Source organism: Seriola lalandi, unplaced genomic scaffold (assembly GCF_002814215.2).
Source record: "Seriola lalandi dorsalis isolate HSWRI2012SDOR001 ecotype SW California unplaced genomic scaffold, Sedor1 jcf7180002054975, whole genome shotgun sequence".
NCBI classification, from domain to species: Eukaryota; Metazoa; Chordata; class Actinopteri; order Carangiformes; family Carangidae; genus Seriola; species Seriola lalandi.
This window is the reverse complement of record NW_019525525.1, coordinates 403,413-474,090: the sequence shown is the minus strand read 5'-3', so window position 1 is coordinate 474,090 and position 70,678 is coordinate 403,413. Positions and strand designations below refer to the sequence as shown.

Genomic DNA, 70,678 nt, shown 5'->3' with positions numbered 1-70,678 from the left:
GAATTGGAAAAGCAGCAGTAATATCCTTCCACAAGAAGGTGCGTGGCTGTTTGGAGTGGACAGAAAAGAGAAAGAAGACGAGCGAGGAGAGGCGTGTGATGAAGCAGTTGCTCACATTTGAAGGACAGTACATCAGATTAGCCACAAGCAGCTAACCTAACTTGCGCGAGTGAGGACCGTCTCATGAAAACAGAAAACAGCGAACCCCGGAATAAGTTGAAATTTTGAATACTCTGTTGGCTTCCACTGTGTATTTATCATAGCCAAATGATGTAGACACATCAAGACACATCAATGCTGAAACTCACCAATACACACAACATGTAAAACTTTAGTCCTAATATTCTTTCTTCGTATTTATTTCCTCACTCTCTCACTCCCTCTCAATCTTTCTCTACCTCTCCCACTCATAATCACATCAAAGAGTAGCAGCTGCTGACACAATGAGAGGGTTGGAAATGAATCAGTCATTTTCCCTCTGTTCAGCTATATACGTACACACTCACACATATACACATACACATAAACAGAAGCCTTACTCATAGATACAGTCAGCATTTCATAGCTTTCACACTCTCTCATGGGTCCATGGGTGGGTTACACAAATGGGTTACAGAATCTCATGTGTGGAGGTGGCTGTGTTTGCACATGAGTTATTTCGTACTTGTACTTAAACCATTTCATCAAGGTGTTCAGTGAAAACTAACCACAAGAGCAGGAGTGGAGAGGAAGGACGCGTTGAAATGTCACTAAAGCAGATGTGAGGAGAACGAGAAAGCAAATGAAGTGAAAGGTGGGAAGGAGTCATCACGGGTAGGTGGTAAAGATGATTTGAAATAGGGTCTGACTGCAGAAATATATGGGTTTTTTTACAACGTACAGTCCAATAGAGTCCATGCACATGTACATTTACACCTTGCTAGACTAACAGCATGTCGTGTCAAGGCCAACTGAAATTCAATACTATCTGTGTGGTGTTGTCAGTGAAGTACTTTGCACAGCTGTCACATCCACTGTATTAAATGGCCATTAGTGTGATTGATTTTCTATTAGAATAAATGTTAAAGGGACAAAAGACAAGCAACTTTGAAACGGTTGTAGGCATTTGCTTGTCTACATTGTTTTTGTTCTAATACACCATTAATAGTTTAGGGTGTGCGTTGGGAGAAACAATATTCATTTCATTTAGCAATAATATTAATTTGTGCTCATTGCTCAACTGGAGTTTAACTAAAAGTTCACTCACCTCCAACTCACTCTGCAGAGTTTAGAGTCTTAATTACACAAGTGTCTCCAGCACCATGTACTGTATGACCGGTTCAAATCTGAGACTGGACACCAGTGTGCTCCAGAATCTGCGGTTACCTCTATGACCAGCCGCTCTCCTGCTGCGTAGCTAACACTGCCAGTATTTCTCCCTGTAAATGGTTACACAGTTGTTATTAGGCCTAATTCTTACAAGCATTAATTGTGTCAGGGTTCCTATGTGCTTCCATAGTACAATGAACATGAAGAAACTGTAAAACGTTAAGCAGTGGAAGGCCTCTGCGCTAATGAATTCACATTGATTTAAAGTTTCATCCATGAAATACTTGCAGGTTTCCCTTGCAATGTGCATCTTCACAGTCTTGTGAGTAATCTTGCAAGCCTGCAGATAAGTTTTGAGCCTCGTATATATGTTATGCTTTGATGCACTCAAGTTTCTAATTTAAGACAAACAATCTTTGGCGCATAAAAGTGTCTTGACGTCTCCATCTGTATTTTAGTATGAAAACATAATTATCTTGATACAGTGCCCACAGTATATGATGAGAGCTAGACAGGCTGGTGATCTCACTCTATGTGTTTCCTTGGTGCGTTGAAAGAGCGGTAAAGGATACCTAATTGTGCTTGAAATGATTTCTAGTGCTTTGCTACATACAAATTTACAATACAATCCATACTCGACAAGCAAATAATGCTGGAGGAAAGCTCCTTCAAAATAAATAACTAAGTCAGTCTGTTGTGTGGTGTTCATCTGGACAAATCCCATTTGTAATTTGATTATGCAAACATCCAATTATCATGCCTCACGCTGCATGATCTTTAAGAGATCATTAAGACGCCAGTTCAGACTGAATCATATATTTGAACCATTTTGTATATGCTTCTTATTAGTGCGAACGTCAGAATTCACATGCTGTAAGTCTACACATTAGATCTCCCATATGCCCAGTAATCATATGTAATGATGCTTTATATTTTGATATCAAATTAATTTACACTGTAAGTTAGTAACATGACTTCACCTATGGTTTGTTTAAATTACAGTAATTCTCAATAAGAAGAAAAAGAACCACGGTGCAAGTAACGTCTACCTTTGGTTCCACATGTCAGAAATAAATTCTACCAGCTCAACAAGCTTTATCAGATGTCAGTCATTTATGTGCATGTACCCAGACGTATCACTAGCAGCTGTCATGCAAAAAACACCACACAGTCCTTAAATGTTTTAATAAACACCCTGTGAGGCAAGAAACTGAGGCTGCCAACTCAGGTTTAGTAATCGGAGGAGAGCAGGTGTGTGAGTCAAGAACCACGGTGATGTCATGAAGTCAAGGGAGCCAGGTGGGCCAATTGAGCTCGAGAAGGAGCCCACATCTGGTGAATGTGTTACTGTTGGTTAGGTAACAACGCCAAAGGCTGAAGTGAGCATGAAGCAGACATTTCGGAGAACAAGCTCCCTGAGTGTATGAGACCCTTTAATGTCAAGTAGAATTGAAGTAAAATCTATTTCGTCACAGAAAGCCTGAGAAAAGAGTCTGTACAAGTGGTGTTAGCAGAACAGAGCACCGAAGAATCTCAACATTACCATTAAACAACATTGCAACACCATAAAATTAGCTAACCCTCAAAGGAAGTTTCTGCATTTAATTACAATTGGGGAGAAAGCTGCTGTTAAATTGACAGTATTCCCAGTATTTCCTACTTGACTACACCACTGACGGAGCGGAAGAATTGCAAAGGAGGAAAGGATCGAGGACTGAAATTGAGCTTCTAACAAATACTGTCTATCTCCATCGCCTACCCATCTGTCTTTCTGTCTCTGTCCTTCCTTTAAGGCGCATGTGTCCTTAGTACTGCCAGGCAAAATCTGCCACCGAGGCTCCTAACTGCAGACCCTTGGGCGGGTGAGACAGAGAGAGAGACAGAGAGATAGAGCGACAGATAGAGTGAGAATAGGAAGACAAGTGCATTTGTGATAGAAGTAAGGTGACAAAAGATAAAAAACTTGACATCAGAAACTGCTGTAGACCTCGTTTTTCTGAATGCTTGTCACAGACTCCCTGGCTTTGTGCATGTGTGTCTTTGTGGGTGTGTGTTTTTACTGTCTTTTGTGTATGTGTGTGTGTGTGTGTTTTTTTCTGCAGGAACCTATCCTCAAGGTAGTCTGCTGAATCATGAGCATGATTCATGATATAACCTTTAAAGGTGTGCGTCAGTGTGCGATAGTAAAAAAAAACAAAAAAACAAATGAACATGTGTCAATGCGGATGTGCATGCATGTGTATCCATATGTGTTTGATAGTGCTGGGCTAAGGCGGCTGTAGTGTAATGCATGCTGGGATATATCCTAGGTATATGGAGGGCACGATTCCGCCGCCAATAGCAGCCAGACGTACTTCTGACATACGTATTGACTGTACACATACACACATACTAACACACAGGTTAGAAGTAATCCCTCTGGCATAAATGAGCTACTTCCCCTCCGGAGATATCCATGTCAGCTCTTCGGCCTTGTCTCATATCGGCACTTGAGCATGCTTGTATTTTGTTGGTGGCATGTTTACATTTATGCAGCGAGTTGGTCTTTTCAGCCCATCAAAAATAAATATAATCATTTATAAGGTAAACCAATTTCAATCTTCCACTTTCATCACAAGCTCTCCTCAGTATCCCGAGCTGCATAAATGAGGTGTAACCATTCATGTTGTCAACTATGCCTTTGAACGTTAATCAAAGGTTTTCTAGCCTGTCAACAGCCACAGTGTAAGACTGTGTTTTAACCAAACCTTTGGCAGAAAGGTTTAGGTTTGGAGTGACTGCTGGAGTTCCCTCTCTCTCTGGTAGAACATTGTGGATTAGAGGGAGAATGGGGACTTTTATAATCCTCCCCCTTCTCTCTCTCTGTCTCTCTCTCACACACACACACATATACACACTCTCTCTCTCTCACTCTCTTTCTCTCTCTCACTCCTTCTCGCAAGTGGTGAATGACAACTCTGTGGGGCGGGGATGCCGTCAGAATAATGTTAAGATAATGGGTACTGTCAGGACAACGTTTCATTGTTTTTGTTGTTGTTTCAACCCAGAAAACAGGAAAAAAATAGATTAAACAAACAAAGGGGATCATCATGGTCCCATGTGCTATATTTTTCACAGGCATGTGATTGTCAGTGCTGGGCAACTTATGCCGGCCTTACACCAAACGACTTTTCAAGCAATTTCACCCTCACAGACAAATTTTAATGTTGGAATAAAATCGTGAGAGTTTTGCTACACCTGGGGGTCCTTGGGGGATCCAGGCTTTACTTCCTAGACCTATTGACGTCAGTACATATCTCACCCACCTGCAAGCTTGACACACAGCACAGCACAGAACTACTTAAAATGAAGGCCAGGAAGAGTTTTTTTTAGTCTTGTACGCATGCCAAAAAGACACTATGTTATCAATTGCCTGGAGAAATCTACTTTGTATACTCTGCCAGCGGCAGAACCACAATGAACTCAATGGCTGGAATTCCTTTTTACCAGGTTCCCTCCACTGTTCCAAACATTTTACTGTGTGTCGGGCAACTCAAGGAACACTGCTTCACAAACAGTTCGACGCTGGGTTTTTGCAACGGACAGAGCAGTTCCCTTTTCATGTCGCCTAACGGGAGACTCATGGTCACAACCTGTAAGTATTATGTGTGCATAATTAATTGTGATTTGTAATGTTTAGTCGGGTCACCGGTGACCTGATCGCGTTAGTGAGAAGCAAAACATTCACAAAGTTATAAATGCTTAAACGTTTGTCAATATGGACACAATACACCTCGTCACCTCGAATAAATTATCCACAATTTAACATCATTTAACACATCACTTCATTTTTCAGTAACTATGAGCATGAAAGCAAAATTAATTCAGTTTTAACAGCATGTAAACCAGCAAGAGGCAAAGCGGTTGCAACTCCCTACCTTGGATGTGGCCATGAAGTCGAAATTGTCTGTCCATTCCTCAGTTATTTATATTCCTTTAGTCTGTAAGGGTCCACAGATAAGAAAAGTATTCCAAGTTATGAATATCGTCCATGACCATCGCAGACCTTGGAGTGACTGTATCCACAGGACTTCTCTCCACATTTCTGCCATTTTCATCCTTCTGACTGCCTCACAGTGGCTATGTTTGTTTTCCTGCTCCAGTCTATCTTGCAAAGGTGGATGGATTGGACTGATGCCATTGTAATAACCACAACTGTTTTTTTACAGCTGTACGAGAAAGCATGGCATGAGCAGACTTAGCTGCAAGCTGACCAATCAGAGCACATTTGGCTCTGATGCACATACCGTACATTGTTTTATATAAAGCATTATAAGCAAAGTATATTGTGTTCTCTCTTAAAACAGACCTCAACTAATATGCAAATATAGGTCTAACCAGTGTTGGCTTTCTGCTGATACATTCGGTGGTTGGGTCATCCACTGAATTAAAGTTGTTGGTACAGTACTACAGAAAAGGTTTTCAGATACGTACACTGACAAGCAGAGAGAATATGGGATCTTTTCAGGCAACAGATATGTGCTCATTATCCTCACCAACTCATGCATGCAGTGGATTGTTTATGGGAACAAAAACCAAGAACATTCAGAGCTGCTAACAATCACTCTTGTAGAAGGCTGTGGAATAAAAAAAGACTCTGAGTGCCTCAACTGCAAAACCTTCACATTTCAATTTCTATTTTTATTTTGTGTGAGCTGTTTAGTAAAATTTACAGTACAGGTAAGTAAATAACCCCAACCTTTTACTTACAAATAAAAATGTGTGCTCATTTTTGCCTATGAGCCGCAGTGCAATGCAGTACCACATACACACTCACATTCTCACGCACACTTGTCTAAGCTTTTGTCGCCTGGCTAGTGGATTAAGTGTGAGCATTTGTGAAATCATTTGAACCCCTAGGGGTGCAAAGAGCAGTGTAGACAGTGTGTGTATGTGTGTGTGTGTGCACGTGTGTGCATGCGAGCATGTGCGTTTGTGTGTGCATACATATGTGTGTGTCACTGTGTGCAGTGTGCGTTGGGCTTAGGTTGGTGCAGCGTATGTCTGCTTGTGTCTGTGTGATTCAGCTCTGCTGTGAATACACACAGTAAAACTGAGGAAAAAGAAGTTTCTTTTTTTTTTTTTTTTTTTTAAAGAGGGCTGGAAAATGAAAAAGAAGAACAAATAAAGTTCCCCTGGCTTGTTTTAACAGAGGATGTGCAGCAATCAATATTATTATTGACCGAGGGGAGAGGTAGCATTTGTTTGACTATCGATTACTTCCAGCCAACAGCTTATTTCTACATTTTAGCCTGTGTGACTCCAGACTCTCAGTCTGAGAAGCTGACTAAGGATCATATAGCATCTGAAGGAATCTGAATAGGGAAAACGAAAGTTTTTTTTTTTTTTTTTTGATATGAATGAAAGTACACACATCTACACACTATCACAGTTTAGTGAGTAAGTATTGAGAAATCAGTCGGCATATTAAAATCAGCTTCCGAGTGCAGATGTGTGTCTGCAGGCTCCAGGTTAGGGTGAGATATGCGTTTCTAATCTCTAATCCCCTGGAATAAACCAGAATTATTCTGCCCTCCAAACACCTGTCTGTCTGTGTACCCACCGTCCCAGCGATGCTTCTGGCCTGCATTTTCAGTCAGCCTTGCAAAACTGTGTCTGTGAATGCATTGGTTTCCCTCCTGTCTTCCCCATCCTACTCACACTGAACCCCGCTTCTCTCTCCCTCTTTTTCTTTTCCTCTCAGTTTATCAATTTCAATTGACATCTGCAACCAAAGCAGAATTCATATCAAATTGAGAGGACAGACAGAATGGATGAATCAGACAAAACAAAAAAACGCTCTATTTTGAGATACAATAGCTCAGGAAAAAAGCTTTCAGAGCTCAGTGGGGCTTCCAGGATATTCTGTTTTGCTTGTTGTTTCTATCTCTTATCCAAACATGAGTCTTTTTGCATCAGAGCCGGGCAAGCTTTTTGAATTACTGAATCTACAGTGTTATAAATTCTAAAAATGGATTTTAGAGGATAAACATCGGAGTGAAAGGAAACAAGTAAAATGAGAACTATAATATACAGATTGGAGATAGTAATATCTGCAAGTGTAATAACATCTCAAGTGTCACACACAGGTAATCTGTCCTCAGAACTCAACAAACTGAACCCAATCTGTCTCTGTAATGAAATAGGTAAGAATATGTTCGCAGTTAATTCATTTGTATTAGTTCAGTCACATTGACCAAGAGTGATGCCGATCTCTCAAACCTTGAAGCTAATAATAAAATAGCTTCCTGTTTAGGTTGTATGAAGGTTCATGAATATGCAAAGAGAAACTCATTCATTTTTATTAGTACCAGGCAAAGATTGTCCAGTTTCCCCTCATTTCTATTTGCAATTAGTTTTAGTCATAGAAATGTCGTGTTCAGACTGACTTTATCCCATGTGTGGAAAAAAAGTAGGCCTCTCGTTCATTTGAATGGAGTACTGTCGTCACAGAGGTTACGCCAACGCAAACGACTCACAGGCGTATTTGCCTTTCCTGCACACATTCCTGGTAGACTATAGTACTTTGTAATGGGAATGTTGTATCTCACTTTCTCCCTCATGATGAAAGATGCTACCGTGTGTAGAACAGCATTTGATGACACTTATGGATATATTACTATTACTACTATATACTATTTATTATTTAGGTTAAGATAAGGCTATGGTAAGGTTAGGGTAGTGTGGAAATTGTTTTGCTTTTTGTACATTAAAAAACCCTCTGCTTCTTTTGTAAGACAAAAAAAACCAAAAAAAAAACCCAATAAATTCAAAATCAGATTCTGGGCACATTTTGCAAGCCAAGCCATTAAAACATGCAGTTTCTGTAAGCCATGGCACAAATTAGAATGCAAACAGATGCTTCAGTAGAACATGCCGCCACATACTCATCCAACTAAACTGTGCCTAGATGTACACACATACACACACTGGCACACACAGAGGGAATAGAGATACTGTATCTCTGTGAAACTGCAGATGCAGAGTGGGTGACAGAGCTAAAATATTTATACCCAGATCTTCGCAGTCTGTATAAAGAGAGGGAGAGAAGGATGGATAAAGAGAGGGAAAGAGGGAGAGGTTCAAGACGAGAGGCAGGGAACAAGAAAGAGGGCGATGGAAGGAAAGTGCCAGTGTGTGTGTGTGTGTGTATGTGAGTGAGTGAGTGAGTGAGTGAGAGGAAAAGCAGAGTGATAACAACAGAGAGGGAAAGAGAGGGAGAGAGAGATGAGTGTGCAGCACAGATGCCAAATGAATCTAGGGCAGTTTAGAAAAAAACAAGGCATTATTCCAAAATCCACTTTGTACGTGTGTTCAAGTATGTGTGTGTAATTGTATTTCTATATTTGTGTGTGTATGCGAAGTACAAGCAAATATGTAAGCATTCATCTAATGTGAATGTAACATGCCAGAGGCTGAAATTCAAGTAGAAATACTGCAACTTTCTTTTCTCAATCTTCTGACTCTTTATTCATCAGCCTTTAACAATTACTGTGCTCTCTGCATCACACCTGCTCTTCCTCCAGCATGTTCTGCCTCTCTCTCTCTCTCTCTCCCTCTGTCTTCCTCTCTCACACATCCTCAGCAAAATAATAATCTTTTTTCTTCATCAGACCTCAGACTGGAGCGCTGGAGGATTTTGTGTCTGTGAGCATGGGCGTGGGTTAATGGGGGGGGGTTGGCACCAAGCAAAGATGATGGCAGATGGTGCCCTTACTTAACACACACATACAGTACTCACAGTAAATACTAAGTAAACAGATGCATCCGTATACAGAGAAAAATAATACAATATAATTAATAATAATTGCAATAACATGCAATATACTGTACATACATGTCATGAATGTTTCTCATGATTGCGTCCAAATTAAATTAGCTGCTACCCCTTTTATCTGCCTTCATTATTGTGTGTTGAAATTCTATCACATCTACATTCTACTCATTATAACAGACAAATGCCAGTAATATGAATGGCTGCAGCTACTTTAACTTATTTGTATAAAAACAGATATTTATATCTATTGCTTTATTTGTCATTTTTCTCTCGGTCAGAAAGTTACTTTGATGAAAACTTATTAGTTAAACAATTTCATAATACAGTGCGATGAAAACACGAGTAAATCCACTCAGTATTAGTGCATAGTTCACTGCAGTAAGAGTCTGAAAATAGCACCCCTAACAGTAACAGCTGCATATTGTATGAGTCATGTCAAGCTTTTTCTTCCTCAGGAGATTATTAAATCCAAAAATGCGTCCAAACGCTCGGCTTCATTGAAGATCAGAGTAGTTGAATTAATTTTTCTTCCTTTGCAGCGTCTCATAAACACAAAGCTCCATCTGTATTATAGTGCAACACGGTGCAGGGCCAATGCAGGCCCTGTGTCTGCATTAGCAACGGCACTGTGTCAATGTACATTTCTATATTTACACACACTTACAAAACTCTTCCACCTCCATGTTGCCGCAAGATGCAACTCATTGTTTTCCATTTCTATCACTGAGGTGGTCGGTGCTGTGGGTTCAGTCCTCACGAAAGTGAGTGAACTTTGACGTACGACCTCCAAAGGACAGACACAACCGGTCTGAGAGACGCTGCTCAAGCAGTCCTGATCAAATGGCTCAAGGAGACAGAGAATGTTGGTAAAGTGTCTTTTTACAACTAGCTCAGGGTGTTAGAGGAGTCCTTGGAAGTTTTCAGGACATGGGTTCGATCTTTATTTAGGCTCTGTCATGCGCTCCCCCTTTCCCTTCTTCTCCCTCTCCTCAGGTGCTCCTGACCTGTAGTGAGTGAATGGCCCTGCCCACCAAAAGCCTATTTAACAGAGGCTGGAGGAGAGGGAGATCTCTCTCTCTCTCACTCAGACGAAGCAGCCCTCTGACTACCTGCTCTTCTGTTGTGATCCATGATGGAAGTCTGTTAGTCCAGTTTTGGTTTTTTGTTTGTTAGTATAGTTTCATTTTGGGGGTCCCTCCATCCTTTTGTTCTATTGGGCCAGTTTTTTATATTTTTTGTAGATTAAATAATTTTAGCTTTCAGGTGTGGCGTCCACTTTATATGTTGCTGATCACAATGTTGAGTCAAATGTCAAATTTTGAAGTCCAACATCCACTTAAAGACTCTAGGAAATGGACCTCAAGTATCTCTGACCAAATAACTTGAGAGGGCTGCTTGGAAGTTCTCAGCATATTGGTTTGATACTTATGATGAAAAAAAGCTCCCAGTGCAGTCAGTTGCATGGTGTGTTCGTTTCTGAGTGCAAGGCACCAGTTGTGCAGTGTCTGTTTCAAATCCTGGTTTGCAGCACCTGGAGCATCAAAACCAATCCTGCTGCAGTGTGTACCCCCTCTCCAGAGAGCGAGAAGTGGTGGCTTATGGGATTGCAAAACCATTAGCAGCTGAGGTTTTACTGAAACGTGAAGTTGCGACAAAGCTTTTAACAACACTAGGTCAAAACCTAGTATATGGCCGTGTCAGCTGGTTTCGGCCCTTTATCTGTTTGCCTTTCTCTCTACTGTTTGTGCACAGATATACTATATTTTAATACAACCGAATTTCCAATGAAACTGTTCTCATGTTTTTCTGTTTCTGTTTTCAGACAGTGGAACAAGTATGAAACATTGATTGACCCATTAAGACTACATGTTAACCAGCAGTCACTTCCAAGCCATTATCAAGCTGCCGCTCTGCGCCCTGCTTTTATAACCGCAACCGTCGTCTGACAAAAATAACATACACTTAACTTAAAGACAACGGCTGTGCTGTGATTTTAAATGTGTAAAACTGTAAAATAATCACTCACGCGAAAAAGTTAGAAACTCATTCTCAGCTGTTGTGTGGTTAGCATAGAGAGGTGTGCCTACAGAAGGAAAGCTGTTCACTCAGTCAGTCAGTCAGTCAGTCTCATGCTGGCCCATCTGTTGCAGTCCAGTCAAAAATGTTGGAAGACTTATCTGCAGTACAGTTCTAACAAAGCTATGCAATTCTTCTGTTGTTTAAATGTCATCAAGCCTTTGTATGTATTTAGGTTCCAGTCTGTGTTCACCAAGTCTGTCAAGTGTGTGTGTGTGTGTGTGTGTGTGTGTGTGTGTGCGTGTGTGTGTTGGTTGGATTGTAGCGGCTAATTACATACATCCTGCAGATTTTTCGCACACCTCTGCATGTCTTTCTGTACTGAGGGGAGACGTGGATGTCCATAACCACATGAAAGCACTCCCATACATGTAGCTCCAGTATGTACAAGAGAAGAGAAGCAACACCTTCCTTCGAACAGACACGCATCACTGCACCCGCCTCTTTTCTGCTTAACAGCCCCCCCCCCCATTAAAAACGTTTCGTCAATATGACATTGCACTCCTTTGTCACTCCAATTACAGTCATAAAGCACTGAGTTATGAATCTATTAACGTGAGAGAAAGGAACACAATATAATTGGATGACTGGCCTCAGCTTACTGTAAAGACTGCTGTGGGTTCCCTGAACACCAGTATTCGGGTTCCAGCGTGACTAGTATTTTTTTCCGACATCCACGCCGGGGCTGTGGAAGTGATGAAGAAGAGGACGCCTGTGCAGATGAAGTGACAGGAGAATTGTTCACAAAGTTAGTCTCCAGTTGAATTGAGGTAGCCGAATTCTGGTACTGCATGGCACCTTATGCTCAAAATTGGGCTGAAAACACTGAATTGCACTCGTTTCTACAGATTTTCCATCACTCTTCTCCCTATTTATATTAGAGTCAGGTTGACAGGTATGAACCTTCCAACTGCACTCTGTCATTTAATGGGTTGAGGTGGCGCTGAAAATTTGTGGTTCACTAACTTTTCATTACTCCCTATTCGTTGCCTTCCTTCTTCCCCACATGCTGGAATATTCTTGTTTCCCCTTATTCATCTGTTTTCATGATTCCTCTTCTTCTTAACCCGTTCACTTATTTCTCCCGTTTCCTGCCTTCTGCCTGTCTTCACTTTCGGCGCTTGCCTTTCAAATCTCATCCTATCATGGAAAGGAAAACTGTGGTTTCCTCCAGTCAACACTACCACACCCACTACCTCACAAAAATACAACGCTTGAAACTTCATCCGAAATTCTCAAAACTGTCGTTGCTGTTGCATTTCTGAAACCCTGTCAGCGAATCACTGTCTGCCGTGTCTCTCAGTCTCTTGCCCAAGGGGACCTCCTACAGGTTTCTGGCAGGGAAGGAATGACGGTTGTTGTGAAACATGACTGTCGTATTGATTGCACAGAGCACTGCAACAGCTGGTAGGCTGAGAGAGACCTAGCTGTGCTATGGCCAAGGATGTGATGTGGAGGAGTGAGCGAGTGTGAATGCCTCCCAAGGGTTATCCCTCTCAGGATCTTTGTATAATCCTTCCTGATGGATACGGAAATCGATTTGGAGGCGTGGCTGGGAAAAGGAGGCCAGGGGAGGTGGAGCGGGTGGGGAGGACTAAAGATCAGAGACTGTGCCAATTGTGCGACATAGAGCTGGTACTCCTGACTCCATGGAATATTAATCAAGGATTACAAAAAGTATGCTAAAACTACCCAGTACAGCACCCTGCAGGGATCAGGGAGACATCTTTGTATCTTTTTTTTTTTTTTTCAAAAATTGTACACAGGTTTACAGACGAAACATACATGAAGTTAGTTAAATGCTCAATTAGAGGGAGTGTTCAAGACCCAATCTAAATTTTTTGACCATATAGTAAATTGCATGTATATTTGCATAAGTAATGAAGTTAAATGTTAGTTGTTAGGTTATTATGGTTGAAACTGATTGTGTAAACAGACCTTTTACAGCGTCATGGTAACGGTTCGTTTCATTTGGTCGCAGTCATTTCCCCTTCATGCATGTGTCAGTGTTGTGGTTGTCTGCTACTTTTAAGCCACGTTTTTATGACATACTTTATAGATCTTGGTCGTTTTTAACTATATTTTTAACGGGATTAAGGATTTTAGTCATTGACGTTTAGCTCTCACGTTATCAGAGAAGCAAGTTGAGCAAGTGTTAGCGGCAGCTCGGCTTGCAGCCCCTCAGGGATGATTTTTAATCTGAAACGGTTTTATTCAATGTTTTTACTGGTTTTCATCACCTGCTCCGTTTGTTTTGGACAGGAAGCCTCTGCAGATAATTTGGCTCTCTGTAAATATTCCTGAACAATTGACACTGAAGGAATCCAAACCAGGAGAAGCTGGGTGCAGCAACGGCAATAGTGGGGAAGACAACAACTCCCATGATCCACGCTACTTCATGGCATCATCAAACTCCATCTTTTGTTATTGTTTTGATTGCAAGACCCCTAGCAACAGAAAATTACATTTTGTGCTTTTAAAGGCTTGTCAAGCAAAATGTCAGCCTGTCATAGCAGGTTTCAATCTTGTGCTTTGAATTCTGGTGGTGGAGTGACGCTTCTCTCTACATCTGGATTTGGATTGGTTGCTTTTGTATCTAAAGCATGAAGTTGCTAACGGCAACAGCACAACAAAATATCATTGCCTGGAGGGGGTATCAGCTAGGAACCACAACAGTTAATATTGAGCTACCGCAGCATGTGATTTAGTGACTTAGAGAGATAATGAATGGCAAGAATCAGTCAGTCAACCTTTCTGCTTTATTAGAAACACGCACTACACATGCCTATTGCATTTTTCATTTATTTTATTGACTCTTAAAAGACACCGTGTGTGCTGTCACACAGGAGTTATTTCTAAATATAAGTATGTGAGTGAGTTTAAAATCCCTTTATTTTGCTGCTGTTAAATCAGTTTAAACATCCTCAAAGTCTCACCCATCTGATCAGCATGTACATCACTACACGCAGTCCGCCACATACTTGACTTACATCCAAGCGCAAGGTGAATTAATTAGGTCAGCAGAGTCGTAAACGTCTTGGCCTCTCAGTGCACCGAGGTCAAGCAAATATAATGGCACTAATGGCTCCCGTCATTAACTATTCAATAACTACTCAAGATGCTGCTCATCTGGCTCCCAGTTGTCGTGGGCAATTAATAGAAATTCCAGTTAACTGTCTAGCAGTGGGAATGAACTGCTAGAACATTTTTTATTCATCCCATCTACAGCTGCCATGCCATCTCATTTCAACAATCCCTCACACTAAATTTTCAAATTCCAACATGTATGTTATTTTTTTGTTATACATAGATATCTGTAATGTTGTTTTTGGTGGCATTGTGTTTTAGGCCGTCTTTCCCTATATTTTACATTTACATTTTTCCTTTACTGAATTATGTTTTTAAGTTGCTGTAGTGTTGTTATCTTTTTCTTATTATCTGAAAACGCAAAGTGACCTCCACAGTATCAGTTTGCATGTGTTAGATTTCACACAAGAGAAGAAAGCAGGAAGAAAATTGCACTTCAGGTTTCTTCAAGTGTAACATCCATCACCTCTTGAGAGCAATCCCAACAGACGGCACTATGGATTCCCTGAATTATGGCAAACATAGTTCAATAGTATTCTGATGAACTGAAGATTACATGGCAACAAGGCAGTGGGTCTGGTATGCGGGTGGTCATTATTCAGGTCTCCCAGGCCTGCCTTCCCTACTGATTTCCTCTCCCCGTTTTTTCATGGTACACCACTGATCTGTGATTGCAATTGATTGGAGACTGCTCATCATTCTCTCTGAGGGACACATCGGGAATCATCGACATCAGGAGGAAATGGATTTAGGGAGATAAGCAGAATGGGACAAATGAGTGCAGCAGGTGGAGAAAGAATGAAGCAATGTGTGGAAAGCAGAGGTGTGTAATGAAAGAAGGAAACGAGGTGGGGCATGGTAGCTTGAGATTTCCCCTTTAATCAAGTGGGCGTGGCCAGTGATTGATGGGGCCAGGGTTAGGCAAGGATGGTAACTTCCTTATTGACTGTAGAGAAAGCAAATTCACTGCGCTGTATAAGAAGTACTTTTCATACTGATATACCCCTCTGTCATTCTGAGCAGAACCTGATGGAGCACTTATTAACTATTGATCAGCCACTGACTAAAGAAACACTGCTGTCTTACTGACATTCACGCCTTTAGCTTAAGACCAACATCAACTGACAGTAGCAGGTTTCTTGACATCTGTATTGATTCCGATTAATTCATAAGATGTAGAAATAATGCAATGGCCTTTACTGTAATTTACTTACATATTTAGGCTATTTACATTATTTAGTGTCATTTTCATAGCCTACATATTGTTTTGGGGGGCTGGTTTGATAACCTTCAACAGTTAGTTTACATGCCACATAATATATTTATTAGAATGTAACTTTAAGTAGTAAAATTACACACTGTGTAAAGAAAACCATTAAAAAAAAAATACTCTTAGCTATCAGCATTCCAGACAAACAGCACAGAACTCCTGATTCCTCCTGTTGTTATCCAATCACCTAAGTGAAGGAGGAAGTGTTGCCTACATTTAGATTATGCATGCAGATCATGTTCCAGCATACACTTATCACGTCTTAGACCAATTCAATCTCCCCAACATGTGGAGCTTACAGCCCACCAAAGCCCGCTTTGTGCTTGGTCAGCACAATGCGCTGCCCACGGTGCTGAAGCACTGCACTCCGTCCGCCGTGCTCTGCGTTTCAGGACAAGAATACCTTGCTCACGGGAGGCTCTAACTGGTGTGCAATAGACACTGCCGACTCATAGAACCAACGGAGAGACAGGTCGTTTAAAAAAAAAAAAAAAAAAACACACAGTTGCAGCCTGTTGTCTCGTGCCTGGCAGTCCCAAAATGTGTAGGCGAAGGAATCTGTGTGGTCCATCGGTCAGTGGTCGGACACTGTTGCTGCTGGCAAGAAATCTCTCTCTCTCTCTGTCTGTCTGTCTGTCTGTCTGTCTGTCTGTCTATCTATCTATCTATCTATCTATCTATCTATCTATCTATCTATCTATCTGTTTATCTGTCTATCTGTCACACGCACGCACGAGCACAGGTGAATTGAAGGCACCTCACATAGGCTAAAAGCCCTCATTGCAGGTAAAGTGTTTGCCCCTGTCATGCGACAGAGTAATCAACACTGCTGGAGAGCTGGGCCATTCACCCTCAGAAACACAAGCAAGAACACACACATACACACACACGCTCACACTAACTCACTCACTAACACACACACACACTCACTCACTCACTCACTCACTCACTCACTCACACAAGCATCGCCAGCTTTATCCCCTGCGTGATTCCTCCCTCGATACTAAATCCCCTCTCGCACATCTGTCCATGGCGCGTATACTCTGCCCGTCCATCCTCTCCCCGCAGAACCCAGCACAAATACCAGCCTGGCTTCATGTGACACTTTAAATCTATGGCCACAGCTTTTTAATCAAGTCTCTTCAGCGTTAAATAAACCCAAACATGCTGAACCATCACATCGTGGCATACAGCAACAACTGTGAGAAAAAAAAAAAAAAGAAGCAGAAAATGTAGACTAATGCCTAACAGTAAAATGTTATTCCATACACGTACATCATTATTCAGCATCACATGTCTCCTATAAACCATAGTTGAGACAAACTCCAAACAGAAAAAAAAAACATGGTTTCGTGCCCTCGTAAAATCAACCATATGGGCTTCTGTTGCACCAAGAGGACTCAACCCAACAGCGCGTTGGAGTCTGTAGTGCAGGTGCATGCTCGCTCTCCCGTCGCTTGCATCCATCCTTTATCATACCAAGACCACATACTATATATATAGGTATATAGTCTATATTTTAAATCTTAGGTTTGGAAACGTGCATTTCAATACTGTACCTTGACTTATTTCCCTTCCAAATGATGCGTCTGTTGGCTGGAGCAAAGAGGGAGATTTTTTTTTTCCCCCATCCACCGCTAACGTCGCAGGCTCAGCATCGCGGCGGGAGACGATGACTGAGAGAGAAAGAGAGGGAGAGAGAGAGAGAGAGAGAGAAAGAGAGAGAGGTGGAGGATGCACAGACTCCGCGTAGAGTAATATAGTTGAACTGCAGTGGGTATCTGCCTCTACAGCTGGCTTCTTTTTCAGTGAAGTGAATACCTGCAGATCCACTTACTGCTGTGGTGTTAAAAAAAAAAAGAAAAAAAAGTGAATGGTTGATATAATACCCTATAATAACCAATTATTAGAATTATCAGTGTGCACAGTCAGGCATACAGTATATGGGTGCGTGACAGAGGCACACATATATCAGGGATATTAGTCAGACTCACCCTTCCTTCACCCTACAAATGTTCACAACACAAAAACTTGCATTCATTGTGAATCTGTAAGAAATGAACACATGCTGAAGAAAAGAAAAAAAAAGGAAGCGGGATGTCAGTCACACCAACTAACTAACTAACTCAAAAAACAAAACAAAAAACCCAACACCAATACTTTAAGGCATTTTGCTCTGCATCTGCGATTTACAATGAAAAGCTAATTAATTGTGGTTTTGTTCTGCACACATATTAACATTAGGTCTGGTTCTCTCATCAGAGATAAGAATAAAACATGGGGGGGGGGCTGGTGGAGGGTGGGCAGGAGGTGAAAAAGTCTCCAGCGATTTGTGAATCAAGCTGAGTGAAAACAGTGCAAACCCCGAGCTATAGGGAACGATAAGGCCCTGACGGTGTTCTGCATGCGTTGTGTGGGCGGCAGGGAGGTTGATTCTGCCTGTTTCACATAAAGGAATATGCTGGAGGTGTGATCATACTCCATTAACACTCTTCCCCTCCTCATTTCTCACTTTTTTTTTTTGTCTCCTCATCTTTCTCACTCACAAAGGCAAGTGCGCTCAGACACATGCTAACACACGTGTATACCTCATCTCATTAACTCGCTCTCCCTCTTCATCTCTGTCTTTTTTCCTCTGTTAGTGGAGGTCTATTAGCTCCAAGAGACTGCTGCTGTACTGAGACTCTCATTAATATTTTCTCATTATCTCTGCCTGTAATGTTAAGCAATGGCACAATGACTTGTCCTGGCATGATGCTCAACAAAATCTGTTATCTGTTGCTGCTGCTGGGAGGATATGTAGTCATGTGTGATGAGCTAGTTAATGCCCATGCTTCCACACACAGCAGAGCAAAACTACAGCTGTGCCACGGTACCATTAATGGCTCACAATGATTTCTTGCATTGAAGGTAATTTCTGCAGAACCACATTATTATTTCACATCGTGTGGAGGGTACTAATGCAGCCACAACACTTTTTTGTTTTCAGCATCCACGCAGCCAAGTCGTAGCCCTTGCCTTCAAAAGGTCTAACTGAAAAAATCCTGCTCTAATAATCCCGTCTAGACATTTTTTCAGTTCTGATCTGCTAATTTCCCGAGACTGCATTTATTGGCTGAATGCAGTCTAGGGAAATTAGTAGATTGGAAGAGAAAAACAAGAACAGAAGGCAAGAATTGCAGCAAGGGAAACAAGGGGGGAGATTGTGTTTCCCGAGTCACCCTTCGTTAGCCCTTGCTAAGAAAGTTTTTGTTTAATCTTTACCTTTGCACATCTGATCCACTGAATGGCCTCAAGCTCGACGGTTTGAGCTGTGAGCAAGAGATGAGCTGCAGGAGACGTAGAAATGGAGAGGACTGGATTGGAAAAGAGACAGTACAGTGAGGGAGACGGATCCTGAATGTTGACCATAAATATCAACAGCAAATTTTTATAAAAAATCAAGTTTGTTTTTTTAAGATGCTCTATCATATATGTGTGTTTCAAGTGTTTGTGATGTGATGATCATTTTGGTTCAAGATGGAAAATCAGTTTGGTGATGAAAATAGGAATCTTCTAGAATATCTTTATAATGCCTCTGTAGCGTTACTGAAGGGCAGACTGATTAACCGTTGTCAGGCCCTGTCGTTAGTGGGCCAATATGAGGGTAAAGAAATGGCTCATATTTCAAAAGCATCATTTTGTCTGACCAAAAAATGCCAGGTGCCGATTGCCTAACGGGTCCCAAAGATGCTGACCTGGTTGCTTGCACTCTTCAATGACCTTGTCCAGCTGTCTAGTCATAAATTGTTTTCACCCAATTTCACTCTCACATGCAAAGCCTCCTTGATGCACGGGGCTGTCTTCCTGATAGTCAAACAATTAATAGTTGCTCTTATATTCTCGAGTTACTGCCAAGGACTTTAATTTTGGATTCTTCTTGTGAGGCCAACTATTGGAGTTAAGATAAGCAGGGTTGTCAACATGCCACTACTTTAGGTTTTAGGGCTCTGACACTGGCTGCTCCATTAATGAATCTTATTTCAGTTGCTTCCCTATTCCAGAGTTCCAGCACGGTGCATTCCTCTCCACACTTTTCTGTTTCTTTTACTTTTTCCGTGGGAACTGTTTCGGTACACCCTGTCAACTCCATTTTCTCATGTGTTTTTCCTCTACTTAAAAGTTTACTCTTCTTCTGTGGCGTCATCTTGATCCATGCAGGCTTTTATATGGGTGGGTCAAGGTCTGCATGACTATATTCCACTTACCAAACAATTATTCCCATGTTTAAGTGTTAAAATGGCTGAATGGCCAGGACACTGACAGCATACTCTGCTTTTTAAGTGTTATCTTTAGAATTTGCTAAAGATTAAAGACTGGCCTAAATAGAGGAAATAACTTTTCCCTACAGTGCATCAAACCACTGTGAGACATTGTGTAGTTTTTCTACCTTTTTCTACCTACCTGTAATATTCTCACACACACACACACACACACACACCGCAATGCATGTATGTGTCTTTTGCCTGTAATTGTGGTTGCACCCACCTACTCTTGATGAGGATGATTTCATTGGTATTAAGGGCAGTTCTAGTCTGCATGTAATAGTAAACCAGCAATTTTGCACATACGGGGCGGTGTTTCACATATTACATCAGACTGTCTTCGTGGACAATGAAGATCATTAGGCCTGTTCTATAAATAGAGTAAGTTCTTATAATAATAATGATAATTACAGGCATCACATGACTACTCTAAAAACATCTAAGTAGCAGCTCAGACAACACTGTGAAGTTACTGTACAGCGCCCCACGAAACTCTACCAATTTTACTACTAATAAGTATGTGTTTAATAATGCCTACAGGTCATCCGTATGGCTGTATAGTAACTGCAATAAATGTTGACTGCCATGACTGCAGTTAGTCACCTGTATCATCTTCCTTATGTTCCCAGTCTAGTCGATTAAACAGACTCAAACTGTATCTGATTTAAATGTCAGTGATATAAAACATCTAAACTTGCACTAGAGAAAAGTTTAAACTTGTCACAGCTGCTGTCTCAGTTCCACCCCTGGTCCTCCCACCTTTCTGGCACTCGTGACCTTTGGCTGATGTCTACATAATTTGACAAGCTCTGACGCGTAACCAACAGATTCAGTTGAGATTGCAGGATTGTTTACCAGACACGGTATCTCAGCTGACTGGCCTCACGACTCAAGCGCTGCAAGTGTGTTTCCATGGTAACCAAGTATAGTATTGAGAAGAGGAGCAAAGAGAGAAGAGGAGCAAAGAGAGGGAGAGACACTGAAGCTAACCCTGAGCACCGTGTTCTCTCATTTTTCTCTGCTCTCTCTGTCTGTTATCTCCTTCACAGGCCGCACTAGCTTGGATATCATGTCAGAGCCGAGGTAGCATGATTACCTGTAACGTTTGTTAGAGACTTAAATATTTGTCTTGACAATATTTGCTTATACAACTCTGCTCTCAATCCATTAACATTATTGCCTTTTACGGCCCCAGCTCAGAAAAGATGCACACATTCTTGATTTATATAACAAATTTGCTGGTCTGTAGGTTGTTAGAAATCCTTTGACACCATTTGGCAACCAGTGAAGGAATATAGACATTGCTTATGCAAAGAACCTAAACCAGATCCAAGAGGAATAAGCGGTAGCTGGAACCGGCTACACCGCATTTTGGAAGGATCTAAAGGAATTCCAAGAATCAGGAGATACTGAGTTTTACATGACCTTAATGGCGTGATATTAGTGTTGTCAGGCAACTTTGTAAAGCATAGTAGTCCATCTCTCATTTGCATTATCATTTGCAGTGATGGGTTGGGTTGTTTACCAACTGAATCTGAGTTCTCTGAAGTTGTTTTCTGGGCTGCAGTATTTCTAGGGACATTTGAGAAGGCTGATTTTTATATTTCTCAGTTGTGGTTCATGCTTGTGAAAAAAAAAAAAGAAAAACTGCCCTAATTAATATTGAATTGATTCAGTGTTTAAGACAGGACACTGAATAAATAGTTGTGAAGAGGGTTTTCAGAGTGTGAATGTTGACTGTGTCATTAGTGGCCTCCTGCCTGGACAGAGTTGAGGGCAGCATCACTAGACTCAACTGGGATGCAATTAGCAGTCAAGCAGACAGAACGCAGAGTTCCAGCTGATCCTTTCAGATACTACGCATCATTTAACAAGAGTGTGAATACACAAAGTTTCTCTTAGACATTCACATACAAGTACAGTACATGCACGCACACATTTAATCACACAAGCACATCCACATTTGAATGGCAACAGACAAAACAGATCAAAGTGTGCTTGCTTAAATAAAGTCCATGATTTCACACACATTGATGGGCACATCTAGTCCCACTGCAATGAATAATATAATTTGATTCTACGAGGAAGGTCAGGGTGGTAAAATGCAAATCTCAACTCCCAGTGCTCTGCTTTAATGTTCATTCTGTAAATAAAACGCCAGTGCAAAGTAAGCCCGCACTGCTTTACACATGCCAACAGGAGGTGTTTAGATTTCACACCAGCAGCAGCCTGAGGAACCCAAAGCTGTGATAAAACCCACTCAGTTAAAGGTATAACCAGTCAAAAATGGCCCTTTGGCAACATCTAGTGGCAGTCAGAGAAAACTGCACCAACATCAGCAAGTAAGTAACACATGAGATTTGACTTACTTATTTGACTTCTTTTTTTTTTTTTATATATAAGTCTTAAACAAAATATTCTGCCTTCTCTTCCAATTTTGGCAAATAAAATCTGCTACTAATAAGTTTCAATCCTGAAGCACAACTCAAGTGTTTCCATCCAGCCAGAAGAAATGAACATAAATAGAGGACATATTACTGAAAAGTACATCCCTTACGTCCAAAAGCAAAACAAAAAATCTACCTCATTCTCCATTGATGTGAATCCATTCACATAAGAATCTTTATATTTTGTTTAAATTATACTTCACATAAGGTTTTACACTGCAGTTATCCTCTATGTGGCAATAAGTTCGTAATTTTTGTTTATATACCGTTTATTAAAAGACCATTTTCTTTATACATGAGAAATATTTTTCTCCTGAACATCACAGAGTAACCTCTTATGAAAAATACATGACAAATCGTTCAAATAGAATAAGGATTTCAACTCATTAGCCCAGGGATGGCCGTGTGAAGTCTCCCAATTAAGCATCTTTTCAGCGAGTCTCTGGTCAGACAACTTCACAAGTCTAATCGAAAGCTGAAGCATTTGACATTTATGTCTGATGTTTGGAGATTTCCATCACACATCTCCACCAATGACCAGAACTGAAGTAAATTTATAGACTTGTGCTTGTCCAGTATCAAGCCAAGACATTTTTAGCGATCGGTATATGACAGCACTGTTTAACCACAATTTGAAACAAATGTACTTCTCTTCAATTATTTTTGTCTAAAAATGTACCTTTTTATGTTTTGTCTTGATTTACCATTAATACCACTACTGTATCTACCCAACATTACAAAAGTTGACACTGGGGAGTATCAATGGCTCTACTGACTGTGAGGGTGTGCCATCACAGACGTAGCTCACATCATGTGCCAAACGTTGACTAAAATCCCTGGTAGTTCATTATGGAGCATTCCTAGTTTAATTAACTATGAAACTGATAGTTTTTCCTATTTAGAAAGTGTAAAACCTCAGCAGAAACTGAGGTAACAGAGGAATATTTGAAACTGTTCAAAAACACAGGAGAATCACTAATACACAGTTTTATTAGGTTATATTCAGCTACAAGATTATTTTTTACAACCACTATCTTCTAAGTGTAGCTAAGTGGACCCAGTTTACGTGCACCAAGACATCTGTTGGTGAGGGAGTACAGGGAAAAGAGGACAGTATTTATTTCCTCTATTTCCCCAATTTTCCACAGGGGATTTCAGCAGGTTTCCATAATCTGCAAACCCAGTCCCTGCGCTGGGGTTCTGCTGGGTAAATTGGTCTGTCTTTATTGTCCTCTGCGTGCAGTAAGGTAGCATCAGCAGTGATATCCATTGTTAATTTATTTTCATAATTTATGAAAACAGGCAAAGAGTAACGCATAGAGATGTCAATTCAGATGTCGGCAATAGTGCCACAGTGATATTGATTCATGTGCAAAAAAAGTAAACAAGATTTTTATTTCGAGGACATGAGGGCTATTAAAAAGGAAAGTGGCTCTCTTCCAAAAGTGGAGTGCACATTAGTGTTGCCTTTCAAAGATGATAAACAGCACTAAGCAGTTTTATTTGATTTATTTTTATTACATGTACGGTAGAAACCTCATTGATACACAAAGAAGTTAACAGGGTTAAATGAGGTTGATTCTTATACTCCATCACCATCTATTAATTTAATGTTTGTATCATACTTTGAATTAGTGTGAGACGTTGATGCGATGTAAATGACAGAATACACTTGGCTTTGCCTGTCCCATGAATTTGTCTTGTAAAGTTTGACACACGTCAAAGTGTCCCAGCTCTTATGTAAATGTAATTCAAATGGAAAGGGAAGGAAACGACTCACACACTAATGTTTTTACTTTGTAGAAAGTTTGTGTTTTTTTAGACGGTGACTAACTAAAGGTGTGGGCAGTAACATGTTTGTGAAAGCTCCCACACCCAAGCAAATGAATTAGGTGGAGAGATCGTGACAATTTCAACAGGTCTTCCCAGTGTTATATAACACTGTGAGCCCTTCAATTATTATAGGCCTCGCTTTATTAATATTCAGTGTGTGCTACCTTAGTCTGTTTAAGGCAATAAGTCACAAAAACCAGCAGATGTCCAAAAGCTTTCAAATATGTAGTGTATGACTGTTAAACCTGTGAATGACACAGCTACATGAGCTACATCTCAAATATATTCAGCATAATAATATTAACTGATGGCCTTAACACAAACTGAACTGTTGTATTGTACAACTCATACATACTACAGTTACTGGAGGAAGGATAGCACTGTAGCACTTTTTACAGAGTTCATTTAAAACATTTCACTTTCAGTCCTTGGACTAGAACCATGAGACTTTATATTCAATATATAGACTGCTGTGCTGAAATACATCCCAACTTTTGCATTCATGAAACTGTGATTTATGAAGACTTAAATAATAACTTGATATAGATCATTCTGTCTCTTTTCTCCCTGTTTCCTGTTCACTTCATCAGGACAAATCATCCTTTTTTCCTTCATCTGTCTGTTCCTTAGTCTTGTCCAAGTCATCAGAGGCTGAATGTGCATCATCTTTCTGTTGAAACAAATTATTATCATCAGTATTAGGGATGTACAATAAGGGATTTAAAGTGGCACATGTAAGTTTGTTTGAAACTTATCAGAAATATAGCTTTTTTAATTGAGTTTTATATCAAATTAACACTGAAAATTATAGGACTAAAGATGTCTAGGACTACTTGAGATCATTTGCATTTCCAGGGACTCACCACATTTCTGTCTTTTCCAAAAGAGCATGTCAGCCATTTAATGTACTCCTCTCGCACCTGGAATACACAAATCACCAACTCATTTCTATACATGATATACAAAAATACAAAGAAAAAAAACTTGAAATCAAACCGTTTAACAAAAAGTATTGCTACATTGTCTACATTACACATCATAAAATCAGTGTAGCTCATCTGTTTAACAAATGCAGCTTACCATTCAATTCATACTCTCTTTATAATATTAGTATTAGCCTAGTTAAATGAGATGCTATGAGAGGTTAAGGAGAAGTACAGACAGATATAGCTGAAGACTACCTCCTTATTGAGCAGACAGTGGACGATGAAGAGGAAGGTGCCCTGCTGGGAGTTGAGGAAAATGAAGAGGACCTGAAAGAAAAGGTTCGTCTGGTACAGGCCAAGAATCCAGGTACAGCCCAGTATGACAAACTGGGCCAGGATCTTGAACACAATCAACCTGGAAACAATGAGAATTTAATGATTTTGTCTTGAGAATGTATAAGTCTATGGCTAATTAGTACAGTATCTTTAACATTTTGATTATGTTTACGCTGAGAAAATGTCTCTAACATAAGTGACCACAGTCTCAGCCCTCTCAAATTTTCAAGACACACAATTGTACTGGATAAGTCAAACAGTATAATCCAGACACAGATTTCAGATTTTTCATTTCTATACAATGAAAAGTCTTGACCACTCTTACCTGGTGTCTTTGGATTGAGAAACATCACTTTTCATGTTGGCCAAGGTGGGTCTCAGACTCCATAGAGTAGCACAGAACAACACCCAATTAGACTTTAAAAGAAAAAAAAAAGGAAACAGAGGCTTAGCTGAGATCAAACAGTGGAAAAATCACAAGATAAAGGACCTCGATACTACCTGTAAAGCCTAATCGTCTGTATGTACTTGTGAGAATAATGTGTCTTCATGAGAATATCTTTGGCGAGAGCTGAGGTTAATAGTGACCTACTGAAACCAACTCACTGGAAGGGAACAAATCGTCAAACATCAAACGTGGGCATGTCAGTACTTCCAAGCAAGTAAGTCACTTCCTCATTGAAAAATATTATGTAAAATAACCAACCTAAAACTTCTTCAACAATTTCTGTGACTTTGTGTCAAGCACCACTTATATTTTGTTTGTATCTAGGATGTTGAAAGCTGGTGGCATACGAAAGAGAAACCCCAGGAAGTACATTTGTGCTTTTCTTCTTTTCTCTTCAGACATTTATCCATATAAAGACTACATATCTAACCCACCACTGTATAACTTTCTATTGTCGGTTTCTTTTAGCAAATCGTTGTGCAGAATCCAGTCAAACTTGGGGTTCATTTGCATTAAGTAAACACTTTTTTCAACCACCATTCCCTTTTCTCTGGTTAGTTCTACATTGACTCCCCTTCCCACAATGCTGTGATAAAAGTAAAACAGCCAGGTCCATTAGAAAATACATGGGCGTGAGTTTCTCTTTGGATTGCAAGTCTTCAGACCTAAATGATTATATAGGTTGCTTGTTCTTACCCTCAGATACAACCCATATGAGCGTACGGTCACTGTACCTCCATCATCATGGTAAGAATAATAAGTACATGGTAAACGTTGTGGAACGGTTGTGGTTTGGTGAGGTTTACGCACGAAAACTACCTGGTCAGGTTTAGGAAAAGAATTTGGTTTTGGTTCAAATAGGTACTTCCTAAAGGTTAGAGGACATTCGTCAACATGGCTACTATAGTATGCACAGTTAAGGTTGAGGAACCCTCCCGCATAAACGAAACAACATCACAATATCCTGAGTTAAAAAAGTTTTTTGTCGATCCCATCCACCCCAAACCTGCTCCCTGCTGTATACCACTTCACCTGACGTCCTCCTTTGCTCGTAATTAACGGCTTACTCAATCTATGGGGTCGGTTTTTTTTTTTTTTTTTTGGGGGGGGGGGGGGGTTTACAGGGCAGTCTCAGTTTGCACCACATTCAGTTGGTCTTCACTGTAAATCCAGCAGGGCATTGACAGAGCTTCAACAGAGATGACCTTTGACATGTCCAATTAGTATTCTGTCAAAATTTCAGTCTTTTCGCTTGGTTTTTGGATGACCAGGCTGAGCTGATTGTATTTATGTTAGATGGGATGCAATTACAAATATGCAATATACTCACTGCAATCATAAAAATCACGGGCCCTGTTAAAGCCCAGTTGAGATTGCGCCGTCTTGAGAGCCAGCACCTGCAACAGAATCAAACAAAAAAACAATCCTTCAAACCTAGATGCACATCAGACAGAATTTGCATGAGACAATGGGTAATGGGTTCATGCTACTCACACCTCTGCCTCAGTAGCACCATATCCATCAGAATACACCAGTGCAGAAACACCCACGATCACAAATGGAACCCCATAGCCAATCAGGTAGAGAATTGGCCGAGGGAAGCCATCCCTCTGGATGACCTGCACCTTGGAGAGCCTTCGGACCAGCAGGTGGAGCTGCAGGGCCTCCAGCAGCATCCACACAAAACTGGCAACAACTAAGAAGTGGAGAAGCCCGGCCATGACGGTGCAGGCCAACTGTGGAAACACGGAAGATGAATCTTGAAACCGATAAAATGCTTTCTCCTTTCTTTTATCCTCCAAACTTCATGCACAACTGTTAACACTGCCAGCAGATCATTCTTTGTTCTAGTTTGACCCCTATAAAATGCATGTGTGAGGGCCCATTTAGTCTTTTTGAAAGCAATAACAACAACAACCTGCATCTTAATCTCACTGTACCTCTTGTTCAACATATCTGTCATTCCACAGCAGCAGTAGATGAGACAAGGCCAGGCTGATACAGAGGTGAAGACGGGCCGTGTTGTTGATCTTGGGGTTCCAGCTACACAGGAGGAAGGTGAGGATGGCCAGTGCAAAGAAGAATAGTCCGATAATCACACACACCCGGTTCAGCCACTCTAAGAAAGGTTCCTCTGGTGGAGGCTGAAAAGCCAAAAAACGTGCAGCACAGCGAGAAAGACGCACAGATTCTGATCAACCTGAACTTAGTTTCTGCAACTGTGTCGCCACCTGGGTATAAACTACAAGATTACTGTAAGTAAGAACATTACTGCAGGACATACCATACCCCCATTTGCCAAATCATGTGGTCTAAGTTTAATGAAATCTGAGAAAAATATGCAATTACATGAAGCCCAGTATGTGTGTGCAACTTAAAATTAGTTAGGATTTTAAAATGGCTCTACTGTATCCCTGACCTTAGCAAAACATGTGTGCCATGTCCATAGAAATCTTTTATACCTCCCCAATCTGCATGATGAGGGCAAAGGTAGAGAGGTGAGAGCAGCTGCACACTGTGTAGTTTTCATCAGAGTATGCAACCCAACAGCCCTCTACGGACCAACGCAGCGCCTCCCCCTCTTTCCCTCCATTATCCTTCTGTTGTTCTTCTTTGTTCTTGCGTTTGTCTTCCCAGAACACACAAGTCATTATTCCAGCTTCAGGTACTTTCTGAGAAACAAAGATGAAAACAGTGTTAAGATCTTTTTTTTTTCTTCTTCTTCTTTTTTTTTTTGGGATGGATGTAAATGTGTTCACTCATTAGTCGGGTTGATGCTGCACCTGCTTATGTTGGATGGTAAAGTTGACAGGCTCAGTGATGTTTGTGTTGTGTACTGACGGTAATATTACAGTGAAAACATCCGAGTACATCTCCGTCTTGTTCTCTGATTTAAAGTATTGATGACTAAGAAGATTCTCCATCCCATTCAGTGTCATGAAGGCAGCTGCTGCTGAACCTGGGAGTGTCCACAGCACAAAGAAAATCAACTAACATCAATGAATTTGGAGTTTGGTGACAGTGTAGCATTCATTATCACTATCTCTCTAACCATTGTTGGCGCTGGCTAGAGCCTGCAAGTTGAGTTCCATGGTATGTCCTTTGCTGAAGAGGGGGACGCTCGTGTTTTCGTGAATCCCGGGACCGATGGCCAGTAGGCTCAAATCTTGCACATGGATAAGAAATGAAGCAAGTTCATTTCATATTCAATGAGAATTCAAATGTAGTCCATCTGAACTATGGGGGAACTTCTCTTACCCACTGTTGAAGTCTGCATTGCTTTTTTGGTTTGGTTCTCAGTTGGTGCAACCATCGCAGAAACTAGGCGGTCTGAGATGCTCAGGATGACACTGCCGGTGTCCCCATCTCCTTCACTACTCACCCTTTTATCCTTTCCTACAGCTCCTGACACTTCCTGCAGGAAGTTGTTGTAATGAATAAATAAATAGATACACTTACCATAAGGTAGGATTAAAGTTCAAATTTTAGTACCATTGTTGCAGAAAAGCTGTTTGCCACTACCTGCAAAGACGTCAAGGATAAAAAAGGGAAAGACATCAGATGGTCACCAGTCCATCACATCACAAAACGTTAGATTAACAGTTAGGAACTGTGTACATAAGTATGTTTAGATTAACCACAGTCACAATAAAAAAACAATAAATAATAGTCTCACTGATGCATGAGATTGTTTTCTACATACCGCTTCCACTAAGATGACACCTGAGTTGTTCTTGAGTTCTTCCTCCATTTTGTTAAGGAAAACTCGTTCTTTTGTCTGACCCTGCAATAAATGTGGGAGTATTGTTTACTTGCTACACTGTCTGCGGACAATGAGACATTTTTATATTAAAAGAAAGGTACAGTCCAACGTTATGTAATCTCAAAGTTTTCTATGCACCAAAGCGAGATGTCTGTTTTTCATGGAACTACATTTCTTCCACCCAAGATCCTAAAACCCTGCAGCTGTATTTGAGTGGAGCTGGGATATTTGATTGAACATTGTCATGCATTACATGGTTAACAATATTAGCTATCTAGGAAAATGTCCATGAGTCTTACCTCTTGTGGTACTAGCTCATCTAAAATATCTCCGAGACCTGTTAGTGATTTGGAAAATACCATACATGAACATCTTTACATTTTCATAAATCTTAATTGAACTTAAACTTGACTTTTCTCACTTTGACAAACTGAGATGCCCATCTTCCACAAGAGTCCTGTTGAAGGATAGAATCCATCAGGACAGGAACAGTAGAAGGTGCTTTGTGCATTTGTGCATACAGTTTGTTCACCACATATATCAGGTGTCTCGCTGCACTCATCTATATCTGTAGGGGAGAGAACACATGGGTCATTTGATCCATATATATCCAAAAAGCAGAAGCACAATGTATGTCACACAGATACCGAACAAGAGCACACACCTGTGCATGGGTTAGCCACGCTGCCTATAATGTCTGGATTGCTCAGCTGATAACCAGGAAAGCAGGTGCACACATAAGATCCAAGTGAATTTGTGCAGTTGGCATTAGGTCCACAGATGGTAGCATTTTCGACGCACTCATCAACATCTGTAAAAGTACATAAATTAAAGTAGAAGGGCACTGAGAGAGTGCAGACCTCTGCCGAAGCCAAAGTCAATAACACACAGCAGAAAAATGTTTTTTTCTAATTCATAGTAAATGATCCGGATCTGCCCCAAAATTGAATGGGTTCTTCCCTGGCCCGTGCCCCATTCCTCCGCTAAATGTGGTGCAAATTGGTTCAGTACAGTTGGTGTAATCCTGCTGACAAATAAACAGACACGGGTGAAAACATAACCTTGGTGCAGATAAAATTCAGGTGACAAATTAAAGGAGAAAACAGACATAAAGTGTGTTAGCAAGGTGATGCCACCAGAACAGCTTCAACACCAACTGGCATCAACTCTCTATGTAACTGTTGAAAGACATTCTCAGTCAACTGAGGAAGAGTTGCTCATCCGTTTTTTTTCTTTTGGCTTTTGCTTAAGTGTTCACTTCTTAAATCTTCAAACACCAAACACAAACAGTAATCAACACACAGAGACATTTCAACTCTAAGGTTTGTTATGGTCGTATCTGTAAATACCAATACAGATGTTGGTCCCGCTGGGTTCTGCAGCTGGTTGAGTTGGTTCGTAACCCAGAAGACATTCACAGGTATGAGCGCCCTGCGTGTTGTTGCAGGCAGAATCAGGACCACAGACAGTTAAGTTGAAACATTCATCGATATCTGAGGAGGCAACAGTTACTTTAAGTGACAAGGTTCTCATTTATTGAACTTTGACCAGACTGAACACAACTGCAAACACATGGTTTTGCTTGTAGACAACAATCAGGATGGAGCGGCCAAGATATTTTACAACCAATTGAACAACAGTGAAGTCCAGGCTTTGTTGTGAATTTTTATACAAATGGCGTGAAGAAAGGTGACCACTGCACTATTGCTACATCAGTGGACTAATTTGCTTTATTCTCCCAATGTATCAGCATTGCTGTGATACCACAAATCCCAATATGTTGAAGGAGCATTTAACCCTGAGAAAGTTCCTGGACATTAGTTTTTAGGAAGCTCGATGGGTTTTTCTGAGCATCTGAAATATTTTTTTTTGTTGATACTCTGCTAAATGTGTATGAACTATTATAATGGATTACAGCATTTAAACATTGTGTTATATTAGCAAGGATACAATCATTATTTTATTTTACTGTCAAAGTCTGTAGTTGTCTGTGTCTGTGACCAAAATAGCTATAATAATATAAAATAGCTAACTAATTTAAGATTTGCGTGTGTAGTCCACTGTACCTCCCCAGCTTTGACAACTAAATGGCTCATTTTGGATTATCTCTCATTTCGTGCATAATAGACTTGGGTGTATCTCTCATTTCGTGCATAATAGACTTGGGTGTAGTATAGTATAGTATAGTACAGACCTTGGCAAACAGTGGTTGCATCAGCCACAACATAGCCGTCATGGCAGTTACACACATAACTTCCTTGGTTGTTGAGGCAGTCCCCGTGATCTCCACAGACTTTGTCAAGACATTCATCAATATCTATAGAAAGCAATTCACAACAGACTCATATCACACTGTGAGCAACAAAAACAGAGGACAGAGATGACAGAGCGGTCCCATCATCTCCTCAGATAAAAAAGATAAAATAAAAAATCAACTGGAGTCGCAACTTGCATAACACAAATATGCCACTGCAACTCCACAGAAAAATACATAACTTTGAGATCAACAGTGAAACAAAATAGTACCTGCGCATGGGTTGGATTTTCCAGGTGGTGATGCTGGATTTGTTGCATTAAATCCATTCAGACAGGTACAGAAGAATGCTCCAATGTTGTTGGTACAGTTGGAATTAGAACCACAAATGTCTGCAGTCCTCTGACACTCATCAATGTCTGACAAGATACATTACAGATTTTAAAGAACGTACACACCAAACAGACTGCATAGTTTAAGAGCACATGAGGCCTTGTGATGTTCTTTATACTTGGGAGTAACAATAAAGGACTGTAGCAATGGTCATTATTGCTGTATGCACTGCACGTCTAATATTTTCAATGTTCCCACTGTAATTGGGGGAGGTCTAGATGCTATAAATCTACAGTACTACAAATATGTCTATGTACACATCCTGAAAATCATAGCCTAACCACCCATAATTTCAGCTAGTAATGACATTATGGATGTTTCATTTTATGCAAATAATTTCATATGGTTATGGATGCCTACAGTATGTGTTCTTTATACATAAAATATTGCCTAAATTCAAGCGGCTGTGTATGTAAAATGGAAATGTAAAAAGATTTTCTTCAGTTAATATGAAATGAAATTTACCTACCAACACAACCATATGAATCTGGTTCGGGTAAGTGTTCTGGAGGGATTTCATACCCAGAAACACAAATGCAGCCCCCATTAGAGGTACACTCAGCCAGTGGTCCACAGGAATCTGGTTTACAATCATGATGATCTAAACAGAGATGCGGGCAAAATTTATTTTGCTGTTAAATAGACTGAAAACATAGGACTGCAACAATTAGCTATAGTAACATATGGGTGTTTTAATGATTTGTACATGTAGATTACAATACACCATTACAGTAACAAAGATTATCATATAGTAGTTGGAAATACAAGTGGACTTTAAACCGAATCTATCTCCTCCAATCCTTGAGAAGCACCATCAAAGTTCTTATTTTCTTCTGTCCCAGAGAGTCTCAGTATTGACCATCTTGCCTCCATTTATGGCCTCTCACCTGAGATGCAACTTTTGATTCAATGTATGACTTATAGGTGCACCTATTCTTTTGGTTTTCATTTGAAAGATACTTCACCCCTACAATGTTAAGATTTAAAACTGACTTTGAGATCTCTTAGCTCCTGTTATGTGTAAGTCAGGGCTGAAAATTATTATATGTATTGTGACGGTTGAGCAGATCACTGATAACTGTCAGTAGCCATCGATGTCCAGTGTAGCAACTTTTGCATTATTAAACAAATATGAGAACTTCAACTCTTAGCATTCTCTGAAGATGAATTGATCACAATACAAAATTTTTGTCATTCAAAGCTGTATCACCCAGTTGTACCCAAGTTTTCGTGACAGGATAATCAATATAACACAATTTTCAAAAAAAAAAATTAAGACACACTTGTCAAATCAGAGACCTTACATCCAAAAGGAAAAATATCTTGACTCTCAATAAATATAATTTCATATCGATATAGCCCTTATTGTTAGTTGGGAATTGAATTTAGTTGCCTGTAATGCCACTTTCTAAGTAACGGCCATTTGAAGATGTTCTCACTTAAAAGAAATATAATTGAACCAGGCTTTACATGTTGACAGAAAAGTTAAAAAAAAAAATTAAAAAAAACGCATTTAAACATCACTACTCACAAGTCACGTATCCCATGGAGTCTTGAGTATGACTTGTTGGTCGGTACACATAGAATCCTCCAGGACAGAGGGCCACGTCTATGTACAAGTAAACGCCATAACAACTAACATGGTAACCATACGCATACCCTGATGTTGGGTTCACAGACTCAGAACTCGAAGGCACAACCAAAGTATGAATAGTTTTCTTTGTGCCACCACGATTGCTTGTAAGACAACTTTGAATAACTCTGTCTCCTCCAATCCCTATGAAACGCCACCATTCGTTAAGAAGCCCCAAATCATCTTTGGGAAAGCCGGCGAATGAAGTAGATTCAAATGCTCGGTTTCGCCACGGTTCCGTTATGTTGCTGTATCCATCACAAGAACCTGCATGACGGCAAACAATTGCAATGACATTATGATTGTTTCAATATAGCTAGAAGAACATTTTGTCTTGCCTTAAGTAAACATCATTCATACCAGGAGGAAAACCATTTGTCACAGGGATGACCAGTAAACCTAAAACAAAAATGAGACAATGTTATGGAAAATAATAATCGATGACCTGAAAACAATTGCACCTCTAATTTAAATGACAACTCCCTAACCTCCAAAAAAACCCCCAAAAAACAATTGCACCCATTATATGGCCCTTTATATTTTAACAAGTTATTATGCAGGTTAAATTATTTTTCCTCTCAATATATCAATGAAATACCAGTAAAGTAAATTTGATGGACACCCTCCAAAGTTATAAGTACTTAATTGTTCAGGTGCCATGAAGTGTCTCTCTAAAATTAAAATAAAGCATGAGTTATAACAGAACACATTCCTTTCAAGGCAAAAACAAAACTTTGATCAAAAAAAGGTCTGAATTGTTGTTTTTTTTGTGCAAGAACTTATTTTCAAACTAGATTTTGAATTAACTTCATGGGGACTAGTCGAATAAATTAACTTAAAGTTACAAGTATGGAAGCACTCATCTATCATTTTATATGAAACATAAATTCACTCACCCAGGAGAAGTAACGATGCACAGTGGCTCATTGTGACGAATCCCACATCAAATGTGCTCATCAAGTCAGACTGTCCAACGTCTGCATCCTAAAATTTGCAAAGCACCCAAAAGAATGTTTTTAAAAGGTTTGGTGCGCATGCAAAAAAAACCCCCAAAAAAACAATGCAAATCCACTTCAAAGAAAGAGAAAGAGGGAGTCACCAAGCACCTCTATTACAGATGTTTAATCCAGATCGTGGTACCAAGGTTTAATTAAACAAGATTTTAATGCTGTCTATATTCTTTGTTTTGTTGACTGTGTCACATATGTATTGTGCACATAGATATTGGTACAGTAGGTGTCAGCTTGCCTTGTCCATGGTGGATATTCGGCCCATGTATTTGTTCTATCTAAGATATGTTAATGTTGCATGTGTTTCCTCTCACCTTAACCTGGTCTCGACCCTTTCCTAACCAAACCAGTTATCTCTGCAATGTCTAACCACAACCTGAACTAAGCCCTATCCAGTGGTGACACAGTACGATGGAAATAGGTCTAACTAAACCCTAGCCCCAGGCACAGATGGGGGCGCTACAGGATACACATGTATTTGATGGTGTAAAAGATGTGGTTCTGTGTCCGGAATCTCCATTTGCAGTGTGGTGCCAGTTCACACTTAAAAAGAACTAGTTCAAAGTTCAGTTTATACAGATGAAAATGAACTAGTTCACATTCATAGTTCATTTTTTTTTAAATTTTGAACTAAGTTCACAGTTTCAAAAATGAACTAGTTTGCGTTTTTTTTGTTTTGTTTGTTAAATAGATAGGCTGCTATTCTTTTTCAATAGAACCTCCCTCTACCGATCCATCACTAGCCCCAAATCATTGCCACTCCCAAACTAAGTGAATTATTGTATACCACTGAAGAATCACAGACATGAGTTACATTTAAAACCGTCTGTACGGCTAGCACCAGCCATGCTGGGCCGTGTCTGTGGGGACGTCATGCGGTGTGCCGTAAAATGTGAGCAGCCCTCACTTTCATCATTTGTAAACTAATTCGTTCAGTTTAGCATTGACAAAAAACATGAAAACGTTCAATGAACGGACACTGTCCATATGTGGCCCTCCCCCAGCCAATCATGTTCAGTGACCAAGCTAAAAAAAATGCAAATGTGGAGCTGAAAAGTTCAGGGAAAGGATGTTAAAATCACGCAAAATAGTATGGGGTCAATAGGGTCAACGAGATTTTGAACTTGTAAAGTGATTTGTAGCCTACAAATAATTTCAAAGTTTGCTGTTGTAAATGTTGTAAATCAACCTTAGTAAACCTGTAAAATAAATCTGCGTGAGAAATTCAAGTTTGTGCATGTAAAAAAAGATTTGTAGACCAATTTATAAAGAAAGGTTGAAACTTTGAGAATATAATCTGAACAAATGATATCAGTGGTGAGGTTAAACAAAGTGTCGCAGGAATGAGTCCTGACACCTGACGCCCGGAAATTAGTTAGCATTTTAGCACTTCCGGTTCCATTGTCCCGAAGTCTTTATAGCTTAACATTAGCTTTTTACTTCTAATGATTGTATTAAGGCGAGTATCATGACCTTTTGTTTTTCTAAAGTAATTCAAAACGCTCATGTAAAAATCCCACTGGCTTTTTCTCAATGGAACCGTGCAGGGTGAAGCTAACATCTGGGTTAGCCTACAAAAATACTTCATCCCTCCGGTGAGCCATTACCAGACCATAGGTTTCGGCCTATGGCCTTCATCATGGTCATCATTACTGGACTTTTTACCTGTTCAAAGAGTGTACCAATTGATACCATTGTATCCAATACCATCTACTGTGCACTTACAGTTATTATTGTTAGAAGTATATTTATTTATATATAAATTCTTGTTTGTCAATTCCGGTTAATGTTTGTCAGTCTTGTTGATGACTGTAGTATTTAACACTTCTCCTTGCTCAAGTTGTTCTTGTGTGTCAGTTCATTTGGGTAATGCTCATCCTGGCAGCAAGTCATCTGGAATGCATTCAACTTTTGCTCAGGTTTTACAATTTTGCATTTTTGTTTACAATGCAAACCGCGGAGGCAAAGGCAGTAACTACTCTCTGTTTGTATGTTCTGTCATGTACATACAGTATATCTGGTGCCATGAAACAAACAAAAAAAAAGAGTATTAAACGGTAGAGGTTTCACACCATTCATTGAAACCACACATTTCTGATCAAATCTGTACAACAGCAGAGAAACCAGACCGTGAGCTCAGGGCAGAATTCTTAGGTCAGGAACACATCGGATGGGTGGCGTGAGCATGGCAACTGCGGAACTTGAGGATTTTCATTTTAGCGCGCATGTTAACAGGTCAGAGTGCCTATTTTTCATGTGTGCCGTGCGCATGTCCTAGCAAAAATAAACAGAGAAAAAGACCTGTTGATCATACCAGCGACATTACATACAACTGACACCTTCCACTATAATTGTCAATGTGTATGCTGCATCTGAACATGATACAGACATGAAAAAATAGAAGTATATATTTTTTTAAACCATTTTAGCAGCTGCATGTGGAGACAGTGCCCTTTTAGTGACGTGTTTTGCCAAAAAAAAAAGAAAAAACGAAAAGAAAAGTCAGGAATTCATTAAAGTTATACGTTAAGAAACCTCCAAAAGATAGAGCTGGCAGCAGCAAAGACGTAGCCAGTGTGAACACACGCGTGGTTCTCGCAGCAGTTCAGCGATGTCAGCCGCCACGCTCATGCAAAGCAGGCGGTGTGTTCCCAGCGTTAGGCCTAATTAGGGCAGTCCAACACAGCTAACCCAGGTGGCTGACCACTTGGCATAGCAATTTGCAAATACTTATCCTTATCTAATTATTTGAAAGTCTTTATATTTTATAATAGTATATATTTTATATTTTTTTTATAACCATGCTCTGTTCTGAAAGTGAAACCAGATTTTCAAAGCTACAATATGAACAATGTTAACACTATAGAGACACCACCAACAAATTTGAGCTTTAGGTGAAGCGTAGCTCTACGCGACGCACCACATACATCAACACACCACAAACACAGTCACAGAGGAGGTTCACACAGAGCAGTATTTGCTGGACCTTGAGTTGTGTATTTGTCAGGACATAAACAAATGAGAAATGATTGATGCAGCAGAAATTTATTATGGACTCAAAACAATAAAATGATGAAAGAAGTGCCCTATATAACAAAGCAGAAGAAACCTGTGTTGAACAAGGAAAATAACGGCGATAATGATGATCAGGTATTGTTGTGTTGTGTCCAAGTGAACACCATCCTAAGTACAAAATGACAGAAAAAAATCATAGTAGATACAGCTGAATGGTTGAAAACTGAATAAGGCTTGCATTTCTCTTCCTGGTCCTTTTGCCATACTTATTTCCTCGCCATTAGCCTGTCTGGTCTCCAGCCTTGTCCAAGTCCTCAGAGACAGACGGAGCATCTTTCTGTTGAAATACATTGTTAATGTTGGATGGTTGGAGGGAAATTCATACAACATTACACCAATTATCATTTCAGACAGAGATTTTAAAACAAAAATATACAATTTCTATTAGAAAACAAGACTTTTTGTAGAGTGACTTGTATACAATTCACATGCAGACACTCCTGGGATCACCCAGTGTTTGTAATGGAAATGCTAAGTGTGGAGGGTTATTTTGTTTCTTCAGGATACTATTTTGTGTCTTTGTGGTTTTGATAGTCATATAAAGGCAACAAAGGCATTTCAAAAAGAGAAAGATTTATAGTTAAAAAATTGTCAACGTTTAACAATTATTAAAACGCCTCCTGATATTATGCGTTGTTGTTTCCTTATTAAAGCTCACCACAGATCCTTCTTCTTGCCACTTGTTAAAGGAACAGGTCAGCCATTTTATGTATTCCTCTCTAACCTAGAAAATACAAAGAAATACAACTTGTTAAGAGTTATGTGTTAATGCTATGAAAAAGAAAGAGGGCTACTGTTATTGCTGTCATTAGTTAGTAGCAGTGCTCTGTGAAAAAATATCACTGAACTGCATAAAGAGTTTACCTCCTTATTGAGCAGGCAGTGGACGATGAAGAGGAAGGTGCCCTGCTGGGAGTTTAGGATTATGAAAAGGACTTGAAAAAAAAGGTTCGTCTGGTACAGGCCCAGAAGCCAGGTACAGCCCAGAATGACAAACTGGGCCAGGATCTTGAACACAATCAATCTGCAAACCAAACAAATACAAAGTGAGCGCAGAGTAGCTGCCAACTACTCAGTGACTCTGCACTTAGAATCAAACGGCTTTTTTCTGATTAAACAGATGCAGTGTACTTTGTTTGTTGCACTTTGTAGTTAATGGTCGAACACACACACACACACTCACCTTGTATCTTTGGACTGAGAGACATCACTCTTCATGTTGGCCAAGGTGGGTCTCAGACTCCATAAAGTAGCACAGAACAAGACGCAGTTAAGCTAACAGAGGAAACACATTTAGAATGAGTTTTGAGGTGTCCTTATTATCCCTCATTTCAGCTGCTTATACTATAACATGCTAATAGACTCACTGCAAGGACAGTAATCACTGGTCCTGTTAAAGCCCAGTTGAAGTTGCGTTGTTGTGACAGCCAGCACCTGTAATTCACACATTACACACCATTATCCAGACTTATAAAGCTAAAAACCCATTTAAGTACAGAGGATAAAAATTCATCGTAAAGACACAACCAATCTGTGTATCACTGTGTATGCTACTCACACCTCTGCCTCAGTAGCACCATATCCATCAGAATACACCAGTGCAGAAATACCCACGATCACAAATGGAACCCCATAGCCAATCAGGTAGAGAATTGGCCGAGGGAGGCCATCCCTCTGGATGACCTGCACCTTGGAGAGCCTTCGGACCAGCAGGTGGAGCTGCAGGGCCTCCAGCAGCATCCACACAAAACTTGCGATAACTAAGAAGTGGAGAAGCCCGGCCATGACGGTGCAGGCCAACTGTGGAAACACAGAAGATGAATCTTGAAACCGATAAAATGCTTTCTCCTTTCTTTTATCCTCCAAACTTCATGCACAACTGTTAACACTGCCAGCAGATCATTCTTTGTTTTAGTTTGACCCCTATAAAATGCATGTGTGAGGGCCCATGTAGTCTTTTTGAAAGCAATAACAACAACAACCTGCATCTTAATCTCACTGTACCTCTTGTTCAACATATCTGTCATTCCACAGCAGCAGTAGATGAGACAAGGCCAGGCTGATACAGAGGTGAAGACGGGCCGTGTTGTTGATCTTGGGGTTCCAGCTACACAGGAGGAAGGTGAGGATGGCCAGTGCAAAGAAGAATAATCCGAAAATCACACACACCCGGTTCAGCCACTCTAAGAAAGGATCCTCTGGTGGAGGCTGAAAAGCCAAAAGACACATAGTGCAAACATATGCTGTGATCAGCCTGATGTCGGGTGTGGGAACCTGCATTAGCAAATACACATCCACACATACAAATCTATAATACCTCGCCTATCTGCATGATGAGGGCAAATGTGGAGAGATGAGAGCAGCTGCACACTGTGTAGTTTTCATTAGTGTGCGCAACCCAACAGCCCTCTACTGACCAACGCATAGTCTTAGTCTTTTCTCCTCTTTTTTTACTTCCTTCTCCCATTGCTGTCTCCTGTGTTTTGTACTCCCAGTACACACAGGTTACCAAACCAGATTCAGGTACTGCCTGATGGAACCAGAGAAACAAACAACTTTAGATATGCTGTAAGATTGCATTGCATTTATCTTCAAACGTAGATGGATAAATAAATTTGGCCCGCACCTTCTTGTGATGGATGGTAAAGTTGACAGGCTCTGTGAGGTTGGTGTTGTTCATTGAGGGCAAGATTGCAGTGATAACATCTGAGTACATTTCTGTACTGTTCTCTGTTTCAAAGTATTTGTGGCTAAGAAGACTCTCCATCCCATTTAATGTCATGAAGGCAGCTGCTGCAGAACCTGGGAATGCACACATTGTGAGGATGAGCAACACTTTTAAACACCTTAAAATACCACTTTACAATACAGTCAGTTTTAGTGTTGTGAATATGTATGTCATATTGTGAATGGTGACACTTGTTTTCTTCAGTTTATCTACTGTTTGAGAGTTAACTTTAAAATGAATCTCTCCTAAGCACACAGGGATAACATAAAATTGACAAAATAAAAGTAGTTAAGGTTAAGTCTGTGCAGGGTGATTTACTATGGCGAAAATTAATTTAAAAAAAGGTGGGCAATATACTGTACCTAATGTGTAGTATACATGGCTGCAACATTGCAGGTATGATTCTTTAAAAAAAAAAAAACATGTATACTTTTGTAATTGCTATCATCTTTTTTTGATTATGAGCTTTTTCTCACCATTGTTGTTCGTAGCCATACTTTCCAGATTGATCTGCATGCTGTTTCTATTACACGAGAGAAGAGAGCTCTCGCCACTGATGTTTCCTGGTCCGATAGTTTCGAGACTTAAATCTAACACGCAGATTAGTGTTACAATAGCTTGATTTGATGTCCACCCAGTCCAGATACAGTAAATGTCTACACTGAAGTAAGATGAACCTGTCTTACCCATTGTTGGACTCCTCATGGTTGTCTTGGTTTGGTTCTGACCTGGCTGCACCATCGCAGACACTAAACGGTCTGAAATGCCCAGAATCACGCTGCCGGTCTCCCCGTCGCCTTTGCTGCTCACTGTGATTGACTTGGCACGTGGTCCAACACCTGACACTTCCTGTAATGATTAAAATACTTGTGATAAAGAACTGACCTGGCTGGTGATACAAACACAATGTAGCACAAAAAAAACGTCCCCCAAAAGCAACTCAGTTATAGCGATTTATGGAACATTTACCATAGATGCTGAGAAGCTGTTTGCTACAGTCTGCAGAGAAAAGCACAAGAAAGAGAGGCAGAGTTGAATTCATTTCCAGTTTATGTGAAACTAGCTCTGCACACTTCAGGAAATCCATGTTTCTAAGCGCTCGAGTGTAGAGATCTTCATCTTCATGAAATCGGTCATAACTGATCAATTTCACCAGTTGTCCTTTTCAAAGGTTTCTAGTGGGGGACCACCACTCATTGCTGTCCACTTACCGGTTCTGGTAAGACTATGCCTTCATTTTCTATCAGTTGTTGATCCATGTTGCCAAGAAAAGCTCTCTCTTTTGTCTGCCCCTGCAGCAAATACAACAGCAAAAGAATGTAGTTTGCAGCGTTTAATATTTAAACCTTTATATCTTGTGGCAAATGATGTAATTATTTGAGCAACATGAGATATCCCAACATTTTCATATCTGCCTACTCACATTACAAGTGTAGTGGTTTAGTGCATCTGTGTGTGGTGAATGACCCAGTCTCTAGCTGTGTACCCCTCTAAAGTCACTGTTGCATACTGAATGCTAACAACACAAAGGTGTCATTATTAAAAATATGTATTTGTGTAAGTTCTAGATTTTATTGAGGCATGAGTAATTTGTCAAGCTAACTAACTTGTGTCCTGGGGAACTTGGATCTATCCATAAGATGAAGCAATGAAACCTAAATTTGATTCTGCTCATTTTGGGTTTTTTTTGGTGATATACTGCATCATCTTACACGTCTTTGTGTTTGCAAAATTGGTTGGCTAGTAAGATTGTTCTTCTCCACAATGCCACTTTGTTGATCATATTTACCTCGGGGGGTTTTATCTCATCTAGAATCTGCTGAAGACCTGTTGAGTCAGTGTAAAAGTCAGTGTAAAAAGCATGTACAGGTCTTTCACCACTTCAGAAAATGACAGTATACTGTACGTACTGCAACCAATTGCATCCAAAGCTTACTTTGACAAAATGAAACACCCAAACTCCACACAATTCCAGTTGATGGGTAGAATCCTTCTGGACAAGAACAATAGAAGGTCCCTGGTGCGTTTGTGCACACAGTTTGTTTACCACATAGTCCTGGTGTCTCACTGCACTCATCTATATCTGTAGAGAAAGAAAACACATACACATGAAAGTAACATGTATAATAGTAAAATCATAAGTCACATAAGTCAGTAGTGCACACACACCTGTGCATGGGTTAGATATACTGGCAATCACGCCTGGGTTGATTGGCCGATAACCAGGGAAGCAGGTGCAGACATAAGATCCGATTGAGTTTGTGCAGTTGGCATTAGGACCACAGATGGTAGAATATTTTACACACTCATCAACATCTGCCAAGTACAAGATACACAAATGAAGCAATAAAGAGATGGTTTTGTCTATGACTTTTGACTTCAAGACAATCTGAAAATTGATTTGCAGTTTTCCATCTGTTCCTAGACGCTGAAAAACCTCTTGCATCTGAAAACCATCAGTCCAAATACCAATACAGATGTTGGTCTCGCTGGGGTCCTGGTCTGGTTGAGTTGGTTCGTAACCCAGTTGACAAGTGCAGGTATAAGCTCCAGGTGTGTTGGTGCAATCAGAGTCAGGGCCACAGATGGTGGAGTTAAAACATTCATCAGTATCTATCGGAGGAACAGTGAACACAGTTGGCGTGGAAAAAAGGAAATATAAGCAGTGAAATATAAGTTAAACAAAAAAACACATAGCTAAAATAATATTAGTTTTGAGATAAGCTAATGAGAAATAGGAACCAAGTTTCTTCCAGGATAAGAATGCCTGACTAATCTAAGTAGGAAGTTGGTAACTGACCTGAGTGGAAAAAACAGGTATTCTGAGTTGTGCTTTTGAGTGAGAGTGACTTTAGATGCATTGTGGTGCTAAGTGCTGAACAGGTGAGCATCTCAGTTCAAGTAATGCATTGAAATCATTTTACAATAATATGGTTTCTCAGTTGTCCCTGTCCAGTTGATGAAGCCAAATCTGCCTGAAGTTTTTGGAAAATCTAAATGCTATATGTCTGTGAAGGTTCTCAGTCATCTAGGTCATGGTTGTCAATGAAGGGTTGAATTGACCTTGGTGGCAGATACTTGAAGACGTTTCACCTTTTATCCAATATTCATCCATCCACGAAAGTCATTGGAGTTTTTGGATTGAGAAATGTGTTTCATCCCTTTCCAGAAGATTTAAACACCATTCACACTTGGCTTCATGTGACTCCAACGACACGAACGATTAACAAACCAAGTCACACCAATTGCCTTGATAACGACTACACAGTCAGTCAGTTAAAACTGAAGCAGCTTCTTGGACTAGAGGCGAAACATCTTCAAGTATCTACAGCCAAGTTCAGTTCCCCTCAATTCTTTTCTTGGATAAAGGCTATATTTGCTCTTAGTGAAAAAAAAACTCACAAATGCATTACATTACAACACTTTATTCAATAGAAGTGTACCATTGGTAGCTGTGTTGAGTAAAAGCTTAGAGAACATGACAAAAAAGCTAGTCTTTATAATTTGGTTATGTGTAACATTACTGTAAACACACCTTGGCAAAAAGGCGTTGCATCGGGTTCAAGGTGGTAGCCTTTATGGCATTCACACACAAAACTTCCTGGGTTATTGACACAGGTCCCATCATCTCCACAGATATTCTCAAGACACTCGTTAATATCTATAAAAAGAAAAAAAGAGTCGCAACTTGTATAACACAAATATGCCACTGCAGCTCAGCGGAAAGATACACTAATCTGAGCTCGACAGTGAGACAAAATTGTACCTGCGCATGGGTTGGAACTTCCAGGTGGTGATGCTGGATCTGTCGCATTGAATCCATTCAGACAGCTACAGAAGAATGCTCCAATGTTGTTGGTACAGTTGGAGTGAGAACCACAAATGTCCGCAGTCCTCTGACACTCGTCTATGTCTGCCAAGAGATGTTACAGATAAAAGTTTAAGGTGGGAAGTACAGTACATGCTTGCCAAATGTAGGCCGTAAGCTTCCATGAAGCATCCCAATGTACTACCTACTACTACAATTATCTACTACTACTACTAGTAATAGATAATGGCAGTAATTGTAAATCACAATGTGATTCATAATAGTTTCGATGAACTAAAACGTACTTACCAACACAACCATATGAATCTGGTGTGGGTAGGTGTTCTGGAGGGATTTCATAACCAGAAATACACCTACAGCCCCCATCAGATGAACAGTCAGCAAGTGGTCCACAAGAGTCTGGGTTACACACATGATGATCTAAACAGAGATAATGCACACACACATACACATGGTGAAAAGATAAAAATAGATCTCCTTAACTGCATTGGATAAGACATGTCAATATAAAGCAAAGAATGTCAATGAATAATCATTCCTTACAGGTTATATAACCCGCATTGCTATGTGGGTGACTTGATGGTTTGAATATGTAGAATCCTCCAGGACAGAGGACCACGCTCATTGTACTACTGGAAGTTGAGCAGCTTCCGACATCCCCGTATGCAGTCCCTGTTGTTGCACTGTCAGATTCAGTTGTAGGATATGAAAATGCAAGACGAATAGGATATTCGGTACCACCAATAGGGCCACCATGGCAGTTTGTAATGATTCTGTCTCCACCAATCCCTGTGAAGCGCCACCACTTCCCAACAAGTCCCGCATCAACGTTCTTTGGGTAGCCAGGGAAGGATGATGATGTAAACAATAGGTTGCGCCATGGTTCAGTTCTGTTTGTGTATTGGTCACAAGAGCCTACATGGAACAGCAAAATTTAATGAATGTCAATAATAACAAACATACACACAAACAAATGACTGTTATTTCACCTATAGCCAAAATGTGTATCTGATGTTTACAATTTAACGTCATCCATACCAGCAGGAAAAACACAATGGCCACGGATGAAGAGTGAACCTTTAAAGCACAAAGACAGACATGTTGTTTCTAAGAACAGCTGTCAGACGTCTAATAAAGGATTAAATGACAAATTATGAGGTTTATCAGCAAGACTATTACAGAAATAAGCTTAATGATGAACTGGCGCTGATGATACTGATGACAAGAAACAGCTGTACTTACACAAATTTATATACATTTGGGTAAAAAAACTATAAAATACATAAACATATACTAATTTTCCTGCAATGATCCTAATTGTAGATCTGAATCTAGATTCACATAGTAAAATAACCAGAGGATTGTGCAGCTTTAGCAGGGCTGTACAAAGTGAAGGTATATGGTAATATTTCATTTTCACATTATATAAAGTTATAAAAGTTAGTGAACCCTTTTGAATCACCTGTATAAATCTGTCATGAAATGTGGTCAGATCTTCATCCAAGTTACAGTTATGGACAAACACAATTATACTAACTAATAACACACAAATCATTGCATTGTTCCCATCCATATTGAAATCATCATCATTCAAATATTCACAGTGGCTGGAAAAAAAATATGTGACCCACTCAGCTAATGGCAATTAACAAAAGTTCATTGGAGTCAGCAGTTAGCAAACCTGGAGTCCAATTAATGTAATAAGATTGAAGGTGTGAGGTGTGGGTTAGAGCTACTTGGACTTGCAAACACCCAAACATTTTGAGTTGGTTGAGGACCTCCATCCTTTCGTGATTGAAGGGGAAATGAATTCCCAAGTTATATTCCTAAGGTATCACACAGGACAATGTGAGGGTGGCTGTCCACCTGCTGAAGCTCAGTAGAAGCTGGGTGATACAGCAGGTCAATGATCCTAAACATCAAACTAAATCTACTACAGAATGACTTCAAACAAAGAAAATCCACCTTCTGGAGTGGCCCAGTCAGAGGTTTCAGGTTGTATTGAAAACAAGGATTTACTTACCGTTTCCACCAGCACTGTCAATGTTTAATGGTTGCATTCAATAAATATGCAATGGATTGTAATTGTTTGTGTGTTATTAGCTTAGGCATATTGTGTCTGTCTTTCCTTGTTACTTAGATGAAGATAATTTTCTTGCCACTGTATAGAAAACATGAATGAACTCACCTAGGAGAAGTGAAAAGGCACAGCAGTTCATCATGACAGGTCCCACTCCGCCAAATATCAATTATCACTGTTTAAGCTACCTATATGTACATTTTAGAAATTTGCACAGCATCCAGAACCTGTTTTTACAAGGTTTGGCACTAATGCAAAAAACAATGCAAATAATGGAAAAGCTTTAAGTGTAACACAGCTCATGTCAAGACGTGAGGAGGGGAGAGAGGTCTGAGTGGCACGCTGCAATATATTTGTGTTCCCTACATAATAGAAAAACACTAAAAACAACACTCTGTATCTGTACAAAATGAATAAATGAACATATTACTCAAAGAAAGACTGATGAAAAACAAGTGTATATGTACCTATAGGCTATAGTCCAGAATAAACATTATTTCAATTTACATCAGGATATGTTATCAGAAGTGTCAGCCATTGTGAACGTTAACTATTCAGCCAACAGGTGTTGTCTATAACCATGATTTAAAAAATGGCGATCTCTTTCTCATTCAAAATATGTATTTTTGTCAATTTTCTTTTTCTTTTTTGTATTAGATATTTCTGTGTATATATTATTATTTAGTGGGAATGCAATACTCATGTTACATACATTATCTTATGTTACATTATCTTATGTTAGCTTTATTATCATTATTTGATCACAATGTGTACATGTTTTGATAGATCAGATACTTTTGTTTCAAAAAATTGTTAATCAATACATTTTTTCCCTTAGACAGCTTGAAAGAAAGATATTAATTTTAGATTAAACAGATTTTGTCTAACCAAGTCATAATCATAAAATGTTAAATGTGTGGCACACATGCTTTAGACCAAATGATCATGACTTCAATATTTTATTTATCTATTTTGATTTAAGCCCATCAGAGGCATACAATCTTTTTATACTGCTCCTCTGCTGTTAAAATCACCATTTCTCAGTGGGCATATATGTGTTTTTGCATGGGCTGAACATTCACAAATGTGTCATCATAGCCTTAGTTAAGGTATATAACATAAAAAAGCATGTGCTTTGTGGAATCACATGCACCAGTCACTTAGCATGGATACAAATAGTGAAACACCTCAGGAGATGGAGTGCATGCGTCACCTGTCATGTCAATTTGTCTTGTAAAACTGTAACTTGGTACTGCTAAGGTTGTATGTAAATAACTTACAAATCCCCAAATACAAAGGGAGAAGAAAAGACTGATGTTTTTAAGGCAGTGGCTACTATATGTCATGTCTGAACAATTAAAGCCAACAGGTTTTGACATCTTAATGAGTATGCAACTAATATCTTACATGTCTGGTCTTGATTGCTTTAATTTTGGTAAGCAGTAAAAATTATATCACATGCCACAAGATAATACCAAACAAACAAAGAAAGTAATCTGAAAATTTTAAATAAATGTGGCCAAAAATATTTCGTACTGCTCATATCAATGGAAAATCATTGACAGCAAATCACAATGAAATGATTAACAAATCATTTGAAAAGAGATATCACAGGAACTTAAGAATTTTTACTCTTCCTCTGCACTATGTAATGCATTCAAGTAATCAGGCCTGCAATATTACCATTTGTGATTGAAGTGTAATTTACTATAGTATAGTCCAACGTCCGGTGAATACTTTCAAAATAAAGTCACCAGACTGACGCATTTAGAAACTAAATAAGAGGGAAATATTGTGATATTAATCCAATTAATTGCTCTTGTGGTTAAAATCGTGGTCTTTTTACGCAACAATAGTAAAACTGGCTTTAAAGCAGGGTCAACCCAAGCCCTAGCGAGCTTCACAAAGAAAGTGTTGCGGAGTGAGCTGCTAGGAACCATTTGTATTCGAGTCCACGTTTCTTGACGACTATTTATACTAACGGAACAAGCATAGTGAGAGTGCGCGAACCGGTAAATCAGCGAAATTTGTTTGTTTGTGCGTATTCTCTAGATATATGCACGTCTATACAACCCGTGTTTTCGTGCCCCTGTGTTTTACATAAATGCACCGTGAGTTTGAAGCTTTGCTTTCCCAGTAACAGTTAGCAGGAGCCGTAAACTCCTGCTAAATGTGTAGCTACTGTTTATTTTAGCTGCAAGAGCTAAAGGTAACGGAACAAAAGTATCTTAACAAAAATGCCGCCCACTGGAAGTCTTATGTTGCGTTTACTGATGTGTTGTTATTTTAATGTTAATTAATTGCATTAGACAGGGTCTCACTGGTCATATAATGTTCTGCTAAAATGGATTAAATTTACTTTGTAATTCAGTTGTTAGCTAGCTTAGTGTCTCTAAGATAAACAAAAAGATACTTATCATTTAGCTCTTTAATTCACTTTTAACTGAGTTAAGCTTATTATTAACGTAACTTTTGTTTTTTAGTAGTGCATCCAATTAACCTGAAGCAGCTATTGATGTGGTGAGTAAATCCAGACATCGACGACCAACCATGACTTCGCTGGTAAGTTTTGATTTTACCCTACGGCAAAATCTAACTTTTTTCCTTGTTTCAAAGTGTATGGTAGCTGTGCATATCTTCGTATACGTAGACAATATTATTATTTACTTCAGCCTATCAGTATCACTGTCCTCTGATAAAGTTTAAAATACACCATGGTCTGATTGGTACTGTATATCCCTCAAAGTACATTACAGATGTCCTCTAAAAGAAAACCTGTGGATCTATTTGTCTTGCAGGGGAGCAGCAGTTCCTCAGCCACAGAATACACTGTGCGAGTTCCCAAGTGAGTAAGATGGACTGACATTCAGATATCCACAGGAAAGTGTCGGGATTAACTATGTCATGTGTCACCGCTTTGTATAATAAAAGTTGAAAAAGAAAAGCTAGAAGGAATAAGTAGTATGGAATTTGTGTTTTGCAGCCATTTGCAGTATAATATATAAAAAAAATTATAAGCTTAACTTATGTGTGTGGCATCTATAGGATGATGTGTTTATGCTGTAGGTGACAGTGAATGTAGGTGTTTGTCTGCTTTAAATTACTCATGATCTGGCAACTATTCCTGCAACCCTTTGTCTGTCCCACAGAAACACCAGCAAGAAGTACAACATCATGGCTTTCAATGCAGGAGACAGAGTCAGCTGTTCAACATGGACACAGGTGGGCTTCATATTAGCGTGTCTTTGCATAACAGATGAACTCCACTTGCCAAAAGGTTGGGAACAGGCTCAGTTCTGAGAGAAAAATGACCAGCTGTGTGGAAATATGAAAAAATATGAAGTCTAAGATGAATAACTTAAGTTAGCAGCCATGACTACCATCTGCCAGTTTAGCATGTCTTAACAACTCCCTCCCATTCCCTCTCCAGGCTCGTATGGAGCGAGACATGAGCGCTCGGCGGATATATGGTGAGGAAGAGACACAGGATGGTGCAGCTGGCAGTGAGTTTGGAAAAAAGCAGCGTGAGGAAGCACGGCGGAAGAAGTTCGGTATTGTGACACGTGAGTTCAAAGTGGAAGACCAGCCCTGGATTCTCAAGGTCAACGGCAAGGCCGGCAAGAGGTGAGGAGGCAACTTCTTTACACTCTGATTCAATCTGATTTACATAAAATCCATGTATTGGTTGAATGTGTGCTTTGTACTTTTTAAGTCAGTTCACAACACATACATTTGTATAAATAAAGAAATTATTATTTTGTTAAATTCTCTCTGAGACGTATTTGCAGGCCTTGATGGAGGATCACTACTGTTCGTTATACAGTCATTCTCTCCCTCTGTCTGTGTGCATGTTTGTGTCAGGTTCAAAGGTATAAAGAAGGGCGGTGTTACAGAAAATGCATCCTACTACATCTTTACACAGTGTCCTGATGGAGCTTTTGAGGCTTTCCCTGTCCATGGCTGGTACAACTTTACACCGCAGGCCAAGCACCGAACTCTCACTGCCGAGGAGGCTGAGGAGGAGTGGGGCAGGTGGGAAAGGGGGTAGCTGTTTGTAGAGGGGGGAAGTTTAGCTCACTGGTGTAGGTGTGTCAAAGTAGATGTCAAATATTTCCTGTCTTTTTTTTTTTTTTTTTTTTTTTTTTTTTAACAGGAGGAACAAGGTGGTGAATCACTTCAGCATCATGCTTCAGAGGCGTCTTCGAGAGCAAGAGCGTGGTGATGATGACGAAGATGAGGCAGATAAATCGGGGAAGAAGAAAAAGAAGGGGGGTAGAGGAGGCGACCTGCGCATTCACGACCTGGACGATGACCTGGAGATGAGCAGCGATGACAGTGACAGCAGTGGGGGCGAAGGTAAGGACAAAGGAACTATATGGGACTGAAAACAGCCATGAGCTCATAGTAAAGCATCCAGTATTCATTTATTCTGCCATACCTGTCCACACCTTCCTTCTTTTTGTCATCATGTAATGTTTTTTTTTCACCAATGACTTGACACCTCTCTCTTAATGCACAGATGGAGAGAGCAAGACAAAAGCCAAGAAAGACACAGGAAAAGGAAAAGGAAAGAAGAAGAAGAAAAAGAATAATGAGAGCGAGGCCTTGGAAGACAGCGATGACGGTGACTACGAGGGTCTAGAGGTGGATTACATGTCAGATGAAAGCAGGTCAGATCCAGTGCGTTGTGACCCACAAACATTCCCTTTTTTGTGGACACTATATGTATGAGGTTTTGTTTGGTTGCGTTTCCTCTTTGATTACTATGTAATTTTCTAAATGCAGCTCAGACGAAGAGCCAGAAAAGGGGAAGCCCAGCAAAGGAGAGGACCTCCCTAAAGGTTAGACTGTCTGTGGTTGAACATTACTGATCTATTAAGACACTGCTGATTTCATGCATGTATAATATATATGATGAAACATCTTTATCAATGTTTGTCCTTCATAGGGATTGATGAGGCATCTGAAAGTGAAGAAGAGAGTGAGGAGGAGAAACAGAATGAGGAGGAAGCAAAAGAAGAGGAAGAAGAGGAGGAAGGAAAGAAAACCCCGGTCCAAATGGAGAAGAAGAAGAAAAAAGGTACACTCCTCATGGAGACAGATGGCAATTTGACAAGTACATGCTTGAAAGAGGTCCTAATAAACATGGTTAGTTTTAAATGATAGTCCCTTCTGCTTGATTTTGAGTTGTATGGGTTTGTGTGTCACAGACAGCAGCGGAGAATCGGACAGCTCTGACGACAGTGACATCGAGGGAGAGACAGCTTCTGCTTTGTTCATGGTGGTTAGTGTGTGTGCGGCTGAATAAATGGATAGTGTATTTTATAGGCAGAATGTGCATTAGTATAAATTTGGTGTGATCACCTTTGACATGAAAAGTAAGAGGGTGATTAGTTTCAAATGGATGTGTTCAGTCACTGTGCAGCTAATTGGAGTTAGTTGCACTGTTCTGTTTTAGCAGCTAATTTATTTTGGTTGGGAGTGTGTGAATGGTTCTGTATTTACATGTGTGTGGTGTTTTCCTTTTTGTTCTAATCAAACATCACTGTGTTGCCCCCCGGCTCTCAGAAGAAGCGAACTCCTCCTAAACGTGGAGGTGGGCGTGGCTCTGCAGGCAGCTCCAGGACTGGCAGTCGTCCTGGGACACCATCCATAGACTCTGCCACCACCTCCAATACACTCCGTGCTGCTGCCAGCAAGCTAGAGCAAGGTGTGTGCTCATGTACCACTAATGCACACACCCATCCCAAAATTATAGTTGAACAAGACACAAGACAGATGTTTTTATGTTAAACTTTAAAAAGTCGCCATCAATAAAAACTTGGGGTCCCTCGTTTGTTTGTTTTTTCATTCCAACTAAATCTCTGTTTCCCACAGGTAAGAGACAGACTCAGGGTCCAGCCACTGACTCACCAGCTGCCAAAAGGCTGAAGATGGAGCCCAGCAGTCAGAGCCCTGTTCCCTCTGGGAAGAGCACACCTCAGCCTCCATCAGGAAAGTCCACCCCCAGCTCCAGGTACTTTGTTTTTTTATGTCTCTTTAAATATTAAGCTATTTATTTCTTCTGCGATTAATGTGAAACTGTAAAACGTATCACAGTTGACAAAGCTGACGCTGGCGTTTGTGAACAGAGTAAAAGCTGTGTTCTTTCCCATTCATCCGGCCCACAGTGATGTGCAGCTAACAGAGGAAGCGGTCCGACGCTACCTGATCCGTAAACCGATGACCACCAAAGACCTGCTGAAGAAGTTCCAGACCAAGCGCACAGGTTTGAGCAGTGAGCAGACTGTCAACGTGCTGGCACAGATCCTGAAGCGCCTCAATCCAGAGCGCAAGAATGTCAACGACAAAATGCACTTCTACCTCACTGAGTAACCAATGTAAGTGAGGGACGGAGTGACGGGGGTGGAGAAGGATGGGAAGGAGAGGGAAGGACTTTAAACGAACCTCTTCAGCTGAAACATTTTGGTGTTTTCCAAAACCATGACCTCTGGAAGAGAGGTTGTGTGTGTCTTTTTAATAAACAGCTTGTGTTGTGACATACCATGGGATCAGAGTTTGAAACGGTCTTCACAGGTGGCATTTATCTTATCAAAAAGTATTTTGTTAGGCATCTTGAATTTGTTTTTCATAGTCTCAAATCTCACATTAAACAGCAGAAACTGTGTTAATATTGACTGACAAACAGCTCAGTCTTCGTATGATTTCTCTCAATGTGTGAACAGTTTAATTTAGAACTTGGCGAATGGAAAAAAAAAAATTCTTAGGTAAAGTTTTTCTAATAAAATGTAAAGTGTGCTTCTGTGCAAGGTTTCTCTCTTTGTACCTCATCCTTCATACACACTTAATGGCATGAAATGGTACTTTGAGTTCTTTTGTCCTGATTGCAACTTACTAAAACACTGTTTTGGCTTTAGTTAAATTATTACACAAACATTAGTGCATGGAAATATGAGAGTTTAATACATAAAAAGCATTTAACAAAGATTCTTCTCCTAAAAATATTAAAATATGACAAATTTAAAACCCTAATCAGTCATCTGATAATATGAAACTATTAAATCCTGAATTGAAAAACACATCTCCTGCATCCTCAAGGAGTTAAAATAATATATAAACTACATTCATTATTTGGGATGATGAGTCATTTGTTTCTATTATTATTTAATGATTAGATTATGGTCTTTATTTTGTCAGACTCTTTCTAAATCATTTCAAATGATGAAACGTTTCATTAAATAGTTCAAAGAATTGTAGCTTAAAAAAGACCCTTCCAATAATAGCTCCATGTGAAATTTCTTCGAAGAGATTAAAAACTGAAGAGGCTTCAATAGAGTGAAAAGTACACCGGAACCCCCAAAATAATATTAAGATAAAAAGATGCAGTGGTTCATTTTCAGGGCAGTACTTGGTCACTTCATGTCCGGGCAGTATCATAGTTGGTCATGAACCAGTCACAGGTCATCTTTATGGCTAGGAAGAGAGACAAAAGCAAAAACTGATTTCAGACACATTAAAATATTTATTTAAACCTCAATCAGTCTGTAAGTTGAGAAGCACTGACGTATCTCGCACCGAGGCTAACAATGAATTCTGACCTTCCTTAAGGGGAGTGAAGGTGAAGTCAGGAAGGTAGCGTCTTAGTTTGGAATTGCAGGCCGTCTTCTTCATCTGGCCATCGGATAGAGTGGTGTCAAACTGATATGAGGTGTCAAGGAGAAACCACATGGTAATTATGGTTATGGAATTCATTAGTAGTTTTTTTTTAAGAACAAAGATGGCTTTCTTTGCTCAATAAAGGGAAATTTGTACATAATCTTAGAAATAATCTCTTAAAATAGGAAATAAGATTCCTATTGATCTAAAAGTAATAACTGTGTATCCCAGGTTCACTGAAGCATCTCTGCATATATCATAATTAAACTGCTCTATATCGGTGTTGTTTGGGAAATGTCTGAAGGATACCTGTATTTTGCCTTTGAAGTCAAGAGCCTGTGCAATCATGTCCACAGCCTCTTTGATTGAGACCTCATCCTCTTCCCCCACTGAAACCAAATCAACAGTGAAAAATTCATGAATGAACAGTGCACAAACGGTCACAAATCTCTATATCTTGAAATAATAACTAACTTCCTGCATTGCCTTTGGTGTAAAACATAAGATACCTATAATGGGCACAAAAAGTATACAAGGGTGAACATGGCACTGCACTCACCAGAGACGATAATGGGGTCGATCTCTTCATATTCTCTGAGGACCCAAATAATTAAGCGGCCCACATCCTGAGAATAAACACAGACAACAGGATTTAGTCAGTGTAGACTCACACAGCCGGTTGTAGAACACAGATACTTTACCAGAGAATAGATGAACTGTCTTCTAGGAGCTCCAGAGCCACACACATTCACAGGAGTCCCTTCCTCTGTGAGAGACACCGGAGAAAACAGATTACCTGGTTATTGTCTGCGACGTGTGTGTTATTCATTGCTTGCAGTCCGTGTGTGAATCAAGGATTTGTGTGTGTGTGAATTAATCACTTTTGGCTTTGTATGTCTTGTTAATGAGCGCTGACAGCACATGGCCATTTTCTATGTTGAAGTTGTCATAGGGGCCAAACACGTTGGTCGGGATGACTGCGGTGTAACGATGTCCATACTGCTGAAAGTAGGCCCTGTCAACACACAGACACACACACACACACACACAGATTGAGGACCAGACACAAGACGTGAAGCTTTAAAAGTCTTTTAGTGGCTGTTTTTTTTTTTTTCTTTTGCCCAGCCAGACGTTACATGAACAGGCCTTTCACATATTCAAGTGGTCTGAAAAGAGAGCAGCGAATGTTATATGTGCACCTGGCTCATCTTTATGCATGTTTTCACAGAAGCGGTAACATGTGGACACAGCCACGCCTCAGTTTACCTGTTCTGAACATCAATCATCCTTTTAGCATGTGAGTACCCAAAGTTGGAGTCATGAGGTGGCCCATTGTGTATCTTGGGAGAGTGGAGAATCACAGTGAAGACAAAGTTAGACCAAAGCCCTTTGCCAAAGTGCTAACTGCTGTTCTTCATTTCATGGCTCTGAAGCAATATTGTGTCCTAATAATTACTGTCAGGGTTTGGTGTCATTTAGGGAAACAAATATTGAGAAGTGTGATGATCCCTTTTTAGGAAATTTGTGCCAATCATTGCCAGGTATTCTTGTCACAATTTGCCATTTATTTTTCTTAATTTACAATAAAACTACTTTTATTGGATTATATACATACAGCATGATCCCAAAACACCCGTAATCTCCCTTAACTTATCGTTGTTGGCTGTTACCCAAAAAAATAAAATCATATTTAGAGGAGCTACATTGGGTGAATAAAGGCTTTTAAAGGAGCTTACCATGGTCTCATCGATGGGGTATGTAGTTTTGTCAGGGAAGATACAACTGGACAGGCAAGACACGACCTTGGTAACACCCATGTCATGAGCTGTTTGTAGTACGTTGTCATTGATCTTGATGTTGTCCCTCTGTGAAGGAGTCAGACTGTCACTGACTGGCCATTGCAGTTAATAGACAATGTAGACATTTTGTGTAGACCTCACTTCTACAGTTGGGTCAAAATATATTTTCCTGCTACCGTTTATAATTTGCATTTGTTTGACAAGCGTGATATGGCAGCATTCTCTCACCAAGAATTGCAGGTTCTCTCTCATGTGTAAATAGAGTCCTCCCACTTTGGCAGCTAGGTGGATGACATGAGTGGGACGATACTTCTCGAACACAGCCCTGGTCTGTCCGACATCTCTGTTAATATTTTAGTACACTGTTTTAACGCATTTATTTCCACTTTTGATTAAAAAAAAAAAGGAAAACCATACAGGTTTGAAAAATCACTGTTTATGTTCCTGTGCTTGAATGTTTGAGCTAGAGAAATGAATGAGGTACAGTACCTGTGAGCACAGATGTTTATTCCCTATACTGGAGTTTTGATGTGTACAGTATAATACAGTAGAAGACTCACACACAGCAAACACATATAGTACATATAGCATCGTTCTACAATTGAGAAAATAATGAAAAGAAAAAAATTCAAAAGAAAAACCACTGAATTATAAGGTTTGTCCAAACCTTTGACTGGTACTGGTACATTAAAGAGAGTGTAGCTAAATAAGAGCATAGCTGATCATAATTTTTTCCCTTTTAGCAATTTATTGAATATAGCTGTTGTACAATTAGTTTGACTGTGCCATAATAGCTTTACAATGTAATGATGTTTCCTCCAGTGGGCGCAAAGCAAACACCCTGATCTCAGCATACTAAGCATGGGTTAGCAAGAGTGGTGATGTAGACTGAGATGTGGCAGCCAAATCATGCACCAGTGACAGGACATGAAAATTTGCTCCCTGGTGCCGGCATTGTTAGTGTTGTAACACAACAGCTGTAGATGTATTTGTTTAGACACATTCTGGTGAAAGAAACAACTTACACAAGATCTGCATCAGTAGAAGAGAGGAAGATCCATTGTTCTCCCTCATGTTTCCCACCTTCCTTTTGCACAACATGTTCAATGGCTTTACCAACCAACCCCGATCCACCAGTCACCAGGACACACATTGGCCCTGCGTTGATCTCTGACCCCATTTTCTATATATGAGCTGTTTTTTTAGAGAACTGAGAGAAGATAAAACAGAAAACAGGTATCGTGATCCCAATAAATGTGGTCCTCGTTCTATTGCTATGAACATGAAACATTAATGCATTATATTTGCATAAACCTAGATATCTTATTGCCATAAATAAGGACTCTCAGCTGAAGATAACATAAAAGTATCGCATTCCTAGTGCCGTCATGTTCCTTACCTGTGCGTTAGAGTGCTGCAGGACGTGTTGGTATCAGTGCACAGTGAAGAGTGTTTTTCTAATCCTGGACTTGTTAGGCAGGACTGCCAAGGCAGTTGCATGAGGTCAGTTACGACTCCTCCTATGCCTCTGTCTACCGATTCATAGAGAAAATGAGCAGCTCACGTCCACTGGTTGTTAAGTATTTTTGACTGTTGAAGTTATTAAACTTAAATAACCGGGGGTTTGGACTGTTGCACGAAACACCAGTGACATTTTCAGATTAAAGGTGACAGATTATTAAATTTTAAAGTTTGGATAAAGTAAATTCAAATAATAGTGGCTTGCAGCACTTATAGAAAATCTCCTATCTTGGATGGAAAAAAAAATCTTCCTATGGTATTTCCAAAGGTGATGCATTTCAGTGCATTTTGCCCATAGAGGATAAAGTTACACGCCTGACTAGAAATATAAAGGCCACTTTATGTGTAGGCAATGTCATAGCAGAAATGCTAACAGTATTCTATGTGGGAAACTTGGCCCGCCAAACATTTTAGGAGAATTATTCTATTGGATCGGTGAATGTAACTTTGTTTAATCACTTTACTGACCAAAGCCATATAAACTGTAAAAGCAACTAAAATACGCTGAAGAATTTCACTTTAGCTTACAGTACAGTTGTGTTTCAATATTTAGCAAAACGTCCTTGTTTATGTTGAAACTATGAAACCTGTATTTTACCTGTATCTTCAGGCTATGGGAAAGTAATTGCAGCTTAAGTTCTTATCACCATGTTCTTCTTATTACTTATTATATGTTTTAAAAAAAAAAACACAATGTACACTACACTTTAAAGACAGTGGAGAGGTAATTGCTACAAAGATTTAAAAAATTGTATGTTTCTTATTTAATTTAATTTAATTTTACATTTCATTTACATGAAAACAAGTGTGTTGAATTAGTGTCTTCAGCCACTGAAAACAATATTGATAGTTTTATACTGCCTAATTCTTCCCTTAATACTTAATAATCATGTGTCACCTTTAATCGGAAAACTTCACATTTGCTTCATGCAATAGTCCACACACACACACACACACCTAAAAACCGAAACATTGCTAGTATACACAGGAATGAAGTACCCATGGGTTAAGGGTAGGCAGTCCTGCCTAACAAGTTGTAGCGTACAAATCTGGACTCGCATCAGTCCCAAACCATTAAGTTAGTTCATTGTAGGACATGCAGAGTTACGGACCCACAATTGACTCTTTCCACCATCAAACTATCAGATTGATAGGAAACAGAGACAAAGGACCCTTCTCTCACAAACAGTCCATGCTTTTAGCATGTCAGAGAGACACAGAACCAGACCAAAGGTCAAAGGGTCAGCTCCAGAGGATCAATGAATGGACACCAGACAACTGGAGAACATAGGCAAAATCTCCAGTTTGTAACAATAAGACTTTGTCTAATGATATTTGATTGTTTCTTATATAAGACAAGTAACACCAAAATGTCTGATTATCACTAAGGTGTGAATCCTGGCCTCTCTGTGCCATGCACAGACACACACACCAACCTTCCCTTCCTCTGTCCCTCTATAGATAAGAGTCATAAACTACAACCCACATTCCAATCCTGGGTAGTGACCAGCAGAACTCTCTTCACAGACACAGATCTCAGGAAGAATATATAATTGAATATCTAACTGTTTTGTAGCTCATGAGATGTTCCTATGTAATAGTTCAATCCCAAACTTCTATCCTATAGAATGTTTGAAATGTAACATGTAGACTTTAGAGAGTTTAATTCGCATCAACCCGCAAGAGACACCAGCAGAGACACATCAGCCTATGCACGACTGCAAAGAAGCCGACCAGAAATCAAGAGTGCCCGTAACAGAAAATCTCCTTGCAAACTCCACCAGAGCTGAGCCGCTGAGACACCGGCAGAATCCTTCATCGTGATAACGGCACACGTCCTCCAGGAGAATCCACCTAGATCCTGCGTCTCCAGGGTTACCACGGCAACCACAGCCACCTGGGTTCCAGCCAAGGGTCTCCAGCTACAGCGCAACTCACAGTAGGCCGGTCTTAACACTCTGCTCATGACTTGGTTGATGTCAAAATATAGTAATATTTAATCATCAAATCTGATTTGTAGATGTAGTATCATTAGCTGTATAGCCATAACATATTCTCTCCCACCATTGCCAACTCATCACACTGCTCATTTCATTATTATTTTCATCTTTATGATTATTACACCTTGCATTTACTCTGTAGATAGTAGTTTAGTTAATAAACTACTTTATTTACACCCAGCCATTGTCCTGTTGTGTTGTTTTGACGTAGAGACTGGAGATCCATTGAATCGAGAAGTCATGGCTTCTGATATGAGATTGATAAATTTATCAATGAAGCAATTCACTGTCGTCCTCCCCTGGTGCCCCATTTCAACGAGAGTAAATTCTAAATGATGGTGTTCACGCTACAAAGTCCAGGATTAGAAAAACACTCTTCACTGTCCACCGATGCCCCTCACTTCCTACGCACAGGTAAGGAACATGACAGCACTAGAAATGTGATACTTCTATGTTATCTTCAGCTGAGAGCCCTATTTTATATTTATGCAAATATAATGCATTAATGTTACATGTTACATCTCTCTCTGTTTTTGGTAACATCCAACAACCATAATTTAAGGGAGATTTATGGGTGTTTTGGGATCATGCTGTATGTATATAATCCCCCAAAATAATCCCCTTATTGTAAATTAAGTGTATATAATAAACAGCAAATTGTGACACAAGAACACCTGGCAATGATTGGCACAAATTTCCTAAAAAGGGTGATCACACTTCTCAATATTTGTTTCCCTAAATGACACCAAACCCTGACAGTAATTTTTAGGACACAATATTGCTTCAGAGCCATGAAATGAAAAACAGCAGTTAGCACTTTGGCAAAGGGCTTTGGTCTAACTTTGTCTTCACTGTGATTCTCCACTCTCCCAAGATACACAATGGGCCACCTCATGACTCCAACTTTGGGTACTCACATGCTAAAAGGATGATTGATGTTCAGAACAGGTAAACTGAGGTGTGGCTGTGTCCACATGTTACCATTACTGTGAAAACGTGCGTAAAGATGAGCCAGGTGCACATATAACATTCGCTGCTCTCTTTTCAGCAGAGGTGGAAAAAGTACAAAAATATTGTATTCAAGTAAAAGTACCAATACTTTGATGAAATATTACTCAAGTAGAAGTAAAAGTACTCATCTGAAAATGTACTCAAGTAAAAGTAAAAAGTAGTTCATTTGAAATGTACTTTAAGTAAAAGTTATTTAGTTACTTTCTTTGTGTGGGGTGTGATGGTAGTAAAAATAGGACAAGGGGTCAGAAATCCAAAACTATTTTGTTTTTAATTAAAGAACAAGTGTAACAAATCTAAGTGCAAAAACAACAACTTCACAACAACTGAACTTCTTGTTCAGTTTAAGTAGCAACTTAAAGTTAGTTGTTTTGTAAAGTTAGTCACTGTTGGTTCTGGCCATTGGTTTACTGTCAATGGTTCTGGCGCGTATTTTTCCCCTGTAGGTTGAATTGTTATTTTTACTCAGTAACGGATAGGATTTATAAAGTAACTAAGTACAATACTTGAGTAAAAACGTACTCAAGTAAAATACAAAATACCGATTTTAAATTGTACTTAAAAAATACAAAATACACAAAAAAAGTATTCAATACAGTAACGTGAGTAAATGTATTTCGTTACTTTCCACCTCTGCTTTTCAGACCACTTGAATATGTGAAAGGCCTGTTCATGTAACGTCTGGCTGGGCAAAAGAAAAAAAACAGCCACTAAAAGACTTTTAAAGCTTCACGTCTTGTGTCTGGTCCTCAATCTGTGTGTGTGTGTGTGTGTGTGTTGACAGGGCCTACTTTCAGCAGTATGGACATCGTTACACCGAATGGTCTGTGTATATACACAATTCTATACAAAAGTGGATGTATTGTACACTGCAGGCAGAAAATGGTCAGTATGTCTCTAGGACAAACAAATGAGCACTTATTTTCTAATTATTTGAACTCCTTGAGGATGCAGATGTGTTTTTTTTCTTCTTTCAATTCAGGATTTTAAAGTTTCATATCTGCAGATTGCTGATTAGGATTTCAAAATGCGTCATGTTTTCTTATATGAAGCATCTTTGTTAAATGCCTTTATGTATTAAAATCTCATATTTGCATACACTACCGTTTGTGAAATAATTTAATGAAAGCCAAAATAGTCTATAATTTGGGTTCTTTTGTCATGATTGAGACATACTGAAACACATTTTTTTCATGCCATAAAGTGTATATGAACGGTGAGGCACAAAGAGAGAAACAGAAAATAGCAGCACATTTCACATTGTTGATTAACCTGTTTGCAGGGGAAATCATACGGAGACTGAGCTGCTTGTCTGTAAACACTTACTGAAATTGTGTTCTGTTATTTAATGGGAGATTTAAGACTATGAAAAACAGATTCAATATGCTTAAGAAAATACTTGATGATAAATGCCACTTGTGAAGATTGTTTTAAACTCTGATCCTGTGGCATGTCGCAACACAAGCTGTTCATTAAAAAGACACACACAACCTCTCTTTCAGAGGTCATGGTTTCGGGAAAACATCAAAACGATTCACCTGAAGAGGTTCATTTTTAGTCCTTCCCTCTCTGTGCCCGGAAAGGATAAAGTTACACACTTGACTGGAATTATGAAGGCTTTCCTTCTTGTATTTATTAAAAAACCATCAGCAGATTCATATGCATTCAAGTTCACCTTTATTTTATTGCTTAAGTGTACTCGGAAATGCTTCACTAAGAGTCTCTGTATTATACAGAAGCAGAGGAGCGCTGTTTATTTAAATCAGCCATTGAGAGACTTTAAACCCACTCCAGTGAATGAAATCTGGTAATTATGGAATCATCAATTTCATTATAATCTCTGAAAAGATAACCACTGTGCAATACACATCATTGCCACTATCCTGGTTCTTTTAGACTTATTTAATACTCTAAATTATGACCCAGCAAGCTGGGCAATATTTCTCAATAGCACAGTCTAGAGAGTGTCACAACTACAATAAATGTCCTGGACACTTTGCCGTAGATGTATATACATAATAATGTTATATTAACCAAAAAACACAGGGGATATCAGCTTTAATATCTTAATGGAGATCACTGACACAATCCTTTAAATTCATATGATGTTCCGTTAGTATCCAAGCTGAGTGAATGTGGGCATTAGCCTGGAAGGTTCCGACAGATGACGGAGATACGACGCTGTCGGGGCACTCTCTGTCCACTGAACACAGACTCCTCATTTTTCAGGATCTCATGAGTGAAGTTATATCGGGCCTGGTCTCTGTACAGATGTCAAGAGAACAGGATGAAACATATTACTGCACTGTTTAAAGATAGATGTTGGGTATCCTGCAGAGTATGATACAACTACCGCACACTCCATGTTTACAGTAGGCCTACGCCAGACATTTTCAGACATTCATCCCTGTTAGTCAGCAGGAGCTCAAATAGTTCATATTTAAACAATATCAAATATATTATTTAAACCAAATGCAGCATGCAGTATACTCAACCTCAATATGTAGAGGGAGCGTCGGGGCAACAGAAGGTCCAGCCATTCGTTGCTGGCATCTTCCTTCACCAAACGCATGATACTGTCCGACAGAAGACTCAACCCAGCGATAGTGCTGCCACAAAACTGAAAAATTACAAGACGGAAACAGACAAAAATCGCAGTGAGAACACAGCTGGGATAACAGCACATTCCACATAAAAGGTTTTTGCAAGGTTATGGTGCTAAGTATATTGTCCATCTTGTATAATGTCATCTTTCATGTCTGGAAATGATGCATTAGAAGTGTCTTTCCTGAAGCTACTGTATGCAGCACTGTGCATAAAGAGAAAGAAAAGAGAAAACCTACCTTGACGCTGTCGATGTGAGGCTTGATGTAGCCAGTCTTGTCCAAATCTAAAATGTGCACAGGCCCGAGGAGTGGACTACCCTCCGGAAACGCTACAGATCGGACACGGTTCAAGACCTCCTCACATGCTGCCCCCCACCTCACACGCTCAGTCTCTCGGTACCCGTGAATAGCCTAAATGTGGGTAAGTGAACAAAGCACAAATAAAGTCAGATGTTGTCACTGTCGCTTCAAATACATTCATGCTCTAACTATGCAGTAAGTGCCTTGAGAAATAATGGTGTGCACAAGTTCTTACAATGTAGTATTTAAAGACCAACATTTTGACAGGCTGCCCTTGGTAAACAATTAGTTTGTCAAGAGTGTGCGCCTATAGTTAGTGTCCTAAATATAGGGTCAAAACAGGTTTGGTGAAATGATTTTCATAAATAACCTCACAGCCTGTGAAAACATGTGCATAAGATTTTCAAGTACATAAATATCTATAAGTTTTCATTTATTTTTAAATTCTCACTTAATTTAGGATTTTGTGAGGTGTTGTCTATGTCAAATTATTCTTGCTGCCTATCATGGCAAGGGCACTCTTGAAAGAAGAGACTTTTTTTCATTTTAAATCACATTTACCTTGGAAATATCTTCTTGTATGATACATTGTACTGGCAGGTGTAAATTCCGTTGGTGGATAGCGTAATGACAAGCCTTAGAAATTGCTTAAGTGGTCTTTAAACTATTCGTAACAGCATCCTAGCCATTCCTCATTCTGCTAAATTAATTGTAAAATCAGTAACAGGTGCGTGTCTCAAGTTTGTCCCTGCAACTCCACGTGCACCTTCAGTATGTAAACATGCGAGAAATTTGTCCAGACCCGTTTTAACTTTGGAGCCTGAGCTAATGAACATGACTTACATCGTCCCAGTGGTCAAATTCGTAGCGTTTCTTCTTTAGGCCTGGCTCCAGCTCTCGTAGCAGAACCCCCTCCTCTTCCTCGGTGATGAAGGCAGTCCTCACCTCTACCTGTGAGCCAAGTCTCTGCACCAACTCCCGACTGGACCCCAAGATCAGAGCGTCATCTCGAAGAGGTGAGAGGCCGCTGCTAGCACAGGAGCTCAGACAACGCGGGCGACTGGTGTAAACGGGTGGTTTGTGGATTCGTTTAAACACTACCAGCAACGGTCTCATCCTCCTGTCTGAAATATAATTAGTCAACCTCGCTACACAGTCTTATTTATCTTTTGCTGCGTTTTGGTCCTGTTCGGAGAAGTCAAACGCTTGTGAAAGACGCCATGTTGAATGACGCAATGCATTGTGGGGGGTGTAGTCCTTCAGCAATATAACATAAATCATGAGGACTAGATTTTTTTTTTCGAATTGTGTGACTGAGAAATAAAAGTATTTCTTCTAAGGGAAACACAAACCAGTTCTAGTCATTGACAGAGTGGTTGATCTATCAGTATATTAATCAAAAAATAAAGCCTCAAAAATCAGTCATGGCCAATGTCAACTTGCCTTTTTAACTCCACTAGAAGGCGCTAATTTAAAATCTTCACATGTAATTGGTAGTTTTTCTTCTGTTTTACAGATAAGATGAATTACATATCCCTTGATGTGTGTATGTACAATTTTAAAGATATAAAAGAAAAAGAATAAACAGAAGTGTAGATGTTTTTGGTTAAAATGCACATGCTTTACTTTTATTGAGGATTGCATGATGATAACCGGATCTCTCTGGTTATATATTTACTTCTCTACCTCACCCTAAACTAAGTCCTAAGTCTTTGTTTAGTTTTGTTTTAGTTTCTTCTCATTTTTCTTCAGTATAGTCCCAACACAATTTGCATTTTTAGATTTTTGTATGAAGGCCCTGGTTTACTCTTGTTAGCTTTGGTAAGAAATAGAAAGAGTTTGATTCTCTACAATTCATGTAGACATGTCGACATGTTGATAATAATATTATTAACATGCCTGATATTACCATAATATCATATGATAATAATGGTCCTTAACTGTGAAATCAACAGAAGAAGACGACAATGGACAGATTATAACTACCATAAATAACTCTTTGTTCTATTTTTGTCCAACAGCCTTGCATCAGAATGTGAATATATTCTTGTTATGTGTTATGTTCCAGGCCTGCATGCCATGCCAGGCCACAAAAGAAGCTTTCTGAGTGCAAGCCGTCTCTCTGCTCTATTGCTCTCATCGCTTTGGGATATGAACACACAAGGGGGAGTATGGCAACTCGGAGTAAAGAGAGTGGATACAGATCTTGCAGTTCTTCACCGTGAACACTGGAGAGCAGTGAACACCCATGATTGTGAATGCATTCAGGTTAGTTGTCCACTCCACCTGTGTCAAAAGCTGGTCAGTACTGTCAAAATAAAACACTCAGAGAGGAAGTAGTGTTTCTAATACGTTATGTAGGTGGAAAAAAAACTCACAAAGGCCTTATTTCTTGCAGGGCTGGTTTTAGGGATGCATTACATGGTAGTAGTGTTTTATTATAAAGTGCATGGTATAGCAACTGGATTTTGTAACTTCATTAAGTTAATATAACATATAACATGATAAACATGATCAGACAGAAGAGAGAAATAGAGACACATTATTGTAGAAGTTAATAGATTAGGAAATATTTACCTTTGGGGGGAAAAAAAATCTTAGAACATGTATCTATAAAGTATTAAGAGAAAAATATTATTATTAATAAAATTAGTGAAAGAAATAGAGAACAGAGAGACACAGATACACAATAAAATGATCAAATATATAAAATACTATACAATATTCTTAATTTTCCTTTTCTTTATGTGCATTCATGAAAGGAGGGAGACGGTTGGTAGGATTGGGAAAAAAATGGAGTATGAAAAAAGAAAAAGGAGAAGAGTTCTGAGAGCAGATAAAGTGGTGACTTCATTCTCACTAGAGATTCCCCCTGAAAAAATTGTTGTCCTACTTACCACTAAGCACAGGTTACCACTCTCTCTCTCTCTCTCTCTCTCTCTCTCTCTCTCCTCTCTCTGTCTCTCCTGTTCCCTCTTTTGCTTGCATCTTAGGTGAACCCTTTTTTTGTGAAATGTTGGTATACAAGGAAAGTGACACATGTCTTTCACCATCATGAGAAATCTGTGAAACTTAATCTGAGGTTTAAATCCTGTGTCAGACAGATGAGATGTGAAAAGGGTAACTGTCAGCGAATGATAAACAGATGGAGAAAGCTGATTTTGCATTTGCAGGACCAGCTGTGTTACCCTACTTAAAACTAGGTGAATAATTCTTGATGTTTAAAAATGCATAGTGCATACTTCAGCTGAAAACTTCTTAGTTGTGTGTTTCTGTGTAATTCACTGTGGTCTATCCACCATATTCACAGACGCGTAGGCAAATTGTGCTCAGGATAAACATGAATGCGAGCCTCAACATATAACATATACATTCAAACACAGCCACTGTATATACAGTATACAAGGATTATTAGTGCCTCCCTCTGTGAGCCTGCTGTTGGTCTCGGTCAGTGAGCATCCACAATAAAAACTAACACACACTCCCCCTCCTCCAACACACACACACACACACATACACACACAACTGATGTGATGCCCATTTCATTGTTGGATGCCATGGTGCTGCCCCCAGCATTGCATTCATCCAGCCATGATGAATGTTTTGGGCTCATATTCTAATTCCCAGTTGGTGCGCTCATTTAAAGCTTCCATGATTCACTGCATTATCATCGGTCAGCTTGTCCTGGAGGCATCATTATGCCTTCTGTTGAATCATGCAATTAAACTGAAAGTCACCAGAAAAATACTTGGCAGTGGTCAGTTCGGAAGGAACACGTGTGGAACCTGTCTGCCTTTACTAGCGCAAAGATAAGCACCATACAGTGAGAATATGATAGGATAAGATTTTTACACATCATGGAAAAGGACTGCAATAGGACAGAGTGGTTATTGTTGGAGAGCTTTGGTAGGATAAGTGCAAATACCTTAACACTGGAGCACAGAGAGAATATTTTGGTTTTAACATAAAGGATAATAATTTATTTGTAATACTGAGGGAATGGGTGTGAAAGAAATTTAGGTTAAGCTCACACATTGAGGTAGACCTTAGGACAAACATACACACACACACACACACACACATACACAAGGGAGATACCAGTGAGAAGGGGGATGGAAATCCCCACCTCCTATGTTGTCTATGTGAGTCTTCATACCTGTCTCTGTGGTCTGTCCTCTCAACCTGGCTATCTTGTGATGTTCCACAGAAATCAACAGTCTAAGGAGAAGCTAAAGCCACCACTGCAGAATCTCCCTTTCTTTCCACTTACCCACCTACTCTTCCACCAGAGCTGCTTCTCAGGTCTGTCCCCTTGATTGCTGATTTCAGCCACTTGAATTAGGGTTTTGGAGCATTACATGTGAAAGTACAGCTTCCCACATGCTCCACATCCTCTTGTCTGGTTCTACCCATGGTCATGAAAATGAACTGCCAGCTCTTCACTGTGTGTATTTGTTGTATGCGCATATGCTCTATCCATTCATGACAATTATCCTATTATCATTTAAAGCTTGTGTCAGTTGTGGTATACTGTATATGCCATAAAACCATCTAGACTGCCTCTTAGTTAAACCTTAGTTACATGTCGTTTTAACTCCAGCATCTGACCCACTTTACTATGGCTGGGCACTTGAGTCTTCACCTCCCTTACTTTTCACTCTGGTTATGTAAAGATATATGTTTCTGCAATGGCAAAATAGCATTTTTGACCCAGACTGTATATTTTATCATTAACAGATGTTTGGCTATCAGCCACAATCACCCACTTTGTTGTGTGTATGTGTGGACCAGTCTTGCAGAGGTTCACATGTAAGTCTACATCGGGTCTGTGGAGGACCGAGTTCAGCAGGGGCGGAGTGCTCTACATGCATCCAGCCATTGAATTATTCAGCCTTATGAATCATTGAGTCACAAAACTCCTTTTTAGGTCCTCGCCTCAGAGCTCCAGCCTCACAGCTACCCACTATTTGAACATCTGACAGAGAAAGAAAAACAACAGAGAACAATCTTGACACTTTTAAACTCTAGAGATGGGGAATAATTGTTTTTAAGCATGTTAGAAATCTGCAGTGGAGACCATGGTTCCACCATATTTAAACATTTATTTAAATTTACACAACATAAACGTATCTGAGTCTTAACATACATATACTTAAGCTTATGGGTTTGTGGCGAATAATCCTCAGTCCTGTTGGGATCATTCATTTGATTGATGCCCCCTTTTCAATATAGTCCTCAAAGGTTTAATGACTTTCTCCATCTAGCTGTGCTGAATCATGACCTTAATTTTAGAGGATGTGGTTGGCATCACTATCTGCTTCCTCACAGATTTCAGCATCCACAGAATATTTACCTGAAGGGAATTACACATTATTTCTGAAATATACCAATAATCTACATACTGCATGTTTTATCAGAAAGCAATAGCATTATCACAGGATTTTAGGATTTTATTGTATCATGAAGGGATCACTGGCTCAGAGAGCAAAGGCTTAGAACTTGATGGATTCAAAGTCGTCATGTCATGGAAGCAGATACTAACAGATCAAACATGTCGTCCCTCCTACCCTTCTTCTCAAACCCATTATCAACTTGAACACCTTATGAATTTGTATACTCAAGTGTGGGTGATTTCTTATATTTGTACACCCCTATCTTAAACAAACTGTTCCCTTTGTATCAAAGGAAGCAGAGGGGTGTGGTTTCAGTAATGGTCAAATGCAATGTCGTTTACATGCACTCAGAAAGACATGCGCTGCTGTAGGACAAAGATGGGCTATCATGATGCATTATTTTCTCAGCCAAAGACACTATATGTATACCATGTTTATCATGTATCTGTGTCTCTTCCATAGAGACAGTGTATGTGTTCTTGTGAGGTAACAATGTTTTATGCATGGATGGCCTTGGAGCTGCTGCTCTTCAGTGCTTCTTGTGCTGGCTGTGTGGAATAACAGGTTTGGACAGAAGGCTGCTGCTCCTCAAAGGCTCCAGCTCTGAAGGGCAATAGATAATTTCACAGATCATCACTCCCAAGTGTAAACACACACATTTGCAAACACACACATACACAAGATATAGCAGCCTATAAAACTAAAAGACAATTTTTCAAAAGCAAAAACCAAATAAATTTCATGTGCTTGCTGTATGTAGGATTTTTTTAGACAGCTGAGGTGAGACAGTTTGTAACAAACTCCAGAGTCTTAACATTTTAACACACCCATTGTAATATGTGCAACATCATTCAAATGTAAAACAGCTATAGATTGGCAAACAGCTGAACTGAGACACATGAGAACAGATCTAGAGTTAAAACATCAAACTTAAATTTTTGGTGTTACTATCCATGTACTAGATGTTGTGTAGTGTTAAGACACTGATATGTCCCGTTGAGGCGCTCTCCTTGGTCCTGACATGCTGTGACAGTATATTCTTGCTAACGTTGTGGTGCTGTCCATGTTCCTGATGATAGTAAGGTTAACAGCATGGCACAATTCCATGCCCCAGGCTGCATGCTTCTCTGATGTCAGTGGAATCTCTGATATGATCACATCAGGGGTGGAAATGAATTATCATGATTTTATTAGGGAGTTAATGTGGCAGCAGTTCTGTTCTTGGGACAAATTCCCTGGCATTGTGATGATGAGCAGACTGTTGTATTTATTTCAGTGACTATCTATCTATTCCAGTGACTATCTATCTATCTATCTATCTATCTAGTTCTCTCTTTCTCTTTAGTTATGATTGGGAATTAAATTTTGTATTCTTGCATGTCCTTGTGGTGGGGTCAGCCTCAGTCTCACAGCCGGAAGCCTTGCTTAAGTGGACACAAAGAAAAACGATCCCTTTCTGACATATCGGATAGACGTTTAAGGTCGTGCTATTATCGATCGGTGTTCGCACGTGCGAGGTTCCTCTCCGGATTCAATCTCTTGGAGAGGTGAATTTATTCTCCCGGTCACCCTTAAATCTGTATTTGTATGATCATTTCCCATTCAAACAGGCGGCTATTTCTGGAGTCAATCAATTGGGTCACATAATAAATGAAGAGAATGTTGTCCTGTGATGTGGTCGCGTCTTCTCCAACACTTAAGATAACATGGCACCAGGAGCTGCTTTGGTCACGGTGTAGTGACTCATGACATTCATTGAATATGAGACCACTCTTT

At 39.7% G+C, this 70,678-nt stretch overlaps 5 protein-coding genes across 11 annotated transcripts; 1 reads left to right on the top strand and 4 right to left on the bottom strand.

Moving 5' to 3' along the window:
• Positions 1-23,501: 23,501 nt before the first annotated feature.
• Positions 23,502-36,551, bottom strand: LOC111646767 (uncharacterized). Its single transcript, XM_087171086.1, has 22 exons — positions 36,512-36,551; positions 33,793-34,161; positions 32,731-32,862; positions 32,141-32,287; positions 31,809-31,931; positions 30,964-31,107; positions 30,279-30,425; positions 30,036-30,182; positions 29,914-29,951; positions 29,555-29,635; positions 29,344-29,373; positions 29,110-29,266; positions 28,904-29,017; positions 28,635-28,810; positions 28,314-28,523; positions 27,792-27,995; positions 27,346-27,587; positions 27,182-27,248; positions 25,729-25,820; positions 25,323-25,482; positions 25,005-25,061; positions 23,502-24,811 (listed from the first exon to the last, which is right to left on the bottom strand). The coding sequence occupies exons 1-22, from the start codon at positions 36,549-36,551 to the stop codon at positions 24,728-24,730; spliced, it is 2,961 nt and encodes a 986-aa protein (XP_087027212.1). The 3' UTR covers positions 23,502-24,727.
• Positions 36,552-37,940: 1,389 nt separating this feature from the next.
• Positions 37,941-45,568, bottom strand: LOC111646714 (uncharacterized). The gene is made up of 22 exons (XM_087171085.1): positions 45,556-45,568; positions 45,080-45,451; positions 44,825-44,956; positions 44,474-44,620; positions 44,243-44,368; positions 43,177-43,320; positions 42,877-43,023; positions 42,644-42,790; positions 42,497-42,534; positions 41,919-41,999; positions 41,677-41,706; positions 41,394-41,556; positions 41,184-41,297; positions 40,606-40,781; positions 40,297-40,509; positions 39,984-40,187; positions 39,538-39,779; positions 39,347-39,413; positions 39,163-39,254; positions 38,844-39,003; positions 38,638-38,703; positions 37,941-38,256 (listed from the first exon to the last, which is right to left on the bottom strand). The coding sequence occupies exons 1-22, from the start codon at positions 45,566-45,568 to the stop codon at positions 38,200-38,202; spliced, it is 2,931 nt and encodes a 976-aa protein (XP_087027211.1). The 3' UTR covers positions 37,941-38,199.
• Positions 45,569-48,556: 2,988 nt separating this feature from the next.
• On the top strand, positions 48,557-53,414 carry gtf2f1 (general transcription factor IIF, polypeptide 1). 6 transcript variants are annotated; one of them, XM_023396284.2, is made up of 14 exons: positions 48,557-48,628; positions 49,100-49,178; positions 49,415-49,461; positions 49,766-49,838; positions 50,047-50,240; positions 50,478-50,648; positions 50,770-50,972; positions 51,136-51,286; positions 51,402-51,457; positions 51,565-51,696; positions 51,827-51,897; positions 52,185-52,326; positions 52,494-52,632; positions 52,787-53,414. In XM_023396284.2, the coding sequence occupies exons 2-14, from the start codon at positions 49,167-49,169 to the stop codon at positions 52,989-52,991; spliced, it is 1,596 nt and encodes a 531-aa protein (XP_023252052.1). In that variant the 5' UTR covers positions 48,557-48,628; positions 49,100-49,166; the 3' UTR covers positions 52,992-53,414. The 6 variants fall into 6 exon arrangements, with proteins under 6 accessions (XP_023252052.1, XP_023252055.1, XP_023252053.1 ...); XM_023396287.2 differs by having other exon boundaries at positions 48,610-48,628; positions 49,103-49,178; XM_023396285.2 differs by lacking the exon at positions 48,557-48,628 and adding an exon at positions 48,635-48,727 and having other exon boundaries at positions 49,103-49,178.
• A 149-nt stretch (positions 53,415-53,563) lies between these two features.
• Positions 53,564-57,491, bottom strand: LOC111646725 (GDP-L-fucose synthase-like). 2 transcript variants are annotated; one of them, XM_023396292.2, is made up of 11 exons: positions 57,471-57,491; positions 57,097-57,281; positions 56,300-56,414; positions 56,009-56,137; positions 55,539-55,612; positions 55,154-55,287; positions 54,974-55,038; positions 54,832-54,898; positions 54,582-54,661; positions 54,215-54,314; positions 53,564-54,089 (listed from the first exon to the last, which is right to left on the bottom strand). In XM_023396292.2, the coding sequence occupies exons 2-11, from the start codon at positions 57,249-57,251 to the stop codon at positions 54,034-54,036; spliced, it is 975 nt and encodes a 324-aa protein (XP_023252060.1). In that variant the 5' UTR covers positions 57,252-57,281; positions 57,471-57,491; the 3' UTR covers positions 53,564-54,033. The 2 variants fall into 2 exon arrangements, with proteins under 2 accessions (XP_023252060.1, XP_087027219.1); XM_087171093.1 differs by lacking the exon at positions 53,564-54,089 and having other exon boundaries at positions 54,147-54,314.
• A 4,772-nt stretch (positions 57,492-62,263) lies between these two features.
• Positions 62,264-64,742, bottom strand: alkbh7 (alkB homolog 7, RNA demethylase). Its single transcript, XM_023396293.2, has 4 exons — positions 64,353-64,742; positions 63,447-63,620; positions 63,099-63,223; positions 62,264-62,866 (listed from the first exon to the last, which is right to left on the bottom strand). Exons 1-4 carry the CDS (start codon positions 64,623-64,625, stop codon positions 62,746-62,748), a joined length of 693 nt encoding a protein of 230 aa, XP_023252061.1. The 5' UTR covers positions 64,626-64,742; the 3' UTR covers positions 62,264-62,745.
• Between the last annotated feature and the right edge of the window lie 5,936 nt (positions 64,743-70,678).

What these genes read in the sequence shown, in the direction of transcription:
- alkbh7 (XM_023396293.2), bottom strand. Translation starts at nt 64,625, where the DNA reads ATGAGACCGTTGCTGGTAGTGTTTAAACGAATCCACAAACCACCCGTT. An exon ending in AATTTGACCACTGGGACGAT is followed by an intron (nt 63,621 to 64,352) that starts GTAAGTCATGTT and finishes ACCCACATTTAG; the next exon opens with GCTATTCACGGGTACCGAGA. An exon ending in CTCACATCGACAGCGTCAAG is followed by an intron (nt 63,224 to 63,446) that starts GTAGGTTTTCTC and finishes GTAATTTTTCAG; the next exon opens with TTTTGTGGCAGCACTATCGC.
- LOC111646714 (XM_087171085.1), bottom strand. An exon ending in AGATTCATATGGTTGTGTTG is followed by an intron (nt 44,621 to 44,824) that starts GTAAGTACGTTT and finishes ATCTCTTGGCAG; the next exon opens with ACATAGACGAGTGTCAGAGG. An exon ending in TATATCTAACCCATGCACAG is followed by an intron (nt 42,791 to 42,876) that starts GTGTGTGTGCAC and finishes CTTTCTCTACAG; the next exon opens with ATATAGATGAGTGCAGTGAG.
- gtf2f1 (XM_023396284.2), top strand. An exon ending in AACGGCAAGGCCGGCAAGAG is followed by an intron (nt 50,241 to 50,477) that starts GTGAGGAGGCAA and finishes TGTTTGTGTCAG; the next exon opens with GTTCAAAGGTATAAAGAAGG. An exon ending in TGCCAGCAAGCTAGAGCAAG is followed by an intron (nt 52,327 to 52,493) that starts GTGTGTGCTCAT and finishes TGTTTCCCACAG; the next exon opens with GTAAGAGACAGACTCAGGGT.
- LOC111646725 (XM_087171093.1), bottom strand. Translation starts at nt 57,251, where the DNA reads ATGGGGTCAGAGATCAACGCAGGGCCAATGTGTGTCCTGGTGACTGGT. An exon ending in GAGAGAACCTGCAATTCTTG is followed by an intron (nt 56,138 to 56,299) that starts GTGAGAGAATGC and finishes ACTCCTTCACAG; the next exon opens with AGGGACAACATCAAGATCAA. An exon ending in CAAGACATACAAAGCCAAAA is followed by an intron (nt 55,039 to 55,153) that starts GTGATTAATTCA and finishes TGTCTCTCACAG; the next exon opens with AGGAAGGGACTCCTGTGAAT.
- LOC111646767 (XM_087171086.1), bottom strand. Translation starts at nt 36,551, where the DNA reads ATGACCATGATGAAGGCCATAGGCCGAAACCTATGGTCTG. An exon ending in TGCAACCACTGTTTGCCAAG is followed by an intron (nt 31,108 to 31,808) that starts GTCTGTACTATA and finishes TTGCCTCCTCAG; the next exon opens with ATATCGATGAATGTTTCAAC. An exon ending in ACAGATATGTTGAACAAGAG is followed by an intron (nt 27,588 to 27,791) that starts GTACAGTGAGAT and finishes GTGTTTCCACAG; the next exon opens with TTGGCCTGCACCGTCATGGC.